The 72,089-nt window shown below is 46.1% G+C and overlaps 2 protein-coding genes across 2 annotated transcripts; both read right to left on the reverse strand.

Moving 5' to 3' along the window:
- Positions 1-17,708: 17,708 nt before the first annotated feature.
- On the reverse strand, positions 17,709-41,723 carry LOC144144435 (peroxisomal acyl-coenzyme A oxidase 3-like). Its single transcript, XM_077675876.1, has 14 exons — positions 41,313-41,723; positions 39,573-39,806; positions 38,730-38,804; positions 38,566-38,655; positions 37,933-38,165; positions 37,264-37,360; positions 34,985-35,167; positions 33,166-33,288; positions 30,248-30,368; positions 29,419-29,652; positions 27,877-28,031; positions 24,725-24,857; positions 23,018-23,172; positions 17,709-21,698 (listed from the first exon to the last, which is right to left on the reverse strand). Exons 1-14 carry the CDS (start codon positions 41,460-41,462, stop codon positions 21,582-21,584), a joined length of 2,100 nt encoding a protein of 699 aa, XP_077532002.1. The 5' UTR covers positions 41,463-41,723; the 3' UTR covers positions 17,709-21,581.
- A 2,872-nt stretch (positions 41,724-44,595) lies between these two features.
- Positions 44,596-55,098, reverse strand: LOC144144436 (RRP15-like protein). The gene is made up of 5 exons (XM_077675877.1): positions 54,957-55,098; positions 54,073-54,377; positions 51,098-51,177; positions 46,323-46,473; positions 44,596-44,782 (listed from the first exon to the last, which is right to left on the reverse strand). Exons 1-5 carry the CDS (start codon positions 54,973-54,975, stop codon positions 44,675-44,677), a joined length of 663 nt encoding a protein of 220 aa, XP_077532003.1. The 5' UTR covers positions 54,976-55,098; the 3' UTR covers positions 44,596-44,674.
- Between the last annotated feature and the right edge of the window lie 16,991 nt (positions 55,099-72,089).

Genomic DNA, 72,089 nt, shown 5'->3' on the forward strand with positions numbered 1-72,089 from the left:
ATACAAACCAACTCGCCCAATTCACTGTACTCCTAAAACTAAAGAGTACGTTATACTTAGGTTTGTTCGTTTTCGGGTTTTATATTTTACCACGAAAGCGTTTTATGCCGCGATACCCCAAGATATCACTGACGTCATATCCGTCACGGAAATGACGCCATTACACCTTTGCCGAAGCGACCCGCCAGCAGGACGTTGTTCGCCAAGCACACCCACAAGACAGCCGCCGACACGCAAATCGTGCTCAGCTGCAGATTTCACTGCACATTTCACTTTCGTGTTTTACCGATTCCTGACAGAGAACTCAACCACAGTTTTTTTTCTTTTTTTTTTTGGCAACCTCTAATGCTAGTTTTTCGGCGCAACATATTATACACCATGGGAGCGCATCGCATTCCAGAAACGGGCCCGAATCAATTAGCTCACGAAGCATACTTGCTGTAAATTCTGGGGTTCCTCAGGGGAGCGTATTGGGCCCCGTTTTATTTTTATTATTTATAAACGATTTACCGAATTGTGTCACGGTTCCAATCAGGTTGTTTGCCGACGACTGTGTTGTCTATAGCAGAATTGAGACACTACGTGACCAAATTAACTTGAACGACAACCTTCGAAAAATTAGTAATTGGTGCAAAGAATGGCAAATGACTTTAAACGCTGAAAAAACGGTGTTTATGTCAATCACAAGGAAGAGAACACCGCTAGAATATAACTACCAGATTGACGATACTAGGCTTCAGCGCGTACAGAAATATAAATATCTGGGGGTATTGTTTACACCCGATCTCCGATGGAATACGCACATTGACTACGTGTGCTCCAAGGCTACTAAAGCATTGTACAGCCTTAGGCGTAACCTTTATGGCGCCCCTCCTGATATCAAGTGCCTAGCTTACAAGACCTTAGTCAGGCCAATTATTGAATACTCTAAAATTGTATGGGACCCCTACACACAGTCCAACTGCAATAAAATAGAAAAGATACAGCGACTTGCAGCGAGGTTTATCTTTAATAAGTATCGTCGGCATTATTCCCCCACTGAGCTTTGTAGAACAGCGAACCTTGAAAGTCTGGAAACCAGGTCAAAAATTGAGAGACTAAAATTTCTCTTCCAGCTAATTCACAATCATTTCAAACTACACCATTCAGATTTCTTTCAGGTTAATACACAAGAACACTCCAGGCATCGTCATAGCATGTACATCCCACCCCTAGCCCCGCATAACGACTGCTTTAAGTTCAGCTTTTTCCCACGTGTTATCGAAGAATGGAATATGCTGCCTGAGGCCACAATCAGATGCTCTTCGCTTGCGTCATTTGAAGGTAATCTGAAACGGTTTTTTCTGTGAATAATACTGTGGCTGAATATCAATCTTTTTTTTTTATGTTTTATGTCTGAGTGCTTTTTGTTACTCGCATGATAACGCCCATGCTTGTTTTATTGGTGCCGCCTTCCAGGCGTCGCAAAGCGTTGTCTGAAAGCGTTGAGTCATTGTCCAGCTCTGACCGCGTGTATTCCTTTCCGTGAGTGTTCCATTTTTATGTATAATTTGAGCTGTTGCTCGATACAGCCCCGAGAAATATTGTTTCAACTTGATAACCTGCTTTCGAGTGAAACTTTTTGTCCTTCCACCCTGTAACGGCCCACTTCTGGGCTAACAGTATTAATAAATGAAATGAAATGAATGAAAACGAGTGCTAGATATCTCCGCGTGCTCTAGAGGTGCAACTGAGCTGTGAAACTCAGTGCCTAAATCATGTAAAGTGCGGGGAAGCTATAGCTTTATCGGGCTATTTTAGATAACGGTCATTGCGACGAAAACGGCGGTGCGAGTGAGATGATCGAAGCATACTTGGTACTATTCTTCCGGGCCTCAGAGCCAGATTTCGGGACGGCGATCCAGGTCGGCAGAAGAACAGGGGCGACATAGCCGTTTCGATGGAAAGAGTGTGAACGGCCGGGCTCACGTACGGCCGCCTCGGGGGGAAATCATAGCCGCTGTGGCGAGCGTCACGAGGAGGCCTGCACATGCAAGAGCCACGGCTTGCGCCCCTGGGCGATGTCCCAGAGCAGAGTTAACCAAGGTATACGGCGTCGGCGGCGTGTGCCCGTGAAGACTAACGCAAAGTCCCTATTGATGAGCTTTAGTTGCCTGCATTGCGGGGCTAGTTAAAAACAGTCTCGAAAGGATTCCCGAAACACGCGAATCGCTGCCTGAATCGTGCCATGCTTATGTTGTTACAGTGTATTCAGAAAACTCCCAGGACACCTATAAGCCCTTATACGAGTAGTAAATGCGAGAGCGTTAGCGTCCAACTGAACGCCACTCTTCTACCCTTTGCAGTAGCTGTTGCGCCGCTGTGCAAAGGGAGTAAAAGCGACCGGAGTGGGATTACGCTGGGCGCATGGGAGAAAAGCCGCACTCTCCGCTTTTCCCCGTGGCTCTGCGCATGCCCACGGGTTGCCTCAGACGAGGTGCACTCCCATTTTCTTCGTGTTTTAATGTGAAAGCCCTAAATGACCCATTGAGTAAAAAATTCCAAGCTGCAGCTTGCACAACGGTTCAAGCCTGATGTCACAGAAAAGCTGTGTTCCTCTCATCACTAAGCTAAACTCTACGAGTGCCATTGAACAATATATTTAGTGACAGCGCTCGTCAGCAGAAGACAAAATCAAACGCAAAGTGAAGTATATAAGTTGTTTGTGCAGCACCCCATTCAGTCTTCGCGTATCTCATCATCCGCCGCCACAATGTTTTCGTCGAGCGCTCCCTCACCGTTAAAGACCTGCACTACCTCTTGTTCTTCTGCGCGACTCCATTCTCGCCTGGCAGCGCGGCGTGCTTCCTGGTAAGCCGCCTATTCTTCAGGCGTCCGGATCTTCTCTGGCCGCCTCTCCCCCATGTGCGCAGCAGGTGTCAGAAACAGTTCTGCCGCCGCCGTTGCGGCGTTCCGAGTTTTATGAACGCATGCAGGTGGTTGCCCCTAGCAACGTGGAGCGAGTGACTTCAGAAGCAGACGACAGTCGTTTTGTCGGCGACGCTGTTTGCTAAAACGCTGACTGGCACGTGTGCTCGGTATTTTTCTTTTCTTTTTGCGAGCCCCTCACGAGACGCACGCTCACGGGCGCTCGGTATTAAATGCAGAGCATTTCTTTAACTCACGATGTCACCCGTTCTTGGCGTCCGTAGTAGTCCGCATCGCTCGCACGTGCGCCCTCTCGGCGCGATCGTGGCGTGATAAAGGCGGGTGTCGTAGAGGCTGGAACGCACTCATCGCCGCGCTCTCTCGTCAGCCCCGCTCCTCCTCGCCTACTCTCCGCTCGCATCGAGTGCTCTCTCCGCGGTCGCTTCGCGCCCAACAGGTGGGGGCGCACGCGTCGCGGGATCAACAACATCTGTGGCGTGATCGTGACGTCAGCATCGCGCGCGCGTGGCGCGATCGTGGCGTGATAAAGGCGGGTGTCGGCGAGGCTGGAACGCACTCATCGCCGCGCTCTCTCGTCAGCAGTTGCCACAAGTGCAACAACATTAACGTAACGCAAACTACTTAACGTCGTGCGCCCCGGAAATGCTCTGCATTTGATCGTGCCCCTCGCGAGGGGGATGTTTCTGCATCGCTTCCCCGTGGACATCGTTTGAAAACCACAAAGTTTTTATCAGTAACGGTTTCACATTCAGCTAAAGCCAGAGTTCACTTCACTTCGTTTGAAAAGCATTGAGCGCCTATCAAAATGTCACAGAATGGGAACTAAAGCGGCACGGCGCAAAAATGCACGGAGATCATGACGGAGATTAATTTTTTTTGTATTTTTTGTTTACAAACAGCGCAATAAAGCTTAAACAAATCTGCTGTTAAAGGTCGGCGACGTCGCCGTCTTTGGCTGTGACGTATCATGCGACTTCAACGCACGTGCCTCAGAAATGAAACGAAAGGAAGAGGAGCGTGCCCCTGTTGAGGCAACACCTGGGCATGCAAATAGCCACATGGAAAAGGAAGCAGCCGCTGTTCGGCTGTCGCTTTCCTCGGTAACACTTGTGTCACTAGATAAGGGACCTTATCTAGCGACACTTGGTAGCACCTCTGAATGAGCTGGCTTGGCTTCAGCATGCGCCGTGCCGAACTCCACACTCCAGCCCCATAAAGAAGTCAGTGCTTTATTGATGTAGAAAGTGGAAAAGAAGTGGACTGGGGTTATTTTGAATTCACTTGGGAGTTCACCAGTATACAACCCAGTCCGGGGGAAGAAGAGGGGAAGTGAAATGGGATAGGTGAGAACAAATGGACACAGAGAAAGCGGGAGAGAAAGAAAGAGATAAGGAAAGCGTAAGACTGGCCGGCAGGCATTGGGCTACAGCCGTTGGATGAGGTCGGTCTCAACGTTCTTAGACTACGTTGGTCGGTCTCCTCAAGGAAGGCCAGGACAAGTCGGAATGCTTCCGATAAGCGCTTTCACTCTTTCCTTCACGTCTGGAAGCACTGTGAAAGCTATAATTATTACTAGCACGGAGCGGCACTGCGTGATTTGCTCGCCGCAGCAGATATGCCTTCCGTTTCTGATTTGCTTTTGTGGCTTTCTTTTAAAGTGGCTATCGAATGCGTTCGTTGCTGCAACAGAAGGAAAGCAAGGCCCATAGCTGCTACACCGCTGTAACGACGTAATTCCAGTGTCGAAGAACACCAAGACCGGGAAAGAGAGAAAATTCTTTTAAGCAAGCTTTTAAGTTATCTGATTTCCCAAGTAACCACAGACGTCCGTGAGACGTCTGAAATACAGCCGAACATCCAATGCCCAGTTTGGACGGCGACTGTACGTCCATATTTGGATGTACATTTTTGGACGCACAGTGGACATTCAGAAACGGACGTATACAAGTCCGCATGACGTCCGCTAGTGGACGTAAAACCAATGCCCAGTTTGGGCGGCCACTGTACGTCCGTATTTGGATGTACATTTTCGGACCTGCAGTGGACATTCAGAAACAGAGGTACAAGCCCGCATGACGTCCGCTACTGGACGTAAAAAGTTACCAAGAAGCACCAAATAATGGCTTAACTTGAATATAAAATCACAAACGAAAAAAGCAACTTTGCTTTTCAATGAAAACATTTTGTACATCAACACCCTGACTTGTCCATCGCAAGTTTCATCTGCATATTTATAAAATTAAGCCTAACTTTTTTACTTTTTTGAAGCACCTCACCGACTCCAACGATGATCTCTTTGGGGAAGGATATATAAGAATTGAGAACCGCTAACGAACACGTCGAGCAAGTTAAGTGTTGCATTGGTCTTGTGCGGTGTTAGTATTCATTGGAGGAACGCAAGCTTCTTGTTATGTGATTCTTGAAATTTTTACTGAACATCCAAAATACATCCAATTTCTGACGTTCGACTGGATGTACGGAAGTGTTAAATCTGGACATCCCACGGACGTACATAGTACGTCCATCGGCCCTGAAACGGACGTCCTATGGATGTCCGCTTGAGCTGGAATGGGCGTACGGTGGACGGCCGATGGACGTTCGGTGGTTTCTTGGGTTACGTAGAGCAGTAATTTTTGGCTTAGGTACTCTGCGGTTCCATAATCTGAGTACCGGATGTGTTAGTTTACTACGTTCTGCAAGCATTTAAGGTTTCGAAAAAAAGTTGAGAAAAGTGTGGCAGCTCCCCTTACGTGCGCAAATGTTCTGGGAGCGTTTTTTTTTTTTTTTCTCGAGAAGTGCGCTATGTGTTACATGACGTGCCATAGCTAATGGGAATTCAGGTGCTGTTTTGCTGCTACAGACACCGCCAAAGCCGGTCGTTTTAAGTGCGATGCACTTCTTAAGCGACCCTAAACCTGCGTCCACCGGCGATGTCCGCATAGCATACCCACGTGGGGGATTGGCCAGGAATCTCCTCGCCTTCCTTGGCAACGGGGGGAGATGGGCGCGCGCTGCCTGGCTGCTGACATGGCACATACCCACGTGGGGGATTGGCCAGGAATCGGGCGTGAGAAGGGCTAATGCACCCGCTTAAAGGAGTACTGACACGAAATTTCAAAGCTCAGATCCGCTCTAGCAATCAAGTACAACGACAACACAAATAGGTGTGTGTATGAATAAATGCATCTTTCTTTCTTTGTAGTTGTGTGTGTGTGTGTGATCTCTCTTTCGTGAACATTACCGAACCGCGCAAATCACATTCTTCCCCTCGGGGAAATGCGGGGAATTTTTGTTCAAAGGGCCACTTAATGCTTTCGCATACAAAAAAATAGCACTTAAAAACCCTTCAGGCTAACACATGCACACATCCACACACAAGAGGCTGAACAAAGCTACTGATTCTGCTTCTCAACAAATAACACGGTGCACAAAGCTTACGTGGATTCAACGACTGTCGTTAAATAAAGCTTGTTTAGCGGCTCTTGATAGTCACCTACTCGCACCGCAGTGATTAGCCATTTTTTAGTGCCCCAAAGAAAAGCAAAAATGAAGCGACTGGACTGCTTCATACAACACACCCAGCCGCATCCTGATTTCTTATGTATTTAAAAATCTGCTGCAAGCCCCCTTTTCCCGGAATGTACCAGCTTTGATCGTTGGATTTAGACGATTGTTTTGTTTTCTCAACTGCCCTTTCGATCGCCCTTTGCCTTCTATGATGACCAACATTAAGAGAGGTGTTATAGTTGCAAAACCTTTTCACCGGGCTAGGCGTAGCGAAATTCGTGACGTCCTACTTTTATACAGCATAGAGGGTAGTACGCATTTGAAGGCAATGTCATTCAGAAAAAAAATTGGCCGCGTATCGGCTCCTTTCGTCGCAAATGTCGTCAAAAGACGATAGCAAAAACATTTGCAAAGGAAATGCCCACACTTTGCGTTCCCGCTCACCTTTCATGCTGTTTCTCTACCGTCGCGCTCATCCCAAGGTAGACACACTAAAGGTTTGCGCAAGGCGATTTGAATTTACCGCAGTCCACTGCTACAGGCCGGGTTCCTCGATGTCAGCGCTGCAGCACGGCGGAGACGCGCGTGAATGGAGGCGGCCGACTACAAGGTTTATAGAACCACGTGGCCGTGCTCCACGTGCGTTCCAAGCAGAACGTGGAACCTAGCTAGTGGAACCTTTCGTTGGTGTTGCCGCGTGATTTTTCATACGCCGTCAGGAGGCGGCGGTTTTGTTCAGTAGATGTAGAATATCATTTTTTATCGAAAAACCAAGCATCCATGAATTTTTAAATAAAGGAACACTGTAAATATCCCATGTGTACTAATTTCCTGTCTTATATTTGCGTAATGTCTTGTTCTTGTTCAACAAAGTTTACAAGTATGAACATATAAACCAGGCTTAAACGTTTACATTTGGCTGTGAGTATATAAGACTATTGCGCAGTAAGCAGTTTACTTTGGCCGGGTAGCTGAATCGAGTTACAGACAGACAGACAGACATACATACAGACAGACCTACATACAGACAGACCAAAATTTCTGGGTTTAAGTAGCCCAAGAAAGACTATCGTCTTTAAAAATCCCTGCCCCTGATCAATTCGGGGGCTTAAACCCTGGTTACGTGCCTTCCCACGATACAGATATGACGTGGATTAAAAAAAAAATTAGAAGCCGTTCCACTCAATGTGAGAGCTGTCGGAAATGCAGAGCAGTGATTCGCCATAGTGGCCTGTACCGCCGTTATCCGCTTACTGCTACCACTCCAGGCAATTCAAATTTCCCGTCTTCGCAGTGCTCGCGCGCCCCCTGCCTGAAACTGCGCCAGCGGGAGTTCTGTTCTCTTTGTTCTTTTCTCCCCGCACGTGCCGGCGTTGCACTGCCATCGTAATTGGGCCCATCTCCCCGCGAGGGGGACTCGAGTAAATGCGTCGCATAGGGGTGGGTGTATTGCGTTAACGTTTAGTGTTTGGGGAGTTGGTGGTAGTGAATGCGTTGTATCAGCAGCAGCAAGCGTGCGCACACGGAAGGCGCATCGGGCAGAGGAGGTGGCCATCGCCCTGGCCATCGCCGACACCGAGTGCACGACCATACTCAGTGACTCCAGAACGGCAGTACGCAACTACGCCAGGGGAAGAGTGAGCAGCGAAGCCGCGCGAATACTGAGAGCGACAAAAATCGAGAGCCGCCGCGTGGCGATCAAATGGTTCCCTGCACACATGGGCGAAGACTTATCGGAAAGAGGGTACGCAAACCACAACGAGACGGCGAACGCCGTGGCGCGAGGCTTCACTAACCGCGCTGCGGCAACTGCCGCCGTCGATCCAACGTGGTGGTGGGAGACCAAAGACAACATGACCACATACAACGAGATAACGAAGTGGTACAGACACAAGAGGAGACCGATGCCACCGCCCCACCCGGGCCTGACCAGGGAGGAAGCGGTACTATATCGGCAACTCCAGACGGGGACGCTACCCACTCCAGCCCTAATGAAGCACGTGTGCCCGGACGTGTACACGAGAGACCTATGCCGCACATGCCAGAAGGAGGGAGCCACAGCGGCTCACGTCCTATGGGACTGCAGCAAAAATCCACACGAAGCGGCAACGAGGAAGACGATCCCGCCGCTGCTAGAAGCAGCGACGAGGAGCTACGACAGGGAGACCCAGATCCAGGCCGTCCAGCAGGTCTCGGCCGCACTCGAAAGGCAGCGACCCAGCGAACCCGAGGGAAGACTGCCGCTCCAGACCAGGGGCAGCTAGGCGTGGTCGACCCGAGGAAGTAGCGGGGCCGCGGCCAAAGTAGAGGCGACACCAACCGAGACGACGTCAAGGCCGCGTCGCGGCGAAGTACCCTAGCAAGACCAGGGCGACAAGCCGTCTGCAGGCACTATCAATAAAGTTGTCGTACCGTACCTTAGCTTCTTGACGTAGTTTGAATGAGTCAAGGATATAAGGCGCGTTCGTAGCCTCCCATTCTGTGTCGGCTTTGTGGCGCAGTGGGTAGAGCACCATGTACATTGCGTTCCGCCCGCAGGGTCGAGGGATCGAAACCAGGCGCCGGATAGTATTTTTTTTATATAGTGTAGGGGGAGGGGTGCGGACTACGACTACGGACGGCAACGCGGGTGACATCGTGAGTTACTGAAATGCTCTGCATTTAAAATTGGCTGGGTCTTAACTCAGTTATGCCTGGGTGTGCGTGGCAAGGGGTGCGGTTAATGTTATAGTTTAGCTTGGTTCTCTGTACGGTTACGACGCTTCCCGAGGCGTGAGGCTCGTTCTCGTTCTTTTTCCGTCTCCTCGGCTCGCTGCCTCCTCTTGGTGTCGTCCCGACGAAGAAGCTTGGCTTTTTTCAGACTCTCAGAGCGAGAGAGAGAGAGAGTGTGTGTGTGTGTGTGTGTGTGTGTGTGTGTGTGTGTGTGTGTGTGTGTGTGTGTGTGCGTGAGAGAGAGAGAGAGAGAGAGAGAGAGAGAGAGAGAGAGAGAGGGAGAGAGAGAGAGAGAGAGTAACCCAAGCAACCACCGGACGCCCGTCGGCCGTCCACCGTACGCCCATTCCGGCTCTAGCGGACGTCCATATATCCGTTTCAGGGCCAATGGACGTACCATGTACGTCCGTGGGACGTCTGGTTTTAACACTTCCGTACGTCCAGTCTGACGTCCGAAATTGGCTGTATTTTGGATGTTCAGTAAAAATTTCCAGAATCACATAACGAGAAGCTAATGTGCCTATAACGAATAGTACACCGCGCAAGGCTAACGCACTACCGGGTAGACGGCATACATGAACTGTGAACTTGCGTCACAGATGTTTCGTTAGAGGTTCTCAATTCTTATATATCCTTCCCCAAAGAGATCATCGTTGGAGTTGGTGAAGTGCCTCAAAAAATTAAAAAAAATGAGACTTAATATTAAAAATATGCAGATGAAACGCAACCTACAAGCGAGGGTGTTTATGTACAAAATCTTTTTAATCAAAAAGCACAGTAGCTTCTTCGTTTTTGCTTTTATATTCAATTTACGTCATTATTTGACGCTTCGTAGTACAGTAATCCCTCATTATAACAAAATCACTTTATTTGAAATATCGCTTTATTCGAAATTTCTTGTGGTCCCAACCCGAACGCATGCTTTTTAGGCTGCATTACTCGAAGCGCTCGAAAAGCCTGACCCGCTTAGAGCGAAGTGTCGAGCGGAGGCGTCGCCGATCGGCGGCGACCCAGTGGCAAGCCAGGCAGTCAACATGGCCGGTCAACGCATGCTGGTCTTTCCCCGGCGACTTTATGGAGCCAATTCATGCTCGATTCGTGCCATCCGACTTTAGACAATAGACAAACGGTCCAAATGCGTGGTACGGTCATTGAATTTTGTTCCTAGACATTGATCAATGGCTTGGGCGCGACGGTGCGCGAACACCGACATTCGAACCGTACAATTAGCAGTGTCGCCGACAGCAGGGTGCCGAAAAGCGCTTGTTTTGCAAACTTCAAGGCTGCACATCTCGGGGAAAATTTGCCCAGTGATCAAGCAAAGCCTCTGGTGCAAAGCCCGTTAGTTTTCATGATTGTGCTGTGTTCTCAGAGTGAGCGGGTAATCGTTTTTTTGAGCGCAACAAGCACAACCCGACTCTGACCACGGCATTTGCGGCGGTTTCCAGCGCGAAAGTCGCGTAGCATTCCGTGACGCCCGCACGCCTCCCTATAAATTGGCCACAGCCAGTGCCACTTCTATGGGCGACAACCACGGCCTCACACAATGATTGATCAAATTGGAGCAGGGGTTCTCGTGCCGGCAAGAACTTGAAACAGTCAAAACTCAACTGCCTTTTGGCACCTGAATCAAGTTTTCCTTCAATGAATACATTGTGTTTTGGTTCCTTGCATTTGTGGCGCAATTAAAGCTCAACTGCTTTTGCTTTTCTCGAGCGGTTGCTTACATCGAAATACCGCTTACAACGAAATTTTTCGCCATCCCGCCGACTTCGTTATAACGAGGGATTACTGTAACTTTTTACGTCTGTTGGCGGATGTCATTCGGAGTTGTACATCAGTTTCTGGATGTCCACTGTACGTCCGAAAATGTACGTCCAAACATGGACGTACAGTGGCCATCCAAATTGGACCTCGGATGTTCGGCTGTATTTCGGACGTCCGTGGTTGCCTGGGAAACATTTATTTCTGAAAATCGGTGAGGGTAAAGGAGAATATTAAAGAATACGGGCAAGGTGGCCATCCTAGTCCGGTAGGCCACGTGCCACGGCCGCTGACCTAGCCCGTTCGACCAGTGCAGCCTGGTCCTTGAGCGGGCCGCTACGCACTCCCACAGCTCGTAGGTTGGCTGGGTGGAGGGTGAGGGGTTAGTAGGGCACATCCATACCAAACGGAGTGTTGTCAATGGGGAGTTGCAGCGTGTGCAGTTTAGGGAGCAGGTGGTCGGAGGAGATATGCGGTGTAGACGTTGGTGGATTTAGAAATTTGGTCTGCAGGCGGCGCCAGATCCGAGCGTCCGCGATGGGAAGGGAGGGATGAGGTGGTGGGGACTGACGGTAGAGGGATAGTATATCGGCGTAGGTGGAGGGTGAAGGCTGGAGGGTAGGGGTGTCTGGGGGAGGTTGGTGGTTCATCCCCTCCGGCAATGCCCACTCACTTTCCATATATGACGACGAATATCACCGAGCCGCCCCTACTATTCGCCGCGAGCTCGACATGTAGGTGGCGACAGCGTCGCGCTGCTAGTGTGGATGCTCCGCTGAGCGGCCCGTAAGAATGCACACTGTGGGCGCGCTTCGTGCTTTTTTCTCGCCGTATGTGCGCACGAAAAGTGCAAACAAGAGTGGTATGCTGTAGTTCGGTTCCTCAACGTTCAATGTATAGCATGGAAGCGGCAGTCAGTCTTCATTACTACGCCAAAAAAAGCGACGACTCATTGGGAATCTCAGAATGGCCGTAATTGTGACAATGAACTTGTACGCTGTGGCTCGTAGCAAGCTTGATCTTTCCAGACTATGGCTTTGAGCCTTCAATAAAAGCATAAATAGAAACAAATCAGGAAGCCTCGATCTCTGATATTCAGTTAACAACGGCAATCTCAATCGCTTTCACTCGTAGCATGACGCATTCTTGCATTTGTGGGATGCCCTGAAATGGTAACACTACTTAACTGCCCCGAAATTCTTTCTAAGAGCTTACGATATTTTTTGTGTGTTCAAAAGGCAACATAAAATTACTGAATTTTGATCAGCGCAGAGATATAAATGTAACCGCTCTAACGGGTCTTTTAAATGAAATTTTAGCGAATCTGAAGGAAGGTTTGATGAATAACGGTTTCAGATCACTTATTTACGGCTTTCGTCCCAAGTGAACTTGCGAATTGAATTGTCAACGCACGCAGCACAATCAACATCTCATGTTTAGCTAGGTTTTCGCAAAGTGACAAGCAGGTTTACAGAGAGCAAACCAAGCTCGCGGAACCTCACAGTGAGCACAATTTTCTGTTACGGCTGCTCTGTTGACCATTTGCGTTCCTTTTAAAACCTAACAGGTGCCTGCAACAGCGAGATGTGTTTGCATTCTTGCGTTTAAGGTCGCTTACGAACCCTAAAGATGGCAATAAATGAAGTTGCGCTGTTGGAGATCTAGTAAAACATTTCCTTTTTATTTCCCGTTGCGAATCAGCGCAACGGGTTCCCGGTAGCTATTGTGTTGTGTTGTAAACTGAATATCACCTTTGTCTTAGCATTTAATTCTTGAGGATTGGTTAAAAAAGAAATTCTGTGCATTTCTTTTTTTTTTTTTTTGAGAAGAGGGGGGGGGGGGGGGCGAGGAGTCCTGCCATCGTTGCAAGAGCAGCGAGAAGAGAACGGATGCAACGCGAAAAGCCAAACTATGGTTATCAGTATTACTTACAATCGAAACTACACTAGGCGTCATGTTCTGTAGCGGTCAAAAAGCAGTACTTTAAACGTATTTTCAAAACTGACTAACCCCCTTTTGAACCGAGATTGTCCAGGAATTGTGGCTCGCCTTTTTCAAAATTGTATTGAAAGCAAGCATTATGGGAAAAAATTAAAAAAAAAACAGCGAGTCATGGCACACACCCCTCACACCTGTGGGTAACAACGTGCATTATACTACGCGTTTTCTTCTCTTTCTTTAAACTTAGGTCCACCTTAAGAGGTTAAGACGTGACCACATTAGGCATTTGGTTATGCTGAGTGAGACACGTTTCTGGACAAGGTGATTCATGTCGGATTTGAAAATGATATATATGAAAATGACACATGAAATGCCACATGACAGACGCAAACCCACAACTGCATAATTTTACTGAAAAATCCCCCCTAAATACTCTTGCGGATCCATACAAACGTATTTTAAATAATATGTAAAATTAGAAACTCGATACAGTTGAATAAATGTTTATTCCTCCTCCTCAGTATAAACAACGACTGTCCAAAATGGTATTTATTTTAGAAAAGGTACCGGAAGGACACGATCACACAGGCACTTGCGGGTGTAAAATACGTGTCCGGTAATGTATGGGCGATAGCGCACGGGTCGTGTGCAGTGTAAATATTTTTGTTTGTTTCTTCTTTCTATAAGGACACAGCGCAATTTTATAAGGGTGTGGAATTGGCACGCGTATGCACATGTCTTGTCGCTTCTTACCCGTTTCGCGCTAAATTTTATCCTTTAAATAATCACCATGCCACCTTCAAAAAGCACCCTTCGACGTTCCCGAAACGGCAGACGACTGCACTGAACAATACGAAAAGTGCAATGTGTGAAAGCAATGTTTATAACACGTTTCACACTCAAGCGGTGACCACGGCGAAGACGTTTCGTGGAATTAAACCAGCGCATTAACCCTCAACGGCCGCTGATTATTGCGTTTCTAGAGGAAATGCGCAAGCAGAGGTAACTATGTCATTGCTTACTGCCAAACAAGTGCACATATCCGTTATTTGTCGTGCGCAGCACGCGTCTTGCGCCGCACGCAACGTGAAAAAGCAGACGACGCGAGAGCGCCATCCACACTAGGAGCGGTTCGTCCCGCCGCCGCCAGGGGCCAACTGTGTTCGCCCTCGGGGCGAATATGCTACGCCGGCTCCTCCTCTGACGTCATGCCAGATGGCGCGGCGAGCGGCGCTGCCAGCTGCGGCGGTTGCTAGGCAACCGCTCTGCTCGCGGTGCGGCCACCGGCCACAGAGAAACGGCGAAAATACGGCCACTGTAGCCCTCGCTACAAAAGTTTTCAGCTCAACCTGGCGACCCGAGCGAGGACAGCCAGTCGAAGTCAATAAATCCAGGACTAGGAATGCCTTTCAAGGGGCGAGGCCCATAACGTCAGCTTCTGCGTCACAAATTTCTCTCTCTCTCCCTCTCTCAGCACGGCATAGGCTCAATGTGGATATCCCCTTCCTTTGTTACACTGCAATCAATTTCTCATCTTTTTTATGAATTGTCACACGCTTTTGATAATGTCCGACGTGATGCAACATGCCCTCTCCAGAACGCTGGCCGCAGGTTTTATACCAGCCTAAAAACATGGCGTTGCAAGCTCACTCACTACGTACAGGTGACCAGTATTTGGGCTTTTATTGCCATTTGTCCACTATTACGCCAGTCACTTTGTCGAGGTTTTTTTTTTTTTTGCGAAGTTTTCTATGCCTTTCTAGGCACTATAGTCTCACTGATGATGTCCGACGCGCGGCAAAGCGCACTACACGAAAGCCAACTTTACACGCAATCGCAAAGAAAGAACGCTTGCGTTATTCCGACACGATCGAAGCAGTTTAGATTGTGCTTCCATTGCCTCAATGACGGCAACCGTTAATTAACGGTTGCCGTCATTGGTTTGGTGTTAACACCAAACCGCATTGCAGGAAAACCAACCTTTTCTGATGATGATGATTGTGGGTGAGACGTGAAACGCCGTTGATATGCGAAGGTTCCTCTGGTCGAAAGCCAGTGTCTTTAAAGTCAAAATCCAAATCGTTACACCCAAAATGTATTGCCAGAAAGCCAACTTGTACAGCGGGTTTCCGCTAATGCACATGAAGCACAGGTGCACAGTCAACACGCTATCCCTGGTTAATCCCCCCCGGATTGGGTACGTGCCAAACACTTCAAGGCCATTATCATCATCATCTTCATTACAGCATGTGGAAAAGTTGGTTTTGACACGAGGCGTTTTGTCGTAAGACGCAGGCGCCCATAGTCGTTGCGTCGCGACCGCCAATGAGTGCATCGACAGCTGCTGCCATGGGCAGGCAACAACAAACGAATCCCTCACGATATTGGAGTTTGATTTGACTCGGTTTGCGGCTGTAGAAAGCATCACGTTTCAACCGTTTTTATCATCAGACGAAAGGGGCTTTGATTTTATTTTTTTTTGTGCTGATGTGTGCGTGTGGGTTGGGGGAGCAAAAGAAGATGTTGCGACGTCATTCCAATAAAGTACTTTTTTTTTTCACATAATGCTCTCGTTGCGAGTTATTTGTAGCCGTAGGTTGTGCAGCCACATCATCAAAAACTTAGTTCTAAATAAACAAGTAAAACTATCAGTCGATGCCAAAACTGTCTTGCCATTCCAGATTGTCTTGCCTAACGGATAGCTTGTGCAAATTTAATAGCACAACCTTGGGTCCCTACCATTAGGGCTGATGTTGCCCACAAGACAATGGCATAACACAGATTTTCATTTCCCAACTGAAACTTCAATCCTGTTTAGTAGTGCTCCAGGCTCGAAATGGTAGAAGGTGTGCAAAAGAATCCAAGCAGAAATTCCTTTTACCAATTAATAACATGCTTGATGCTTGCATATGTCATTTCAGTGCTGTTTCTTTGCTTCACTTTCACACAGCTTAACAAATTGGGAGAACTGCCTTCAGCAAAGCACCGCTGCGGCCACTGAACATTTTTCACACCAAGAAAATTTTGTTATGCAGCGTACTTGGTGTGCCGTACCCAGGGCCGTACCCAGAGCCGTACCAGGGCCGTACCCAGGGCCGTACCCAGAGGGGGGTTTGGGGGTTCGAAGCCCTCCCTAAATCTTTTCCAGGCAGTACGTAAGCAATACTTACTGTTGCTTTCAGCAAAACTACCCCCTTCCCAAACTACCCCCCCCCCCCCCCCCCCGAAAAAAATTTCTGGGTACGGCCCTGAGCGTTACTTTCCACCGGAATGCCTGCTGCACTAACGAACTAACGTACTGTGAAAATTTCAAGCATGAATACAACCTTCTGTGCTAGATGCCCCCTGCCATTGCGAGACCACTGGCTTACCCAATGTGTATCTATTAAAAGGCCTACATTAACCGCTGCAATGATTACCAAGACACTGCAGAAGTGACACTGTTCTGCATGGCTCATGCAAAAGTGTGTGTACTCCCAAACGAATTGGGGAAATAAGTCCTCTGCTAGTGCAGCGGCAAACTCCCACGTACAGCATTTAATATTATTGTAGAAATTGTTAGTATCATTATACAGCATCTAATAATTATTGTATAGTATTTTTATTAACATATTACAGACGCTCTGTTCGTGGCGTTTTCCTTTTTTCTTCCCCCCAAGAGCCTTCGAGAAACTTCTTGAACAGTGTGTCTATGAGTCATCGCTCAGCTGCCTGTGTGAATCGGAGACGTATCAAACCAGCATCAAACCACGCCGAACGTTCGAGAAGGCGAATATCCCAGTCGACTGTGCCGGGCGCTTTGTGTGCTGCCCTTTTTCTTCGTGTTAGCGCAGGTATAAAAGCAGCCCCCGCGCACAGACAAACCAGTGCCGTTGGAATGTCGTGATGCAACGACGACTCCTGCCCGGGCATGCATCGCCATCGGCGACCAGCGTCTTGTAAGATCCTAATGTGCTTCCGGGTCTTGACTCACCGTGATCGTCATCGGACGGCCTGGCCTACACGAAAGCAACGCTTCATAGGTAGCTGAATCGCCTCTGACAGCTGTGCATCATCCGGCCCGGTCGCCTGTCTCCATGCGCTTCACAGCGCCTCACGTGACTTATTGTGATGTAACTGCGCACGCTATTCTATTGAGCTCCTACTGAAAGGAACCTGTCGTTTGGGCTCAGCGGCCTTGAGATAGAGTGCTGTATACCGGCACTGATGGCCTGGGTTCGAGCCCCAGCGGGCCTACCTTATAATTTTTTATTGCAAATTTTTTCTTATAAACCTGATTTTACATGTTGTTTTTAATAATAATGGGAATTCGGTACGTTTTAGGTCGCTTTAAGTTCAGGGCACAGCCTATGACCACATTTATTTAATGTTTTGTGTCGCGTGAAGACACACGTCACGTGGTGTGGCTGTACAGCGAAGCATTCGGAAAGACGTGGCTCGGTCGGTGAATATTGTAGGACTATTGTGTCTTGCATATGCATCGTACTGTTTTCTTTTTAACTCTTCTACTCTGCAACCATTGTTAACGCTCCTCATTTGAATCATTCTGTAATGTTTAACTCTCGCATGTGTATTAGATTTTAGTTTACCTCTTGTTAATATTTCATGTCCCCCTGCCTATACTGTACCTTGCCTGTTCAAATAGAAGCCTCTCTTAGTTGTTGTTTAGTTCAAGGCTCTGTCTCATTCTTCTTTCCGCTGTTACCGGTGAAAGCCACGCATCAGACAGCCACCCCCTCGTCACCATTGCCCTGTAGATTCGGTGGGGTTGTTTCATCGCTCGAACTAACCGACCCCCCCCCCCCCCCCCCCCCCCCGTGACATGCAGGATGTCTCTATGTTTACACTCTCCGAGCTTCACACAATGTCCCTTTATTACAAATCAGCTGTTTAACAGGAATAGTTCTGCCATACAAAAGCAGTTCATTAGGAGCAATCAGATTCACAAATGAAGAGTCCTGTTGATTTATAACTAATAAAAAAAAAAAGGAATAGTAGTCGATGACAAAAAGGAAACAAACAGAAACATAATACTAGTCGATGGTAAACTGGAACAACAAAAATATTTTTGAAAATGTCTGTCTCTCAAGTTTCCTCTTTTTCTTTCAAAAGGCTCATGCTAAACGTACAGTAAAATTTGCTTACCCAGACACTGCAGAAGCAGAACCAAAATGCAGAAGCAACTTTTTCTGCATTTAATCATCATCACTGCCACATGCCACAGTTCGTAAACAGTGGACACTTTAATGAATGCTCAGCTATCTATCAGCACTCACAATGTTCTTTCAGTGTGTATTGGGAACTTGCATGCGTTTTCCACAAAGAAATTGTGCTAATAGTGGCACCATGCATGTTTCAAAACGTTTTATTTTTTGCATAAAATCTGAGTGATTGCTCTTTTTTCTTTTGGCAAGATTCCTTCAATGAATAAGAGCTTAGTGGTTAGCTCATGCTTTCAGATTTAGCTTTTATACGTCCATTCCCCCCTTTAACAACTGTTATAGGCTAACTACAACTTTACCACACAATGTGGCCACTACACGAGATACTCCAAAGCCTTGTTATAACAACTTATCCACAGCCACATGATAAAATTACAGCCCTTATCGTAAACAAGGGTGCAACGAGTAAAAAAAAGGCTACTCGAAAAAAAAAAATGCAATGCTGTTGTCTGATAAGTTTGGTATGTTGAACAACAATGTTGTACCCGCTGATGATAAAAGCAAATGAGCCAGAAACTAATTATAGCTGCAAATGCCTCAAATGTGGACGTGCACTGCATGGAACAAACTGGATCAGAAACTTTTCACAGTGTGGTGAGGCTTCAAGCATTTAAGACTCGGGTAAAAAATAGAACTTAATTTCAGACAGCACATACAAAGCAAGCACACCAGTGTCCCTGTCACCATGATATCTTTATTTTTTTTCCCTCCCACACCACTTAACAGTTTGCACACAAAAAAGGGGTGCACGGAGAATTTAAAAGGGCATCAACAGTTCTGTTGTGGACAGCAAAAAATACAGCCCAGCCACACGTACCAAGCAATAGCCTAGGAGTGTACATATGTGCTTATATATAAGTGTATATATATACTTATTTATATACTATACTTATTTATATCTATATATTTGCTCAGCTGAAGAAGTCCTAAGCAAGATAGACAGCCCACTGTTTGCCCGCACGTATGCCCACATACGATGCCCTCTCACAGCGCAACAACCACCTAGCAACAAAGTGTGAAGTCGCACATTTACCCGATTATAAGCTAATACATAATTCTTTTTTCCTTAAAATGCGAGATACAAAAGTCATATGGGTCAGCTTAGATTCGAAGGTTTATATAAAAACACCACATGTCAAAGCGGCATGCAGTGTGTGCTGCCTGAGACTTTGCATAAAAGAGAGTATTGTAGCCACCAATATCCAAGGCTGTAGCCAACCAAAGCCCAAGTGACAGGCCGCCATTTTGATCATGCTCACTGAGTGTACCGCACCAACTTAGCAGCGCAACCTTGCCAGCTTGGCCGCATTACACCGGTATGCGCTGTCATTATAGTGCCGCCTGTAAACAGAAAGTTGTGGTGGTGGCAGAGACATCACTAAAACTATAGGCCAGGCGCAACTCAACACTGATGAGAAAAACATTTGCGTTGGAGGGGGTCTCGAGACAAGCTTAGGATGACTTCCACAAAGCTTGAGGGCAGGATCATTCAACAGGTGCAGCATTGTAAATGCACTTGATAGCCACGAACAGTGCGCCCACACTATGAAGGTGACAGCTACAAGGAGGACGTAAACACCAAAGTCAGTGACAACGATGATGTTGAGTGAACCCAAGCAGGTTTGCGGCTAATGAATGCCATTTTAAAATGTTTTGGGGCTGTTGTCGTCTTGGACTATTTTGACCAGCTTACATTTGAGGTATGGCTTCTTATTTTCTGGCCTTCTGAATTTCAGGGGTCGGCTTAAAATCGGAGCCAGCCTGATTTGAATAAATACGGTAGGCAGTGGTCTCATAAAAACTGACATCATGTGTCCAAAACCAGCGTCCCACAAAGAAGTAGTTCATTCTCTCTTGCTTTCGAAGGAGAACCACCACACTGTGAGAGTATGAATGCAATGTGACAAAGAGCGCACCGTCAAGACTAAGACTGCACACAGGGTGCAAAAAAAAAAACGAGAGGAATATTTCAAAAAGCTAAATAAATGCTAACAAGCCAATATGAACGAGGTAGTTCAAATAGGAATTTCCTGTATGATCAAAGTACTCCACCAAAACTTCACTCCTCATTTGGGCCACACTATGCATTGCTTTCAAACTAAAGCACTTAATCAAAAAAAAAAGAAGAGTTAAGGTGCCCTTGAAGCTAGTGGCACAGTAAGAAAATAGAATGCAAATACTCCGAAGAGATGAATACAAAAAGTATTCAATACTGATAATGTACAAAAAGGTGAAGCACCAATTGCCGACAAGCCACAAGGCTTTAACTGCTTGAACAAAGTGCAGAAACTGCACGTTCAACTTCACTGCATTACGTACCGATGTTAAAAAACTTTAAAAAAATAAAGAATTGCAACAATAAAATTAAAAATTGCTACCTAGCCTACAGTACCATCCCATACACAGCTTCGGCTAAAGAAAATACTAATATAATCCTGCAGGCTTATTTAGGTGCTTTTCAAACCTTTGCGGTTCGAAACCTTTGCCCACTTTATGGTTGTCCTGGTCCAAAACTATTTTAAATGAGATAGCGATACCTGCTTTCACACTTTCAGCATTTTCTGGATTAAAAGCAACTACTGCTTCTATGAGTGGCATATCTGTATTTACCCTAATCAACTGATTAAGCCACTTTGTTGTTACATTCCAGTTTCCCTTAAGTAAAAAATTATGTGCTCTCTTCATAAAGACTATTCTCGAATCTAAATTTTTAAGGACGAAAGAAAACCCTGCTCCTTAGAACCTTCTTTGGGGCACAGGAAAACAGTAAAGTTCACAAAATTTTCCCCTGCATCAAAAAAAAAAAAAAAGATCATCAAGAACTTTGCACAAACAAGGTAATGCCAAAGAGACAGTAAAAGTACAGAAAGAGACTAACAAAGGAAGTCAACAGCTTGAGCATATTGTGATATCACATGCAACTTTCAGCAGCTTAGAAGCTAAAAAAAAAAAAGGAGGGGGGGAGGACCCTGTGTATCCCTTTGCGTGACCTGCTAAGGCACAAGTTGTTATTGTCAACTACACTACAGCACTCTACAGCAGAAGCAATAAAAACACCTAGTGAAAGTCATGCTCAGAAAAAGGTCGTGGAAAATTGCATTGGGTGTAACTTTGGAACATGCGGTAGACATATCTAAATTTGGATTTGGTGACAAACTGCATTGATACGATTGCTACACGATTCGGGTTTTGTGCACTCGGGTTACGAGGAGCGCCACAGTGGATTAATCCAGACCTCACAAGGACCTCTAATGTGTGCTGAAATCTCACAGGCATGGAGTTTCTCGTACTTAACCTCCATAAGAAAAACGGCCACACTAATGAGGAATGGAACCTGAGCATTGCAACTCACCTGCCGCTGTGAGTGTTCGGTACAAAGAGGACTATCCCATTCTCGCTTGTGTGTACAAAAAGTGCTCAAACAACCACCTCGTACGGAATGGCTCGTCACCAAACTACCGGCAGTAGTGCTCTCTAAGCAGCTGGCAATGGCATCGAGGACTGAGCTCAGAGCTTGGCTAGGAGGGAACCCATGTTGGGTTTGTCGAGGAACTCCTTCCACCACGGTGCTCGCTGGGTGCCACCCGGAGAGAGAATGAACGACTGGAACAGTTTCTTGTACACCTGAGGGGAAACAGGGGGGGGGGGGGGGGGGGCAAATAAAAGGTTTTCGACACAAGAAAGGAGCTCCCCAAAAAAATTCATTTTCTCACAAGCAGCTCAATGATGTGTGGCACCAAGGCTATACTACAAATTAAAACAAACTTTCATTTTTTGTGCATATTTATCTTCGTCTCCCAAGGAGGTAAAAGTTGCTTATTTTTTTTGGTGAAACTTAATATTGGTGTGCCAGATTGTTACAAAAGGCACAAAATTAAGAAGCATAGGGAAGGAAAAGGAAGAACCAATGGCTTCAAGCATGTTCTACTTTTACTGCACAAACTTGACATGATCTCCCAACCGCTATAGGACGGGCGAACACAAGGTTTTAGAGGTTGCCACAAGAGGGGCCTGCCCTCTCCTTTCTCTCCCGTGAAATAAATCCCTGTTTCAACCCCAGTGTCCTAAAACAACAAGGAACCAACCACAAAGTAAAGCACCTTGCTGTTCTAAAATGAATGACAGCAGCTCAAACCAAAGCTGTTACCGTATTTTTGCGCGTATAACCCGCCCCTGCGTATAGTAACCGGCACCCCTCACTTTCCATCGACGATTAAAAAAATATATATCCCCGCATATTGCCGCACATTTTATACATAAAAGGATGAACCAAAGCTACTACTCAAGCAACATTACACCATTATTTTTGCAAAAGAACTTGCCTATCTGACTACGTAACTAGATGACTCGCTGCGTGCATTTTTTCAGGTTGGTATATTGTTGAGCTGTGTTTGCAAAATAAGCACTGTCAATGGGATAACAGTGACTTAGTGACTATTACTGCTGTAGGAACATCACAGCCCAACGCGCATGGCGGTGAAGTTACACCAAAAGAAATAACTTGCCTATAATCCGCACCCCTTCTTCACCCCTGAAATTTTTACATTTTGGTGAGGGTTATATGCGCGAAAATACGGTATATTTAACCAAATGTATATTTAACGGTGTATTTAACCTGTTTTCTTTTAAAGCAGACTTATATTTGCTACATTTATCCTTGGACAGAAAAAAGAAATTCAGCAAGATTTGTTGACGGGCTAGTTGGTCTGATACTTGAAACGCCATGAGGATTGCACGGAACGACGACACAAAGAGGAGACAACAGGTTAAGCGCATCCCCTGTTGTCTCCTCTTTGTGTCATCGTTCTGTGCAATCCTCATGGTGTTTCGAGAAAAGAGAAAGCTCTGCGGTCTGCCAGCTTGCTTTATGCTATGCAGTCGAGTCCTCTTGAAGCATTCCAAGCCGCTGGGAAAGAAAGCATCTGCGCCTGGTTTATTCTGACCTGCCCGTCCGAGCATCCGAGGACAGAGTTGAGAGCAACGTCGGGCGGGGCGATGACATCGGCCAGAGTGACGGCATCGTCCTTGAGCTCCCGGCAGAGCTGCAGAATGCCTTCCCTCATCAAGTTCTTGGCTGCCTCACCGGAGCAGTATCCGCCTGAAGCAGAGGGAAGTGATGGGGCCTGAATCGTATTCTGCCACATCATGGCAGTACCCTCCCAGTAACGATACTTCCCATTCAAATTACACCTGCACACAGGACTGGTAAAAAGACACACAAAGAAACACAGAAGTGTTCGAATCGAGCTCAAACTGTTATCTGAAAGTACTCTGAACAACAATGTCGAAAAAAATGTCACATACTTCAGTCACAGCTCTCCCAACGTAGTGGGCATTGAGCAATAACAGCTAAATACTAAAATAATGCAATTTATGAAGTAGCTCATCCACAACTTGTTGTGAGCGGAAAGAAACAGGCAGAAAAAGATGAGTATAAAAAAATTAACTTCTTGGCAAGCCTTTGACTGTTTTTTGAAAGGCTAGCATCGGTATTTATCAAAGCCCGCCGAACATTTTTTTTTCTAGAACAACAGAAGCATGGGAATGTGCATCACGCAGTCCAGTACAGACACGTAGCGACCTGCAGTTGATGTGCTAAGATGACAGAAGATTGTGAAACAACGCAGATGAAAGAAAAGCCTCGGAGAGACCCTTAGCTATTTCCCATGCAAGACTGTTGACGGCAGAGAACCACAGCAACAGTGGCGTAGAAAAAACAGCACAAATGGGGCCCAAGTGCCTGCAACCCAATGCCCCACACCATGTCATGTTTAATAGGAAATGGTTGATAGGATCAGACTATAGAAGCGCATAAAAGCGGACCATGGGTTAAGTGCGTACAAAGAAAAAAAAAATCACGCCATATCCACGGAATGAATGATGATAAGTGGGGCGAAGCTCGAGAGGGGGAGACCATCGGTAGCCGTAACTCTCCCGTGAAAGTTCGCCCATTACATCATTAAGAAAGACGTAAGACTGTGTGCGTACATTGTACAAATCAACTTTTATTTTCGGAGTCAATGCTCCCAGGCCCAGACCTGGTGAAAGACCCCGCGCCATCGAGGACTACCCCGCACCTCCACCACAATTTGTCACGTAGGATGGGACACAACGGTAAAGAAAGAACTTTTATTTAGGGCGAACTTGTGCCCGAACAAGACGAGAGGAAACGAGCAAAGGTCCTTGCGTCTCGTTCGATCTCCGAGAACGACTGCCTGCGTTCGTGGCGTGATCTCTTGTGTGATCTCCCCCTCACAGTGCACGTGCGCTCGCGCTTCCGTTGGCGAACACAGACAAGCTCGCGCTCCCGGTGCCGAGTTTGTGCTGCCGGTTGCAGCCGGTTCTTGCGCGTGCAACGCGGCCCACTTTGCGACATCTCCGAAAGCATGCGGCGGTCACGTACCACGAGACACAAGGGATGGACAGACCCACGACTTAAGGAGCTTCGCCCCTAAAAGGAGGGAGCTTTCTGCCTAAATAACAGAAGCTTCAGAAGATGTTATGTGGCTTTGCCCAAGCTTTCTTTTCTTCGGTGCAAAACCCGCTCGCTGCCTCACTGCAATCACTTCATATGCACTACATTTTTCAGGACACGGTTCTTGTGCTCCTCCCAAACTACAAGATAAAAGCGAGGTAGTTTGACTACTCACCACCATACAAGTCCCCTATCCGCTTCTCCAAGCTCCAGAGAGCAAAGAGAGAGTTGATGCGTTGCAGCACAGCAGACAGCTGAGGGTCCTTCACGTCCGCAATGAAGTTCTGAAACTTCTCCACGATGGTGTGCTGTTGAAGAAGACAGCAAATGTCTCAATCAGAAGCCTCTCCCTACGTAATGCCTTCAAGCTACCGCAAACTGGCACCTGTAACCCTCTGAGTGGCACCAGTAGGAGTGCCTTTGATGCAGAAAAGAAGGACATGTGGTCCAAGTTGAGGGAATGGGTGAATGAGAATAAATGCAGCATGAACTGCTTTGAAGGAAGTCCTTCATGGGCCCTTGAAAATACCTCTACTGAACAGAGCTTGATGTTCGGTACCAAAAATGGGTGGCGCTAACTCCTTGGATATCTCCCGGTGATACAGTCGAGTACCCTTATAGCAATACCATGTACTATAACAATAGCAGATATAATGAAGAACACCTATGGCACTGTCCACTTTTGTATGCTTTCTATGGTAAAAAAACCCTTGGTTGATTTCTCGGTCACAGGAATCGGTAAAACACAAAAGTGATATGTGCATCGAAAATGTGCATCGAAATCTGAAGCTGAGCATGATTGGTGGGTCGGTGGCCGTCTTGAGGGTGTGCTTGGCGAGCAACGCCCTGGTGGGAGGTCGCTTTGGCAAAGGTGTACTGGCGTCATTTCCGTGACAGTTATGGCTTCAGCAAAATCTTGGTGTATACTGGCATAAAAACACTTTCGTGTTAATAAACCGCTTATCACAATGCTCCAGTGCCACAATATTGGATATAACGATTAAATTCGATTCCAGCATGCGCCCAAAATGTGAGCCGCCGGCTCTCCGCACCGCCTGCATGCGCCGCGAGCCGCAATGCGCCTCGCATTCATTCTACCTCTTGGAAAAAGAATAGACTGCGCTGCTTACGAGGAAGCGAGAGGTGGAGGGGAGCAGTTTTCCTTCCGAACCCCCTCCCAGTTCCGCCGCTTTCACATCGTCCTCGCACCTGCTCTTGAGATCACGGCGCCGCTCGCTCCCGCATATGGTTGTTGTGTCCCGTGTGCAGCGCTTTGGATTTGACTGGGTGCCTCTTCAACTGCCTCCATCTTTCCGTGGATGGGGCGTCAGGGGCAATGCTTTAGAAACGTCCAAGTGCCTCCCTGAAGAGGCGATCGTGGCACGGATACGTGCTGCGGGCACAGTGGTGACATTGATGACTTTGACGAAGCGATTGCACAGCCTACTCAGGTAGAGTCTTCGTAGGAGGCGCAACACATCACAGTCTTTCGGGGACTTCGTTTCTGCCAAGGACATTCAGCTAAGCGAGGTGAAGCATCTATAGATGCTCTTGAAAAAGATGAGCGCCAGCTTCACATGCGGCAAAAAAAGCTGACTGGCTATGGCTTCTTTTCGCAAATAAGTAGCAGTACGACCTCGCTTGCATGCGAATACAGTAACCGACCATTTTTTCGGACTCCAAATATGCGGACTGGCTTGTTATTCCAGACTTTCCCGAGGAACCGCCAGTTGTCTTACAGGAGTAATGATTCACAGATTTTTTGGACTGCTTTTTTATTTGAACTATTTTCGTTCCCCTCCAGGTCTGAAAAATCGATCGGCTACCGTAAAATGTTTTGAGCTCTGTTTCGTCTTTTTTTTTTTTCTGCACTGCTTATCGCAATTATCGGTTATAACGATAGATTTTCCTTGGCACTTGGATATAGTTATAAGTGGACTAGGCTGTACATATTAACTAACCAGGTAAGTAGGAACAACCAACGTCACACCGGTTTGTGAGAAAATCTGCTCTTTGGCACAAAAATCATATGGTATACAAGATTACAACACAGGTGCTAGAATACAGAGCTTGAATCTTTGGTTTGGTACAACACACGAAATATACAAACTTGTATAATGCTGCAGAGGATAACTTGGATGTTACCATTTTTAATGCCAGTGTTGAGCAAACCTGGAGTTAATTTGTAAATCAAGAGTATGAAAGAAAAAAGAAAAGCAAACAAAAAGGTCAATATAAATGGCTTCTGCCCATGAAGCTGGCTTCATGAGCCAGAAGGAACGGCAGATAAATGAACAGCCTCAATGTGCACGCCTGCCGATCAAAAACAAAAAAGAAGCTAGCACAAAAAGAGGACAAAGTGATCAGAAATATCAGAATCTCAGTGTACACATTTCCAGACAAGCTGTCTTACTGCTAATAAAAAGCAAAAAACAAACTGCGCTTCACTCGCTTCCAACATAATAGAAGTCGCTAACAACTGTCACGTGACCAGTATCCTGTGGCAATCTACGCAAATTGGTTTTGATACTTATGCGTTACACCCGATATGCCTATTGAGCTGAATTATAGGAGTATCCCTTTTTTTGCTGCTCCCCCCCTCCCCCCCATTAGATTGCTTCCCTTCTCTAGGGATCCTAAGAAGGGAAGCGTGACAGGGGACAGCAGAAAGTTAGATGGGCGGATGATACCAAGAAGTTTGCGGGCATAAATTGGTCGCATTTAACACAGGACCGGGATAATTGGAGATTAATGGGAGAGGCCTTTTCCCTGCAGTGGGTGTAGATAGGCTGGTGGTGGTGGTGGTGATGATTAGATTGCTTAAGCAAACTTATAAATGGATCACCCAATGTGGCTTTTCTTGGAGTCGTAGTCATTGTCATCTTCACCATCAGTTTCATCATCGCCATCATTATCATCAGCAGGACGGAGGCCCTTTCCAACGTTCCTCCAACTGTTCCTGGCTTGCACCGCCCTAGTCCATCCCTTGCCTCCGAATTTCCAGATGTCATCCCTGTATCGAGTTATGGGCCTTCCCCTTCTTCTGGACCCCTATCTCCTGTTACACTGGTGGTCTAGTGGTTGCTAGCTCCCTACACTGCATGCCCAAGCATGTCCGTTTCTTCCTCTCAATACTTTCAGCTGGTGATGTTTTGCAGCCAAGTTTGTTCTCCAATGTAAGATGCTTAAGTGTTACTCCTCCCATCGTTTTCCTTTCCATCGCCCGTCGGTAGCTCCCAGTAGCAGTGGTGAGTAAGGCGCCAAAGTTGCGCCCCACAGTGCCAACTAATGCCACACAGAGAGAGGGAGAGAGGGGCTCTGGCCCACCTCGATGTAGGCCAGGGCCAGCTCGCGCAGCAGGAAGGCCTGCGTGTTGTTCTTGGCCGAGAACTGGTCCTCTCCCTGGGACACGAGGGTCGTGTACTTCTCCTCACTCAGCCGCACCAGGTAGCACACCAGCCACTTGTAGGCCGCCAGAATCGCTGCGCATAGAAGACGGACAGGGCAGAGACATCGCAAAGCCATCATCAGCCTCAGGGCCAAACGTCCACGGTTTCATACGAAGCTTCGCCACGTGGGAGCTGCTTTGCCATGAGCGACTGGCCAAGAACAAGGATCACAGCAGCCATCAAGGCTTGTTTAGAAAAATCAAGCGTCGATTTCCCTGAGGGAGGAAGAGGGGGCGGAGTTACTAACGAACTAACCACTCTGCATAAAAAGTGCTTTCATTACGTGGTTTAATACTGAGCAAAGACCCCGGTAAATGTTTCTATCATTTGTCTTTCTTCGAATTTTTAGGGGGTTTAACCCTTTCAGGGTCACGGACGTACATATACGTCCTCTGCAAACACCTCCAAAATGGTCAATAACGAATATGTGCGTCATTGCTTATATGTTTAAAAAGCGCACCTTTTTCGCCAACTTCTCTTGCTTGGCATGTGCTGCCACACTGCAGAAATAAGTTAAATTATTTTCTTTTCAATGGCTGTTCTTTTTATTTTTTTATGATTTACTTCAGCGGCAGGCCGGCTATCGCTTGCGCATCTGGTAATGAGGGGGCGCGCTGGGTATCGCCCACCGGGCGCCTCTCACTTCTTGCACCCGCCACAGACCAAAGGCCCCTGCGAAACTGATGAGGCTCTTTTCTCGTGTTTTTTTTTTTTTTGTGTATTTAATAGGAGCGGTGCGCTGCCTATTGCTCGCGCATCCGGCCGTGTGCCCGCGTGCAGCAGCTGGTTTCGGTATCGTCCTCCGGGCGCTTCCTGCTTTTTGCACCCGTGAAACTGATGTCTACCTGATTTCGAATCACTCAAAAGGTGCTGGCTTGTTACTCTCTTGTTTTTATTTAGAATATCTTTTGTGTTACTGATGAATAAACCACATGTATGTAACAACACAAATGATTTTTTTGTCACTTCACAGTCACCCTAAAAAAATTACGATAACTTTTTTCTCAAAATAGATCCATCCGAAGAATTTAAATCAGCACTAACAAAAATCGACCCTAGGGGGCTGCATTTGGCAAAAAAATTTGACCCTTAAAGGGTTAATGCACAGAAGCAAAGCCTGGGCTATGCAGCCCGCCACAATGGAGGGCTTGGGATTAATTTTGACCACCTGACGACCTTTAATGTGAGCTGAAATTTAAATTTAATTTGATGTGAGCCGAAAATTTTATGTGCGTCGAACAAGCCTCGCAATTATTTTCCTTCTCTCTGTATCAATTTTTCTGACAGTTCAGCTCATTTTATTGCAATATAAATTTCAGGCAAGGCCAATGCTTCTCACTACTGAGCGAGATTCAGCAAGATTCTCATCAGCCCCCTCCGTTCACGTGAAGGACGTTATGGGCAAGGGAAGTGGCGAGACCGTGGACGTCGGTCATCTCGCGGACGGTGGTGGCGGCCAGGGTGCCCTGCAGGATGCTCTCCATGTCGTTGAGGAACTGGACCGTGGCCATGGAGGCCGGCAGGGGCTGGCCGGCCTTGCGCCCCTGCACCAGCGACAGCAGCACGTTGCTCGTCTGCTGCAGCAGCACGTTGTTGTCCCCCTCGTAGGTGCAGTTGGCGTCGTTGTCGTTACGCAGCTCTCCCAGCCCCGACACTGCACTCAGGGGCAGGGGGGGAGGGAAGGCAGCCACCCCCAGGTCACTTTCTTTCCCCGTTTTCCCACGCGCACTTTCACTGCAACACTATTCCCTCATTCGGGGTTTTGCGATATCCTTTATTTTTGGTAAGTTATCAGAGGCTTGGGCCCCGCTATAGCTCAAGTAAAAAAAAAGATATAAATAAATGAACTATTAGTTTAGTGAATACCTTTTGACAATGTATCTATTATTTCCAAAAACATGAAGTCACACGTGCAAACACAACCATTGCAGGAAAGGTTGCAACAAAACTTCCTGGCACGCTAGAGCAATGGGAGGCTACGCTGCTCAGCTCCGACCCACAAGTGCAAGAGTGTATAATCCAGCTGGCCGAACTCGCCACTAGGGCCCACGGACTTCTGGCCGTCGATTAGGGGACTGTAGTGTGCTGGTGCCCCCAGCCGGTGCCTCTTTCTTAACAGCTCTGGATAAATAAGTTTTTACCACCACCACCACCACCACCACCACCACCACTTCCTGGCATTCTGGTGCCACAACTGGTGCTTCACTGCGCGGCATGACGACGGAGCACGCAGCGAAGGCCGGGAATACCTTTGAGGTAGCCGTGGCCGCCACAGGCCTCGCGGCTCTCCTGGATGGCGTCCCTGGCCAGCCAGCCAACCTTGCACTTGGCGGCGCACGACAGGATGTGCAGCTCCACTCCCTGCTCCGACTGCAAGACGCAACCACTCTAGTCACCGCCGTTTCTCTGCCCACAGCACGCGTGAAGGCAACGTCTTACGAAATTCCAAAAGCTAATGAATCTCTCTTTTCAATGGTCGAGGCAACCCTGCAACACTTCAAAAGATTCTGATGCAGGCACGCAACTGTAGTGCCTCGTTAGTGGTGCAAAGAACTGGGACTGTGAGCCTACATGTTATTTGACCAACGCAATAGCACGTGCCACTGCTCACTCATCTTAATGAGGAGCACAGTAACACACCCAGTCTATAGCACCAATGAGGTCCTTCTTTCCCTAATAAAAACTACGCATAATTAAACATGGGCAAAGTGTGATTTTTGCCTTTGAAGCTATTAAGCTTAAAGCAGAACATTTGAATGGTTTAAGAAAAAAGTTTTAACCGGCAGGAGACATGAACACTGCAATGAAAACTGGGCTAGCTGTTTATTTTTATTGCAGCAGTTAAGGAACTTCCTTCACAACTAGAAATCAAGTGCATAGTTCAGCTTTTAAAAATAGCTTTGGATTTGATGCACTGAGAAGTATTGTATAAACCGGAATATAGGGCAACCCCCTGCCTTGAGGTGGGAAAAGTTGACAAAAAAATAACTCGGCACAGAAGCGCACACACAATGTCTATATTTTCGACGCCCGTCCATCACTGCCACCTACTATGCCTGCTGAAGTCACTCGTTCGAGCTGTCAGAGTCGTCAGAGGATGATTGCTTCTCACTGTCATCCTCAGTGCCATCAAGCACGTTGCTGATGGAGCACTTACTAAACGCTCGTGCAACCATGTCGTCGGGCAGCAACTGCCAAGAGAAGGACACCCAGCTCGACACGGTCGCAAGTCTTTGCAGCCGGCCCGTAGATGTCTTTTCGTTGTTACCGGCTATCCACTCATTGTACGGTTCACGGAGCCGGTCCGCGGATGGCCTCCCCTGTAACCGGCAGTGATCGTGACCGAATTTCCTGAACAAAGTCCGGCACTTTGTTCTCCAACACGGGGTGCACCGCTTGATGTCCATGGAACGATCTGTTCCGGGGGTTGCACGCGCACAGCTGAGCTTTCTGGCTCCGCCAGTACCGCACACTTTTCTCCGAAACGCCAAACTGGCGTTGCGCCGCCATATTCCCATTCTGCTCGGCGACTCAATCGCCTTCAGCTTAAGCGCAGTGGTGAACTCTGGCATCGACTTCCACCGCTCATCTCGGAGCAAACACGTACAGAAATGCATGCGCGCACACACACACAAGACAAGTAAATAAAAGACGAAAAACTAGAGAAAAGGGAAAAGCAAATAAAGGCTTGATAGTGAGAGAGAGCAGTCCGACACAAAGGGCAATGGCGACGGACAGCGCTTGCACATTGTTGCCAGACAACAATTTACCCATTCTCCCAATGACCGCTATATATAGGACGAGGGGCGACTTTTGTGCGATTTTTTTGGAAAAAAATTCGACCTATATACCGGTTTATACAGTATTCTTGACAGCCTTCTTCAGCAGCAACTCCCAAATGGGCTCTCAAATGCAACCCATCACTACCATCATCAAGAGCCACCACCATCAATATGTGGGTAACGAAATCACCGCTTGCCCCAAGAACAACTGCGTAAGAAGAACATTCAGATTGAGGTTCCTTCGCTATTCAATGCACCGATTGCAGTGCAGTTTTCGTTTTTTTAATTTTACACTCGTAGCTGTGACAAAGAATGATTTCCCAGCATTCACACTTTGTCTGTCAGTCTCTTTCCCCTTGTCTGAGCTGTCCACTCCCTGTGTACCAATTACGCATAACTAACCTGAATGCTAGCCCTTATGGTATCTGCTCCCACATCAGTGCATTCCCATGTGCTCACATAACAAATGTGCCCTGGTACTAAACACCCAATTTCAGGTATGTTCCCCTTCTTCACAAGGAATGCATCACCTGTTACGAGGGGAAAAAAAACCAGCTAAAATGTGTGTTCACATTACAGCTGCCCTGTAAGTTACCCACAAGTAGCTACCAGGTCGCAAAAAGTGCCAGGCAGTCTCATGGCAGCTACTGGAGTCCAAGTGTGAAGCAGAGACAGTGAGCCGGCAATGGAGGTAACGTAGAGTCGCACGAGGCGAAGTTCAGCAATAGTAAAAGATAAAAGGCAGTGCATTGAGTAGAAGGTTTCCGGTACGAATACAATTAGTGTGTACGACAGGACAAAAGGGAAAACAACACCACAGCACTCTGTTGTCCCACTGTACACATTTTGTCCCGTCATACACATCTTCTCCTGTCACTGTATCCCTATCAATGACAAAACTACTAGCCCAACACTCAATATTAGAAAGTTTCTGTTTCTGACATTTCAAACAGCGCATAGTTACGTACAAGCACTGGTCATGGCATGTGTGCTTGGCTTTGTTTAGGTTACATCTAGCAGCCAAGCCTGAGAGAGTGGAAAAAAAATGCAAGGCCAATATCACCCCATATGTTGTTTGTGTCTACCTTCGTCTTTGTCTGTTTAGCGACCTATTCTTTTTAATGCGGTAAAAAAAGGCCAGTTTAAACTTGGCTTGCTAAAACAATGCACCCAAAATGAGTGACATTTTCTAGAAAAAATGAAAAGCGGAAGGATTCCCCAAGGGTTGCTCGAGAAATGGAAAGCACATAATTAAACAATTGCATAAAGACACCTGCGTTATAATCCCCCAGGCCTGGTAAAGCACCAGGAATGGGTTCACTAAAAGATAAGACAATGACCCTTTCCTGCCCCACTAACACTGCAGACAGAAATGCGACGCTTACCACTTCGGGAGACTTTTCGCCAAAGAGGACCGCGATGTGGAAGCTGACAAACTCCTTGTACAGGGCGGTGGCGTAGTAGTTCAACACGTGAGCAGCCGCCAGGAACGGCAGCAGCCGCCATTGCTGGAACACAACAACACACGTCCTCGCTAAAGAAACAGACACCAGCAATGATAATACTAATGCAGACAAAACTCCCTTTGAGACAAGGCAGCCTATACTGACACGTTGCCACAATATCGTATAAACCCTTGTGAGGGCCGCACTGCCTATGTTTTAAACTTGATATGTTCAAAAACTTTTTGGGAATGATATGTACATGGGCTGCGTCTAGACATTCAAGGCACACTGGCAACCACACACCAGCCCCTTGCAACATGCCGCGATTCATCCACTGTCACAGCAGTCATTTCATTCTGTTTGTTGACCTTTTAGCTGGCTTTTTTGTGCAAAGCAGAAAGTATCGCTTTGAAGCCTGATACACAGTGTTATCTCAAATATTGCAAGTGCATTAGTCAATCAGGAGTCAGGTGCTACCACAGGGCAAATCCAGGGTGTCGGCTTATGGTGTTTGAGCACCCATTGAAATATGGGCACTACATTTTCGAGTGTGAAGTTTATGGAAAACTGGATGCATGTCCGCTTCTGTATCGCCATTATAACTGCAGTGGCAGGGCATAGGTGACAGCAGAAGTGGCCGAACACTTGCCACTGAGCGTCTCTACCGACAGGCTGGGTTCTCAATCATGCGTAGTCCAAGCTTCCCAAGGACAGCAACAGTCCCAACTGAGGCAGCCACAGGTGGCTGGTGGTAAGATAACCATGAGACTATGCCACTGGAAGTATTCAGGTAAACAAGATAGTGTCCGCGACAGCTAAAACGCATGCCAACCACATCCTGTCTTCATTATCGACAAGAGCTGGAATGTTTCTGATCATTATCTAGCAACTGGATTGGAATAATTAGGCTCGCAAAGAGAGAGAAAGAGAGAGAGAGAGAGAGAGAAACTCTCTATTAAAAGGAAAATGCAGAGAGGTTTGCTGACATCAGTTCGCCGGCATGCTACTCGGCGGGGAAAGGAGGAGAGGGAAAAAGGTAGTAGGTGTAGTGAAGGAGAGGAGAGTAGCAGTAAGGAAAAAAAAAATAAAAATACGGTCCTTTTTCAGGGTATTGAGTTCAAAGTTTCTTGAAATTTAGGGATGACTACAATTTCGTTGACACACCACTGTTCTGGAGAAATTCGAATAGCGCGGACAGGGTTTTCCACTAAGCGGAGGGAGAGGGCTATGGTCCAAGTGCCAATCTCAGTGTCAATGGTTCAGGGTGGAGGCAATCAATTTTATGTTTTAAACGGCACCTTGAGTCGGCATAGGCAGAGCACTCCAGTAATATGAACCACAATTATCGCAATATGGGCTTGATGTCTGGCCGATCTGATGTAGAGAGGAATATGTTAGCGCTGCATTAAGACGAAGCCTATGGAACAACGTCTCCAAGTGGCGGGGCATTCTTTGTGTTCAAATGACACTTGACGTGCACAAGCACACAATCATTTGCTTTGTCAAAGCTTGAATGGACTCCTTTTGCCTTACCAGCGGTGAATGCTCACAGTCTGGGATAAATCAGCCGCTATGTGGCTCTTCCCCTAATCAGTCCCATATTCATACCAGATTCCCCAACAAGTAATCTGGCACTCGTTTTCCACATGTATTTCTAGGCCATGGGGAATCCCTGGACTACCTGCGAACCATCCACAGCAAGTCCAAAACTGTAGATCGAGAAAGCCCCGCTATGTTGGAAAACGACCTATACACACACCTGTAGCTGGTACTCGATGACAGGTAACTCTTCCTGGTTCTCAGGACCAAACTGGCGCCGTACCGCCGAGTAGCGGATGGAGATGACGACGCTCTTGATGAGGTTGGTGGTGCAGATGCCCACAATGGCCACGCGGCCCATGGACAGGGAGCCCAGGGTCATGCCAAACCGCTTCTTCGGGTCCTGCATGGGTCGCGCCAGGGGAGGACCAACACATTACACACCCCCATCCTCCGAAAAGGGGGACGCACCCTGTAGCAAAGCGATGCCAATGTCCAGCATGGTGCAACTACTATGTGCATGTACTAAGGTCTGCATGGGCCGCTGACTTGCTGCATTATCCCATCTGGGCTTACCTGGGCTGTAAAAGTGCTTGTGCAATGAAAAGTGAAAACTATGAAACTGAGTGCATGGCTTCTGCTCTGGTCACTCTGAAGGGTACGCAGCATATACTATGACACTGACACCATGTGGGTTGGAAATTTATGTAGGTACTAATTTACACCATCACAAGGAGATAACGATCGATGGTGCTGATGCTGGTGCGCTGAGTCACAACTGTACACATTGTACGCAACCTGTACAAAAGGCACATTGACTTCTTGTTTTAAATGAAAGATCACACCTTTCAGAGCTATTTCAGCTTCTCTTGGGCCAACAATACTTTGTTTCTTTGGAAACAAACAGTTATAGCTGACCTCCAGTTTCCTCAGTGACACAAAAGAGCATGCCCTCAATTGCAAAAAGTGACCGCTTACGAAGTGACTGAAGAAAGGCCAGTGCTGCCTGCATAATTACATGAATAATTACATGCATAATTACCTGGCATGGCATTTAATAGCCGGGTAGGTCACAAAGCCAAATGCACCAGTTATCTCAGATTTTAAGTCCCTGGTTGTCATATGCTAATGGACACTGACAGTTGAACAGGCAATAGATCTCGCATTCACCCCATATGTTTTCTGACTGCGCCTGTATGACAATGCAAAATGTTGGCCCAAAATGAAAACTTAAAACAAATCTAAGCACTAGTTGTAGAGCAACGGCGTGCTCAAATAATGTTTAGGGCCAAAGTTTGTGCCCTAGGGCACAAACTAGGGCACAAACTTTGGCAGATGCTTTTTAAAGCTTTAAAAAGCATCTGCCCATCAAAACTTTGTGTATACATTTATCTTAAATTTAGAGGTTACATTTACATTTATAGGCCTAAGTGCTTGTTTACAAATAGCCATTAGGCGAGTACAGATAATTTCATTTTACCATTCATGGTTGATTTCACCATTCATGGCCACAAACTGTACTGAGGGGAAGTGTTTGCCTCAGTAAGAAACTGCTGCGAGTCAATAACAATAAAGTGTTGGGAACAGTTTAACTCTTCAAACCAAAGACACGCTGCCCTGCTTTAAAGTTGAAAAGGGGACTTGCATAAGTATTACAAAAATCATTGTGTTATGTCTACGGAAATGACACCTCAGTTCTCACTTAGAAGGAATAGACCTCACCGACTATGCAAACAAGAAAATCTGAATATTTAAACAGTTCTCGAGAAAACAACTTGCTCGAATAAAGATGATGGATGAATGTTTTGAGAACCATTGCTGTTTCTTTCAATAGCCCATTGTAAAAATCAAGATTTGTCATTACAAAAACAAGTAAGTATTGTTTAACCAGAACTGGGACATTCATTCTGAATATCATTAAAAAAAATTGAAGCACATGCAATGAATTAAATTTGACAAAGGTAGTGCTTATTTTGTCAGAGTTTAGATTGTGGCCCCAGAGTCAGACAGTGGGGCTCTTTTATCCTCAGCCCCAGACTCACTCCAGACTTTGTGAGACAATTCAGTACTTGTCTTCAAAGATAACAAAGAACAGTTTGTCATTTTGCAAAGAATTGGCCTTCCAGAATGGTTGCTACTATACAACACGATTAACCAATTGCATATTTCGTATGTAACCAATGGCATATGTACCACTCTACTTAATATGTGTGCTAGCCCACCCAGTGGTGGGCTAGCAGGTGCACTAGCTGAAGTGTAGCCCCCTTTCTGCCTAGCCGTGCACAGCACTGGGTGGGCAAACTCGTAGTGCATATAAAACTATGACTATATTTCAATCTACTTGTACCCCTCGTTTTTTTAAGTGTTGTAATACTACCACCTAAAAGATATTGCTTTTCACGAAACTTACAAACTTCTCTTTACAAACTTTATTGCCGCGCCATATCTGCGAGCACTTGACTGCGAATAAAAAGCTAAAGCAAGAGACAAAACTCCCACCTTCAGTGGTGTGACGTACTCTCCTTCAGGTGTCACATCTGCGGTTCTGTTCAGCAGGTTTTCCCGAGGTATCCGGTAGTCATGGAAAGACAGAAACCTGCAGGGAGGAAAAATATTTTGCATTTAATCAACACAGACTCAAAGTGAAGAAGAAAGCCGTGAAAGTAAGGAAACAGCGCAGCCTTCCTTTCGCTAAAAGGCAAACCTCAGATCTTTCATTTTCGTAAGGATAGAACTGAAAAAGATCCGTGGTTCATTCCTCTTTTGAATGAACTGATACAAACAAAAGAGGATGTGATGACAGGTGATGAAGGGTGATGAGGTGCAGAACTATGATCGCACTCACCATTGTATTCCTTACGTTAGCAAGAAGTGAGTCATGATTACAACGCATCATGATGTATGTACTACTCTACTTATTCCACCCACACATTGTACTGCTTTGATAGTGAAATGGTTGCAGCATGAAAACGAACAAAGGCTAGAAAGACGATGGGACAAACACAGCACAGCGCTGGTCCCGTCGTCTGTCTTGTCTTCATTCTCTCTCCCGCTGTAACTATTTCAATATGACCTACCAACTCACACTACAGCCCACTTTGCTCAGTTTCATTCCTTTCTCATGATGCTACGGGTGTTATCCCCGTCACCGCCACCACCCCCACTTGCCCGTTGTCGATGCCGTTGAGGCCCAGCTTGGGCCCCATGTCGCCGACCAGGACGCCCGGGAAGGGGAGCAGCGTCTTGCGGTTGCGGATGGGCACCACGAAGGCGTGCAGGCCTCGGCTCTTGTGGTCGGCCGTCAGCAGCTGGGCGAACACGATGGCGTCCGTGGCCGTCTGGCCCATGTTGCCCGACCACACCTTGATCGCCTCAATGTCCGGCGTGTTCAGCACAAACTCCTGCACGTCCCCCAGCCACGTTTTCCCCTCCGGTAAAAAATACCCTGACGCAGCGAGGCTGGCACAAATGCTTCCAAGTTCCGAGTGCGTGCCTTACAAAATGGCAGTCATCCAAATGATTGGCACAGCTCAGATTCATGTCGAAGGGTTTGCAGTTCTGTTTGAAGGCAGCCTTTGAGCAATGTGTATGAAGGTCACAGTAAATTATAGTACGTACTTATATATTTTTGTGGCACTGGTCTAAACAACGGAGATGTTTGCCAGTCTCAAGACTGTCAATAAAAGAAAAGGAAAGTATAAATAATAGAGGACCAACATTAGATCCTTTTTAAGCGAACTACAAGCCTCCAGATACTATGACAGGAGCAATTTACCTATTTAAAACAATGCATCCACTTGCCTGGGTGTTAGGATCATATAGTGCTTCCGTCCTCATGGCTCTTGTGTTTGTTCCGTGGCTAAGCTCTGTCAGTGCAAAGCATCCAGCCGCCTAACAGATGGAAGAACTTCAGTCACTATGCACTACAAGAGCGGCTTTAGCAAAGATATGACAGGCCAACTCACCTCAAACTTAAGTATATCGTCAAATATCTTCATGTGCCTCTTTGTGCCTAAGCCTCGTACAGCACCTATAAACATCTGGAATAGGGGACACCTAGAAATTACTGTCACAAATTAAGAACACATACATGGTGATCAGGACAGTTGCTTTAATACAAACGACTATCGAGCATCTACTTATAGCAGTTTAACTTAAAACGAAAATTTGCCTGCCACAAACAGAGGCTGTGCCATTTCTATTCGTAATAGGCACAAAGGTAGTTGACGTTTCCTTGTTATGAGCCTTGGTTACAGGAATTTTACTTATTATAAACACTAGTTAGAAGAGCAAGTGTTCCTTGACCGTCTCCGCTACAAATGCAGCCTGACTCTACGAAGAAATTTGAAACTGCGCGAGCAAAAGTTAGCAATACTGGTGCTTAGCTCAATTAAAAGAGTGCGCAGACCAGTAATAAATGATTCCAAGCTATAGGAATGCATTTTTTTTATGCATGCAGTGCTGTATGCTGAGTCTACTTGGCAAAAAAACAAAACTTTAACAGGAGGTAGCACGACCCAAAACTAAAAGTGGCTTGCATACTTTTTGCCTACAAATAGAAGTGACTAACACTCACAACCTGAACTATGCATAGAGCATTGTGACAATTATAAGCACTACACTCAGGTAAGTGCACTAGAGCCAAGCAAAGGGGACACATCTGAGAAGGGGGGGGGGGGGGGGGGGGGGGGGTGAGAACATTTAAGTTGTGTGCCGCTTCATAGCAGGTTTCACCATCCTCATTTTATCGAGTTCTTTGAGCAGCAGGCTCTGAGTGGTCTGGCTGAACGACGACTGAGGCTGCTCACATCAAAGCAGAGGACCTTCTTTATGGAGAGCGACCAGTCGTATGCCCCAATGCAGTTGTTGCAAGCAGATGACAGGAAGGGGTTCTGGAAGAACTCCTCCTGGGTGTAAAACTGGTACTCAAAAATGCGCTTCATCCGCCGGAAGCACAAGTGTCGGTGCTCTTCCAGGGTGATGTCATCAAAGGGTTGCCGAGCAAACAGGGGGTCATTCTCCAAAGTCTTGAACACCTTGGCCTGCGCGGAAAAAGTGGGAACTAAGAGAAAGGAAAAGGACCTAGAGGGTTTCCTAGGCCACACTATTGGACTGCAAGCTGCACCCGAATGGAGCTGAATTCCTTGAACTGTAACTTATGCCCGACCATTACAAAAATGCATATCCAGATGCATTTACTGTTGAAGTTGAGTTGAAAGGGTGAGCCTCAGTCGAGCATCCCTTGCTTTAGAATTGTTCAATTGCAATACAGTAAAGCTCAATAGACGGTTCTGATAGTTGTTCCTTTTACTCCTGTCTGCCAAACATGCACAGTCAGAAGGTGATGCCTCATAACTATTGCCGCTTCCTTTTATTTAAAACTAAACTTTGGTGACAACAACTACCCTGCTTACTTTGGGAGCAGATACTTTCTCAGAAAAATTTTCCAAACCAATACGAAGTTGTTAAAATGTTATGACAACCAAGTCCTCATTTTGTGTTGACATGTTGGTGCACATGAAAGATCCCTAGGTGGCCTAATTATTAAGTAGCCTTCCATACCGTGTAGGTTGTAGCTTCGGCAAGAAAAACACGGTATTTGATTTTTGAAATTCTTCCCTCTGTTGTTTTACTCACTTATTGTGCAGCATATATGCACGAACACTGCCTCACATCTAGCTCTTACATGGAATGGTGTATTAATATGAAGAATACTAAAACACGGTTATAGAATATTTTTAATGACTTCATCTGCTGACCCTGCTGCTTATCGAGCCCCTGATACTGTAGCCTTTGCAACTGTTCTGTTCACAAGATCTAGGATGCGCGGTCTACTAGCCTTGATCATGAGCAGAGTGACATATATGCGCACAGGTGACAATATTGCTAATGTGGAAGTGGAAATATTGCGTCTGCCATTATCTGCCATTCAATTACACAATTTATGTGCTCCTGAAATAAATATCGTACGGGGTCCCACTTCAGGTCGAATTTCATTTTTATACAGGTAGATATATCTACTCGTGTACCAATCTGCTCTGGTCGGTACTGTACGAGGAAAACGAAACGCAAAGGGAAAAGATTATACATGCAACACATTTTGGACTACGCATTTCCTGCGTTCCGTGTAACAGCTCGTACGGCCGTGAGATTTTTCCTTGTCCACCCTTCAGAAGTATTAACAATGTAGCGGCGCTAGCTGCATGTCGTGTTGGGAGGAGATTATAAACTATTGCGATAAATTTGCGGGTCGCTGCGTCCCGATTAGCTCACTTTCTGTCAAACTACATTTCAGACATGCTCGCGCGCTCCAAGGAACACGGAGATAACCCGAGACGCAGCTGTATGTTGACAGCAGTCCCACAGGTCATTGCTTCATGTCTCAGAGAGACAGCAGACTATCTAAGTTGAAATTACGATTGTTCAACGGGCTTGTTGTTGCTAAGGGAATTAAGAATCGCTGCCCTGAGCATATGTCCCAATTCTTTCGACCCGCACGCGTCGAAAGAAGACTGATCAGAGACAGATCGCGTATTACTTCCTCTTACCTTGAAACGTATAATGTCTTCGCCTTCGAGGGCCACTTTCAATTTTCTCCAATCGAATGATGCCAGCTTTCTGTAGCTGTCCAAGGGACCCGAAGGGAACGGAGGCATATACTCGTCAACAGAAGCAGAGTTTTCATCCTGCGACGACATAGCGACGGACGACTTCGGCTCTCCCGCTCCGTGCGTCTTTCAAATTGAACGCTTGAGTTGCCTGAGCTCCACTGAAGGCCGCCGCATGGGACGACTCCAATTAGGCAAGCGTCGAATGTAGAGATTACGAGGCACAAAGTAAAAACAAATAAGCGGAACCACACTACTTTTCCTTGATTCCGAAATCAGAATATACAGTCACGGCCGATACCAGCCGATACAGACAACAGGTTTCCTAACCATACTTGTCAGCAGAGCAGCGACAACTTTTTTGAACTCCGTTTTGTGAGAGCATGACCAACTTCGGTCCGTTGTTTATTGCTGTATTTATTTGGCTCGATTTGTTTTCAAATCATAGTCATAAGACGGCAAAAAAAATATTATCAAATCAGCATAGTTTTTGTACATAATGCGTTGTTATGTCACATTTTATCGCACAGATTTTTACCAGGGTGTCGAATCGGAACCCGAACCAAACTAAACCAGAACCGAACCGGAATTTTGCCCGGAACCGAACCTAAAGTCTATTCATCGCCTGTTAGCTAAAAAGCCGATGAAGGGGCTTTAACCGAACCGAACCCGTATTTCAACCAAATTGAAAACCACCCAGAACCAAACCAGAATTTTGCCCGAAACCGAACCCCCGTATTTCTTCCGCCATTTTTTAAACTCGAACCGGAACAAATCAAAGGAACGGTTCCGAACCGGTTCCTGAAACGGTTACCATTCTTCAAACACCGAATTCCGCACCAATAAGCTGTATGACCTTAAGTTACTCGACTTCGTCACCGACAACGTGCTTCGGAAATGCCAAACGCGAGAGTCAGAGCGGGCGCCTTCAATGGCATAAATTTCAGCGTTATTTCCCGCTGTTGTGGTCTCCACGAGCCTCCCCAGGAGGCAGACTTGGTGTATGCTAACTGAAAAAAAAAAAAAAAAAAAAAAAAAAAAAGATGGGATGTATTTTATAGAGGGGAGCACTTATAATTATAGAGCAGCTGCAAACAGTCTTTGAAAATATGAATGAGCCATTTAATGTATGTCAAGTTCTGGCAGTGTGAATTAGTAATGTCTACGAAGAGGAATCAAGCTGAATGGGGGCTTGAGTAAGGGGGAACACTTAGGTATTTAAAAAATAGTTCGTCCCATATAAAAAAGTTTTATTCTTTATGTTGCGTAAACAGTAGCTTTTCATTTTATTTTCACAGTAAAACTACATACGTTCAGAATGTAGTCTTTGCACCACAGTTCACACTAAGAAGTCTCTGTTCAGTTTTGTTGAATCATTGGATCCTGTCTGTGGGAGCAAAATCATTTCGGGCAGCCTAAGCAGACAACTAGACATCAAACAGAACTGAATTCAGGTTGCATTGTAGTTTACACAACTCAAAAGCTGATCTTGTTCAAATTGTGCTCTGTTTTAGTCTGAACTCCACCATTAACACACAGTGAACGCAGCCTTCTATAATTTGGAAACGAATCACGTAATACAGTTGTCCCCCTCTCTTGCCTAACGATCTGCACCAATGACAGCTAGCTTGGTCACTTTGACCAAAAGGATGCTTCTGCTGAAACAAGGGCCTTCTGAAATCGTACAACCATGCACAGGGGTCTCGATTTGCAAGCCTCTCAGATGGACCTGGAAAATCCCAGGTTTTTACTTCGGAAGCACGCAATTCACTCTAGATAAGCTGAAGTCCAGAATACAACGTGAAGTATACGTACAAGACCGTTAGAATGTCTAGCTAAGGAGGGTTGAGTGCAGCTATTTACAAAAACACAATTGTTCGAGATTACATACCAGGAAATACTAGAATAAAAATGTGAACCCATACTGCTTGCTGTTCAGAATTTCATCAGGTATAAGCAGTAGTTACAGTAGAGCCCCGCTCATATGCTCCTCAGTGCTGCGTTTTCCCGGCTGCTATGGTGCTTTTGTCTAGACCTGGCACAACTGGCGTAGAGGCTCATGTATTAGAATCTTCACTGTTACGTCGTAGCTCAGATTACGTTCCCGGATCATTCGTGACAATATGACACTCTGAACCCGACCGGGCAACATGCATGGACCGCCATATTGACGTTTGACAAGCCTTGGCCAGGCTGCCAGGCTTGGCTACAGAACTGCATAATGCCGCACGTGAGAGCAATTCGTCACCACTAGATGGCCCTATATTACTCCCAGCTATCACCATCATCACTGCGCCTACAACGGAAGTTTCACTTCGGAATGCCGGAAGTGCGTGTTTGCCATAAAAGCAACACCTCAAGAATAGAACGCGCTCTCATCGTCATCGTGTGCTTAAAGCTTCGAGAACACCGTTGAGCTTGCAACTGCGAACTTTATCGTGCCTTGATGACATCGCGAAAACGCGAGGCGCTTTCCCTTCAGGAAAAGCTTGATGTGCTAAATGCAGTAGACAAGCAGCCAGCGCGGAAGAGAGTCGACATTGCTAAGGACCTTGCATTGTCACGCGTGGCGTTTTCCAGCAATCGCAAAAAGCGGCAATCGTACATTCTCCAGTTTTGTAAGATTCAAAAGCCAAAGTTGCAGAAATACATTATTGCAAGTCAAAGCTACATTGTTTTCATTTATTTTCGAAGGTTTCCTCACTGCTGAGTTTTCCTCGTTACGTTTTGTTTTTCTGGTCCAGTGAAAAACATGTAAACTGGGTTCTACTGTATTTAGCTGTTGTTACACAACAGTCGTAGCATGCAGGAATACACAATGTCCCCATTGGCTCACTTACTTTCGCGTAATGCCTAATGCCCTCCAGAAATAAAGGATGAAATCCAGTCTAGTGCATTAAGCCATGGCTAATAGTTCAATACCTAAGGAAGAAATATACAGTTACCCTTGAATGAGAGTGGCGTTACCATCTGCGTTGGTAACTGCACCTCTGAACCTTGCGCACATTGAAGCAAGAAAAGACATCACAGCAAAGTGGTATGTAGGGCTAGTTGCAGGCTGAAATTTAATGTTAAATAGCACACAACTAAAACACGAACAGAAACTGATGTAGCCGTCCCATCTATGGTACACGCATTGCTGCTGACGTTTCAATTTCAGGCTTTTTAATTCTTGCACATACTATTGCAGTTTAATGAATAACACAATAAGAAAAACACAACCTTTCTGTTGTGAAAAAGGAAGTGACTTTATACACAGCATAATGTCCAACAGTGACCGATGTAGCTTGCAAGAGCAGCAGCTAGGATGCTTCTCCTTCTTCCTCTTTGTCCCAGTCCTTCATCTCGGCGCCCAGCATGAAGTCATCTCGGAGCACTCCCCATGACTCTGGCTTATCAGCCGGCTCCTCCTGTAAACACAAGAACTCTTGTCACAAGCCATCGAATTCACAAGCCAACAGGCCCAAACACTTCCATTGCTTAAGTCGAATTCGAGCGAGATCCACTACCCACTCCAAATTATTATAACACTGAAAGGAGGGCTAGTTGGTGACAATTCATAGCTGTAACTTGAGCACACAAAAAACGAGGACTGAACGAAGACACGAAGACCAGCGCAGTCTTCCTCGAGGCTGTAAACACTTGGCCTAGCACTTGTTGCACACAAACACAGAGTTTTAAAACCAAGCCGGCCTATGATGTGTGACATCCAGCTTTCTCTGGCAGTTGAAAGACAATTAAAGGGACACTGAAGGCAACCAGCAAGTCGGTTTCAAATAAAAGTCTGACTTTCTCATAGCCGTTTTAGTGTTGATTCAGTGCTGAAAGACGCCTTCATTGCTGAGAAATCAAACACCAAACAATGCATTTCCCTTCCTCATTTTCCTGGCAGCGATTCCATAATGCAAACAGTGGCTGCAGCTGCTGTTTGTGTTACAATAAACCAGAAGCAAGCGAAGCAGCGGTAATGTATACTGGTATAGAAGCAACCGAATACAACGCTACCACGCTTTAAGCAATTCATCCACGTCAGTTGTGCCTTTGTGAAGTCTCGAGTCCTTTTCTGCTCTGGAGCACTAAGAAAAATGTTCCTTCATAGAACCCGTGATCAATATTGATGCTTTGCTAAAGAAAAGCATATTGTCTTGTTTACGCTCTGTGAATGTCGGTGTCGAACCAACCACCTGTGTGTGGAACCCACATGGTGCCTCACACAGCGTGGACGAGTAGCGCCATTCAGTGGCAGCCAGGGAAGACACTGCATATGCCAGACGTCCCACACACTCGAAAATACTGGCTTTAGCCAAAATAAGTGTTCGCGTGTTTTTTTCTAAGCCAGTGAAAGTGCACAGAGAGTCGTAATAAAAGTGGAATGCACACAGTACTGTAGAAGGGTCGCAATTATTTGGCTAAATATTGCACCAGGTATTCCACTGAAACCGAAATAAACTTGCTGGTGTTTGGAATCACTGCATGATCTATCAGCTGGGCTTGCATCCCCTTGTTTCTATCTTTCTTTTCGTTATTCGACATTGGAACATGACACTACAAAAACTTCCAGTTCAGTTCTTATAAACTTGTGAATGCCTATTGTTAAAAAACTTAGCCTATCGTTACAAAAAAGATATAACTTTTGGCATCAGATGCAAGCAGCGTGGTACAGCAGGGGCAGACTGTGGCTGAAGTTTTCAAGAGCTGGCCGCATCCTGTATTTAGGGTACCCTGGCTGACTGGATGGTCGCACAATCTCCGTGCATTTTACACCCCATTTCCATTAAAACGTTCCTGCCTAGATGAAGTATTGGGCAACACTTCATTTGCCACTGACTGAAAAAGCGGCAAAATGCCCACACACTTGGGGAGGGTGCCAGAGATGTGGCGGCAAATCATAGGACAAAAAGGAGTAAATTTACTGCACGTTGGGGAGAAAGGCCAACTTGTGCACCGTACCTTCTTCTCCTTGAGCATGTCCAGAAACGCGCCTTTGCTAAGAGACTTCATCACTTTGTCCCGCTTCGTCTCAGACTGGCCAGCGGCCTGAAGTTTCTCGTCAACTTGCTTTTGGTGGGTCTTGACCGCGTTGAAGAGCTGGACAACTCCCCTGAAAACAAACGTGACTCGTTCAAGTATCAGCTTCACAATTAGGGCAACTTGCTTTTGGCGGTCTTAGATTGGTAATTTGAAGTTTAAGATTAACAAAAAAGGAAAGGGCAGAGAAACCAGTTCACAAAGAAAGGCTTCCACAAGGAAGTCCACCATTGTTTCCAAATCACAGGTCGTCGCTTTTAAACACATGTAATCTGAACCTTAAGTCCTCAAGTGGCATCTGTTATTTTAAGCAGGCACAGCAAACAACAGCAACTGTCACAGGAATGCATGTGACAAGAAACTGAACTGACATTTCTGGTTTTATGGTTCACAGCTAACCAAAAACCGTGTACTGACAAAAGAAAAAAACTTTTAAGCACACATGCTACAAACATTAGAAGAGCATATGCATTGTTAGAGCATTTTAAAAACACTACTGCTTCTATGTAGTGGCTTTTCTGTAGTACTCAGCTGGTTTACAATTCCTGCATATATTTCTTCCAATTAAAGTGATTGCTGAGTGAAACAGTTGTTGCCAAGCTAATTTATGTCTCCGACTTGTTCCAACACTACGATGCTGCTGGAAAGCTGTTCGCATTACTAGCACCTTACTGGAGGTGAGATGTTTGAGTGGCGCCCCCTGGCATCAGCTTTGGGACTAGCACCGCTGTCCTCTGCTACACTTCACTTGTTAGGGGCAGCAGTTTCTGTGCTAGAAATCGCCTGTTTTGATGCTTTAGTGCATTAAAAACCGTATTTCCAGTAATTCAGTTATTTTGACAGCGTCTGACAACACTGAAAAATTTCAACCTGCATTCCGCACAAGTTTGTAACATGAAAAGAGGGAGAACAACTTTCTTCAGAGCATCGGTCAGAAGATTGTGAGCAACTCATCCTTTCTTGCTTATTTGTGAGGTTCAGTGCTCAGAGCTCCTTATAAGTATTCAAAATGCGTAGGCTTCCCTAAAGTGTTTTTGAGATGCTCTTATGAAGACTCAAGTCTGTAATGCTACGCACCAAGCAGCGGGCCCCTACACGCGCATTGCAGAGCAGAAGATAAATAGGCTGCCTTCTACTGCTTTCATTGTTGTTGTAGATTTGTATCAGATGAATGTTTTTTTTTGTGTCCAATGCTTTAACTTTTTTGCACTGTCACAAACGTCTTATTTAAGAAGTTTTGGGGAGTGTTGGGAGGCTCACAAGGTTCGTGTGGATATTTTTTCAGGCTGTATGGCATACATTCCTTTCTTCACAAACTGGCTTTCGTTGTGGCTGCGTGCCAGAAGGTGCATATCCACAGCGTGCATTATTTATTTACATGCGAAGGTTTGCGATACGCTATTGCAAAACGGCGCAGACAATGTTGTCCAGAGTACTCAAAGGCGGCTGTTGTGCCCCAAATTTCTATTGTAACCATCGTTATCATAACGAACTGGCTCTCAACCCAAATGGTTATGACATGATTATGATGTTGAAGACTTGATATACTTACTAATGAACGCAATGAATAGCATATGTGCCGGGTTCCAGTATATCAAGAATGGAAACCGATGAATATGTCCAAGCAGACCTTTATTTTTTTCCAGCCCCTTCAGGCGTAAAGAACAAATCCTGGCCTACTCGGGATGGCGTTTCATGAATTGAAGAAAATTACTTTTGCTCTCTTCAGTGCAGTTTTACCATAATACATATCTGAATATCAGGAAGATATGGCTACGGGGAATGTACTGTAAATATCCCTCCAGGTCTCAACAAACATAGTGTTACTGTATTTTTACCGCATACGTGATTAACATGCGTGCATGCATGTGTGTACGTGCATGCGGGTGTTCGTGTGCGTGTTATGGTGGGGCACCAGCAGGAATGATGGAAACGGACTAGCATTTTACTGACATTTTACACTCTGTACTGACTCTTTATAAGGACAGAAACGCAGTTATTAAAAATTGGTGTGTCATTCCTAAGTCTCTATCATTTGGTTTACATCTAAAATCCCAGCCGAGGTTGAAACCACGATTGCTTTGTGAATAAAGCATCTATGGTGCCGTGCCCTGTATAGACCGTTCCAACGAGGGCGCCGCTATCTTACATGCGCAGCACCCTCTCATAGCTGGCTGATTCGCTGGCTTGGGCATTTGCTCCGCGGCACACAGGCGCCTGCGGCGGCTCGGTGAATTTTTCGTTGTAGCGCTTTGTACGTTCTTTTCCGCAGTATACTTTAATTGATTGTGGGGTTTAACGCGCCGACGCAACGCAGGCGATGAGGCGCGCCGTAGTGGAGGGCTCCGGATTAATTTTGACCACCTGGGGATCTTTAACGTGCGCCGAAATCTCGTACACACGGGCGTTTTTGCTTTTCGCCTCCATCAGAAAAGCGCAGTATACTTTGAATGGGAAAGTTCTTGCATAGGACGAGTTTAAGCGATCTGGCTTAAATTGGCGGCTTTTTGGGCCGCGGTGGGGCTGAAATTCACTCGAGGCAGCGTGGTACACGGTGGGTAAACGATGCTGGGTTGCGCATGTTTGCAATACTTCGTCACAATTTTTTTTGTTTGTGTGTGTGTGCCCGGGATCGCACATAGCGGGTATTTTGATCGCTTTCATGCAAAAACTGATGTTTGTTAAAACGACTAACCGTGATACGCTCGGCGCTCATGGGCAACAAACAGAAGCGCGTGTCAGTGTAACAGACTTCTGGCTCCATATCCCTGCAGGGTTTAATACAGGTAGTTTTGGGTGAACTCAGTATTACGCCCATTACATAGTTTGTATATATCTTATCAATATATCAACACCTCACCATCAGCCACCACTGCCGCCAACAATAAACGAAAACTTCGTCTCTCTAGAATTTCAGTCGGCTCTGCAGCACAAATTAGCCGTGAAACCAATGTACAACATAAACAAAATAAACAACATGGCTCCTGGAGAGCGTCATGTAAGGACTTGTTAAGCGTCTGCCGTTGGGCAACCAGACGCGCCTTCGCTTTTTCGTTACTTAGTTTGATGTTGCCGACAGATACATCACATTTGGGAAAAAAGCCTGAACTCTTGGAGTGAGTGAGTGAACAACTTTATTTTGTCCGAGTCGGGGATGGGGGAACAAGGGAGGCGGAATCCCCTTCAGTATCCCCCCACCCAATTCCCCTCAGATTGGCTGTGGAAAGGGACAACTTAGGGAGGTAGTAGTCACTGTGAAAATCGCCAAGGCCATCCCACGTAATACTTGGAGCCGGGTAAGCCGCAATATGGCCGCAGCAACGGTGGAGATGGAACTAATACCATCTGCGGCACAGGAAAGTTTCAGTGACCCATTTTAGTTTGGAAAGAAGGTAGAAGAATTTTCTGCCACTACTACAAAGTAGATGTACCAGCTCAGCAGAACAAAATTGCCAAAAATGTTAATGTGTGCAACTCACAAGCAGCTAGTCTGGCTCATTTATTACCAGCATTTCATTAAAATAATGCCTAAATTAGTGGTAAACCCGCACGCGCGATGCCTACAAAGTGTAGTCAAGGCAAAGGAGCAGCCGCGCCAGGCTAACTGTGATCGGCGCGCACACTCCAGAGAGGGGGAAAGGCGGCCGGAGCAGCACCGCGGCCGCTGAGTGCGAGAGTACGTTTCCCCCTCGCCCGATGGAACGGTCTATACGAACACAGCCGCTGAGCTTGAACCGCTCACGTTACTGGTATCATGCTCAATTGCTACCGTTTTGCTCAATAAACCACCATAATGGTTAGAAGCTGGTATAAAACCAGTACACACCTGTACACACAGTACGTTATTTGGAACTCAACCTACATTTCGACCCTTCGTGCACGTCAGCATACTCTCATGCCATGACAACGTAAAGTGATGTGATGCAATACTTTCGAGTGTTCAGCAAAGTTACAAAAACTGTTTTACCATGTTCTCACATACGATTACCAGGAATCGTATTGCCTTCTACCAAAGCCGACAACCCCGAAGGCCTGGAACTTCATTTTCATCTTGAATTTTCGCTGTTGTCGGTTACTAGCAACTGGCTGCTTCCTTTGTTTGAAAGATTGCACGATACAGAAGGTGACGCCTAGCTCCGACTCTGCACTCCACACAGGACCGGCTTTGCAAGGAACGGGGCAACGCCAGCAATGTTTCTTCAGAGGCGGTATCAAAAAATGTACTTTAAATCATGCCTTGAGCTAGTGTAAGCGATTTTAAGTCTTTTATTATGATAAAAAGTTGTGCACATGCAAAATCTATCACAGACACGCATCAAAAGTCAACTGAGTGCAAAGAAATAGCAGGGAGAGTGAGCCTGAGTGAATCAGACAACAAATGCCAGAATCACTAAGCTGACGTCATGGGTCGCGCTCACCGCCAATACTCTACCCTTGCAGAGCATAAGCATGTATGCGCAAAAAATGGAAACGACTAAAGGTACTGCTGCATAAAGTTGACAATCACGAATTTGTAACTTTTTTTAATTTAAAAGTTACAAGAGCACGGGGGTGTAAAGGGCATGCAGGCTGAAAAGGCATGCTCTGAAAACAATGCGGCACACCGTCACGGACATTTCTGTCTTAACCAGAAATATAAGACATCAATTATAACGCAAGGTAGCATTTCAAGTAGCACCAGCGCAGAGTTTGCTTACTTTGTTGCAATGCGTGCGAGTCGCTTCTCCCCTTCATCATAGGTTGGTTTGGTTCTACTCATTTCTTCCCATTTTCGCTTCTGCAACACACACACAAAGAAAAACAGCGGTTACTGCATTAAGTGTGTAGGCAACCACAATTGATACCAGCTAGATTATCTTTAATATGAAAAAGCCCAATTTTCAATGCAGCACAAACAGTCTGACTTCATGTTTCTGATGGAGGCTACATGCTTCCACCATACAAATAAATTATGTAGCTGTTCAACAGTAAACCTGGAGTTCAATTTTGCGCATAAGAGCTTCAGAACTTCCATCTATTAGTACATGAACACGTATGTGATTTTACTTGTATATAATGCTACTGCATGGCATTATGCAGCTGACATTTGCAAGCTATCAGCAGCTTTGATAGTAGTAGCATGCTTTCTATGGATTACGGTTATTGCAGAGACCTTCACATTCTTGATGCACTCAAGTTTTAAAACAAAATTAGCGGCACAATGTATCAAATTTCATACACGGTGTTTGAGAAACCAGAAAGGGACGATAAGTCACATAAGACAGTTTTAGTTTTATGCACGTAGAAGCTTCACGTACGTAGAGGTTTCACAGGTGACCAGTGCGCATGCTCAGAACACAAACGGTCTGCGTTAGTCTTACGGACGTACGTGAGATTCGAATTTTTACGTTGTGGTCCTTGCGGTCCTTGCTTACGTACGTAGAGTTAACCAACATGGCGGTGCCCTGCCGTCCCACTTCGCTGTGATAACAGCTTCGTCGCTAATTCCTCGATACGCTATCGTGTTGTAAGCTGTTGATTTTGCCTTTAAGTTGCCTAGTCTGGTCCTCACATAAAGTTTCAAGTGGCAAGAAAGTGTTGTTTTTTAGACATAATGGCAATTTTGCAGCTGTTATGCTTGACGGCGTAGCATTTGGTGTAGTCATAGCAAAGGTCTCCCGTGATCACGAGTGGGGTACAGCAGTGTCTGTGTCTGTTCGCAGATGGCGCTAGGCGTCCAGGCACCCTACGTGTGGCAAGCATCATGTACGTGTAACAATAAGAGTTTTAAACTACATGCGCGTAGACTACGTATACTTCTCACATTTACGTACGTGAACTCAATGCATGTGAAACTAAAACTGTCTATAAAGCTGAGACCAAAGCCAAGAGTATCGTTTTTGATACACTGATGGAGTTTTCTCATGTGAGTAGTTCAGAAAGGTGCCGCCAAAGGACTGCTGGCAGCTCGAGAAAGACGGCCACAAGTGGGAGCTTGTGCAGTGGCATCCAACCAGAATTACCTATATTAGTCGACAAACAATGAGTATTTCCTTCTTTCGTCCAACATTTGGCCATTTTCTTCCTGAGAAAATGTTGCACCACCAAAAAGATTTCTTTGTTGCCGTTTTTGAAGCCTGCCCACTGTTTGAATTTGTGTGTATCATATTTGATGCAGTGGGTCTTCATTGGTGGTCCAATTTTCAAATCACTTTGATATGCTTTCTAACACAGCTCTCAACTGCTCCAGGTGCTGGCACATGTATCTCATATACCATGCTGTGTTCCTCAGCGTCATAAATGAGTGAAATGTCCACAGGCTCCAGAGCCATCAGTTGAAGGAGCGGCCCCAAAAGCTGACAACATTGCCAACCCATCAGAAAGCCTGATCTCCACAGGGAAAGCACCAAGAGGATTGCCAACCAGTTTCCCTTCGCCTACAGCGAAGATAATGAAGGTCACACCAAATCAGCCCCAAGATGACGTTCTTCTTCAACTTGTGACGAGCAAGCGACTTCAACGCAAGAGCTGTGTACCAGGCGCAAGCACGTCTAGCGCAGGTGTGTTCGCGAAATCCAATGTACCTTTTTGCCTGAAAAAAGGAATGTAACTGCTTCTTCGAATACAAGCCATGACACTATAGCTGGCAAGGAAGGACCGAGCAGAAAAGTCCACTGTACCATATATGATACATTCATTAAATATTTACTGATTTGAAATTTCATTTTTCTTTTTGTATGATGAAGTCATATTAACCCTAAATAAAGGTACACAAGTGTATGGAATTTTTATTTGCCTGGAAATATGTTTGGGCTTTGTGGGTTAATCAGATTAAACAGTGATAGATACATATACTCAATAATTACAGCCTGGGTTAGTTACTGCACTGAATGCTGCAACTAAATTAAAGCACATTTGAATAATTTTGCCTGCTCTAGGAACATTTTATTCCGGATGAACACACATGCAATGTGAAAGCTAGTGCAACAGGGTGATTTATGCAGAAACCCTCAAAGCAATTCGTTCCCGCATCTATTAAACGCATGCACCAAAAATGCCTAATGAGAATACAAATTCAGTGCACCACAAAGATGGTACGCCACATGACATTTGCATGCAGCTTGCTATTAAACGAAATGTTGTTAGCCTGAACAAGTAAACTTAAAAGGAAAAATGTTCCTAAGTGCAATTTGTGTGCACAAGTGCTGTTTCGCCCAAATGTCTCTTTTCTAGTCACCAGCAGCGAGAAGTGGAGGGAGGCATTGGGTAGCTCCGACCGGGCTACACAAGAAGCCCTGGTCAAAAGAGCCTCCGAAATCGCCCCCAGCCTTAGGCCGGTGGCCACTGCGCTTCTCTGACCACTTGCTAGAATAAAGTTTTCTCCTCCTCCTCTAGTATTCATCTTCCCACACTAGAGCTGGCAAAAAACTGCCTAAAAAAGTTCTCTTGCACCTTGCAGTTGCTCGAGTGAAAGACTACAGCCAGTGCCATGTGGCAACTATAAATCCTCCTAATCTGCCTGTTGTGCCACTTTTTCTGGCCAACATTCTGCACGCATGTTTACTTTTGTTGACTACGTCATGATTTCATTCAATTATAGCTTTAAACACAGCTCAGCGCAACACTCACGCAGCCCAAACGCGCCTGCGCACTGCCAAGCGCGCCTCCAAACGCAGCAATGTGCGCAGCAGACCTTTTCTTTTCTCTCCCGGAGTTCCCGCTTGGACAGGAACTCTGGCTCGTCGGGGGGTTTCTGCGTTTCCTGCTCCTTCACTGTTCCCGCCTCGTCGACGATCTCGAGGACTGTGGCCGGCTTCTGGCGTGCTTGTCCGTCTTTCTTGGCCTTGAAGAGGATGGGTGCCTTTGTCCTCGGCGCTTTGGCGTGTAGCAGCTTCCCGAGCACATCGGCCCAGGCCTCGTTGCCTTCGGCAGCCGATTCATCGGAATCCCCGGGAAGCTCGGGCCGCTCCTGGTCGGCGCTGTGTTCAGATTCATCGTCTGAGACGAAATATAACACAAAACCTCGGTAAGACCAACGACCCCTTAACAGCACGTATTACGTCGTCCTTACGAAAAAGTCTTTACGTCGAGCGAAGAAGCCTGTATTTCCAGACTGGCTTGCAAGCTCGGAAAGAAGTTACGCGGGAAGCGTGCGTTGTAATCAGACAAACAAAAAATTGAAGCTGCTCGGAGCTTTAGCAAATGTCCCGTGCGAACGGTACTAAACCGGCTGTCGGGCGCTACAGGTGGGTGCAACTGGAGAAAAACTTATCTGAGTGAGGCCTGCAATTGACGCCAGACTATTATTTAATTATAGAGCGACTTTCGGGGGCAAAGCTTTTTACTCGAAGCAGGTGCCTGCCTGCCTTGTTTTGACATCTAAGTATTAGCAAGCGATGCGAGATGGTAGCAACGACAGTTGAAACAGGCTTTTGTCTGGCACACTTGTGGAATATTACCGATAGATCTGGAGAAACAGCTGTATAAAGTTCGTTTGGGGTAGGAATGAACGTCAGTGAAATAAGTGCAGGCGCAGGCGTTGTAATTAACGCAGCCCGATAACACGAGCACGCTTACCTGTGCTGTGCGCTGCCATTTTGGTTGTGGTTGCCAGACTGTTTCTACAATATCGCTATGAATGGAGGCATATCTGGACATTTGATATACATACATACATACACGCCAAAGCGCCGAGGATAAAGGCACTCACCCTCTTCAAGGCCAAGAAAGACGGACAAGCACGCCAGAAGCCGGCCACAGTCCTCGATATCGTCGACGAGGCGGGAACAGTGAAGGAGCAGGAAACGCAGAAACCCCCCGACGAGCCAGAGTTCTTGTCCAAGCGGGAACTCCGGGAGAGAAAAGAAAATGTCTTCTGCGCACATTACTGCGTTTGGAGGCGCGCTTGGCAGTGCGCAGGCGCGTTTGGGCTGCGTGAGTGTTGCGCTGAGCTGTGTTTAAAGCTATTATATATATATATATATATATATATATATATATATATATATATATATATATATATATATATATATATATATATATATATATATATATATATATATATGTAGCTAATCAGAAAATGGGAAATGAGGGGCTCCGTGAAAATAAGACAGAAAAGAAGGGTTGGCAGTCAAGAAAACCTCGGAAAGCAAAGGGGAAGTGGTGGTAGGTCATTGAAACAGATAAAGAATTTGGAAAGAAAGAAAGAAAGCGGAGAAAAAATGCCCGCCAGGTGGGATCCGAACCCACGACCTCCAGAATACCGGTCTGGTGCGATAACCACTACGCTACCGGCGGGGCGATTCCCCCCCCCCCCCCCCCCCCCCCCCCCCCCCCCCCCCCCCGCTTTCTGGGGTATTTATGTCATGTAATTTTTTCCTGTGCTTGGAGGTGGTAGCCAGCGCCACTCTGACTTCTCGGGGTGAAGGGGACCTTCTTTTTAATCCCCGCGCCGTGACTCGAGTGTCTACGACATGTCAAGAATGGGCAACCAGCATTGAACCCTCTTAAGCTCCCTATGGCACCAAGACTGCCAGAACAGAGGCCCTCGCTATGCATGTAGCGAATCAGAATAGGAAATGAGGGGCTCGTAGAAATAACACCGAAATAAGGGTTGGCAGTCAAGAAAACCTCGGAAAGCAAAGGGGAGGTTGTGGTAGGTCATTGAAACAGATAAAGAATTTGGAAAGAAAGAAAGAAAGCCATAGGGAGCTTAAGAGGGTTCAACGCTGGTTGACCACTCTTGACATGTCGTAGACACTCGAGTCACGGCGGGGGGATTAAAAAGAAGGTCCCCTTCACCCCGAGAAGTCAGAGTGGCGCTGGCTACCACCTCCAAGCACAGGAAAAAAATACATTGACATAAATACCCCAGAAAGGGGGGGGGGGGGGGGGATCGCCCCGCCGGTAGATTAGTGGTTATCGCAACAGACCGGTATTCTGGAGGTCGTGGGTTCGGATCCCATCTGGCGGGCATTTGTTCTCCGCTTTCTTTCTTTCTTTATCTGTTTCAATGACCTACCACAACCTCCCCTTTGCTTTCCGAGGTTTTCTTGACTGCCAACCCTTTTTTCTGTGTTATTTCTACGAGCCCCTCATTTCCTATTCTGATTCGCTACACACATTTATATATATATATATATATATATATATATATATATATATATATATATATATATATATATATATATATATATATATATATATATATATATATATGTATATATAATTCATTATCCGTTTCAATGACCTACCATTTGCTTTCCGATGTTTTCTTGACGGCCAAACTTTATTTCTGTCTTATTTTCAACGAGCCCCTCATTTCATTGATTCGCTACGACAGAAATAGAGATAGAGAGAGAGAGAGAGAGAGAGAGAGAGAGAGAGAGAGAGAGAGAGAGAGAGAGAGAGAGAGAGAGAGAGAGAGAGAGAGAGAGAGAGAGAGAGAGAGAGACCAACTTGTAGATATGAGACTGACTTGACAAGGCGAGGTGACTGACATGCTGAAAAAACAATATCAAGAGCATTTACAAGTTATTCACTATTATGATTAGGCTACCCCATAGAGTTTCTCACTATACTCGGTGACAACTTAAGAACGGCACCGGAAGTTGCCGCTGTGCCTTATCACCGTAGCCGGATGTTTCTCCGCGCGGCGCAAGTAGGGCGTTACTCAAAATATTTTGAACATGACGTGAGCCGTTCCCGTGATTTTTTGGACTTAATATGCTTATAAACGACTCCAGTGACGACAAACAAACTGCGTGAGACAAGGCAGACGATATCACGCATTCATAGCAAACCCCTTTCAAAACGCGCGCGCACTGACGTCACGGGTCCGGCGCTTTGGCGGAGTGATTCACTACATGAGGTGGTGCCGTTCTTGAGCTGCAACCGAGCAGGTGACCGGTAAAAAGCGCAAGGGCTCACGGGTACGTCGCTTGTACGTACGTCGTCTGCTCCCACGAACCCGGCTCCCTCCCGTACGCCGGCGGCTTTTGGACGCGTGTTGTTTAATCGTCACAGGGTGTTTACTTATCAGATAAACCCCTAGTAAGGTCATTCGTTGTAATTTATGGAATTCCCGAGCGTTTTTTCCCCCGGTGGAAACAGATAAACAACAAGCACACACGTGCGTGAAAGCCGACTTCGTACGGGAGGCCAGGAGAGCTCCCGAAACGAAGTGACGGCACTCCGCAGGAGAAAACAATGTACCCATGAGCCTTTGCGCTCTTACCGACCACGTCAAATCACCTGGCTGGCTGATTTCATTGATTTCCTTGAGTCTCCCCTTCCGAATAAAAAATTATAATAATAATAACTGATTTCATGACGCAAGTCGTAAGTGAATGGAGGCTCCAGAAGAAGCTCGTAACTCAAGCGGCTGAAGTCGCCCCACTTTTCAGGATTGCGCCCACCGCGTCCTAATCCACTATGTAAATAAAAGTTGTTTCTCTCGTCGACATACGAAGTCCCAGGGGTACTTGTGTCCGGGAAAAGAAATTGCAAGTGGTTTTACAACGGTGAATGCGAGTGACAGCGCTCTTGTGGTGTGGACGCCACTTGGTTATTATTGTTGTTGTTGTTGCGCCTTTAGGTATGGCACATACCCAATCAGGGGATCGGCCAATCAACAGAGGATGGTTAAAATGAATGGAATTCTTATCTAATCACGAGGCGCTTAGGAAAGATAATTTAGACCGGTTGGAAAAAGTTTTGAGAAAAAAGGAAAAAAAAAAAATCCTGAAAAATCAAAGCGAGGGTGACCAATCGGAATCATAAAGAGAATCGTTTTGAATTTTCAATGTAGCTGATTGATTTCCTTTTCTTTTTCAGATAGTCTAGCTGGTTTAGCCTCGACTCCGATGTCGACGGTCGCTCGTTGAGCTTGGCGTCATTTAAGCTGCGTTTGAGCTGTACAACTTGACAAGCAATACGCTGAGTATTAATATTATTCGAAATGCTTGTCCCGTTCACTCTGACAATCGCTGCCAATCACTCTGACCATCACTCAGATAATCGCTGCACAAATTCAAGGACAAGCTGAAACTGCAGCTGTACGTACTGTCGCACTCTGCGCATTCTATCAGCACTCTTCAGGAGCACATACAACAGCTACTGGGCCTAGCTTGTTCACTGAAGTTCCCAAGTTGTCGACATGCTGGGTAGAAGGGCAACGGCGAAGTGAAGATTGATAGCAGACGACACGCGCTGAGCGCTTCCGCAAGCAGCGCCGGAGGCCGTTACTTTGCTCGAGCAGCATTCTCTCTCTGTGTGACCTTGTCTGATAGGCTTCACACCGACAGACGTGATTTTACGAGGTGGGGCGCTGCGTGTAAAAGTCACGACCTGGTGCAGACGCCAAGATAAGACGACGGGATGACCGCTGGTCCCATCTTTTCTCTCTCTCTCTCTCTCTCTCTCTCTCTCTCTCTCTCTCTCTCTCTCTCTCTCTCTCCTTTTGCCTCTGGTCTAGTCTTCTCACTTGCTACTTAAGGAGGAAGCTGGACGAATGACAGTAGAAGGTACGGGACGAACAACACGAGTGAGGAGCTGGTCCAGTCTCCTCACTCGTGTTGTTCGTCCCGTACCTTCTACTGTCATTCGTCCAGGCTCCTCCTTCAGTCGTTCGTCTCGTTCATCTTATATAGCGCTCGTCTTGACTTTGGTTCTGAGCTGGCTCTTTAATCATGAATCACCAACACGCATCCCCAACACTTTAATTAATAATCAATGAAGATGACAGCTGGACATGGGTAGACAACACACAGTACTTCCGAAAAACAGCGTGAATATGAAGACAGGTGGGAGGAACAGAACCAGCTCGTTGAAAGGCGGTGTCATGCTCGGTGTGACAACATAGACCAAATTCTTCCTAAATCAATTCCTTTAACCATTTCTTTTCAATCTAGGAGATGCGATGTTGGCGTCTACTCTATAATTACATCTGTATCATCGCAGTAATTCTTTGTGAAGAAGTGGAACATTAATTGCTCGATGTCCGCTTTGGAAGCATGTGGTGAGATGTATACGATAGTGACGACCAAGGGCTCCGGAAAGGTCGGGTGCAGCTGGGAGGAAGGTAGGGTGGTTTGATTTTCTCTGGTTGTCAATGAGAAAGGCCTCGGCCCTCCTCCTTCCTGGTTTTGACACGATTAGACAAGTCATGACTGAATAAAATGGCTGGAGTGGTCCAAAGCACGAGGCTCAATACAACGAGTCATTTTTTTGCAGAACACACGTTGCGTCTTATAAGACTAAACGTTATTTATTATTCATTTGCCTCGTTTCTTTTCTTCTAATAACTTGTTACTGACGCATTATTATCGTTAGAATTTTGCTTCCGTTTGACTATCTTTAGAGTAAGAGGGTATAAATAGTTTATTCACTATAATTTCATTTATGATATCGATTTGAACATGCATGAAGACGGTTGCAAGGGCTTTTCGAGTGCCACGCAGAGAGGTTTATTGCTCTTCCCTAACCAAACAGCCTTAATTATTACACGTAGGATGCTTGGAGTGCAAAAAGGCAATTACTTAGAATGAATGGTGCTTGATGAAATATTCAGTTGGAAAAGCAGGCCGACCTCTGTGAAAAACTATTCATACGCGGAGAGAAAACGCACGCTGGTTTATAGAGCCCTAGAATACAAAAAGGAAAAGGCGAATGGGAATCCAGCAAAATCATCATCACCACCATAGATTGACTTGAGCCTCAAAACACCTATGAAGCCTCTCGTGACTAGTCTCTTTCAGTTGCACAGCATACACGTCTCAACATTTATCACTTCTGAGCATGTTTAAATTTGCCAGTCGACTAAACGTACATTGACCCCACATCTTCCAAGGATATCGGCGAGATGATGACAAGATCGCAAAGTCTACTTCCCAAACCCTGCGGTAGTATAATCAGTATTGTAGATCGATGCATATCAATCAATACCGAATATTATAGATCTATAAGTCATTGCTGTCTTCAAGCACAAAATAAACAAAAAGCTTAAATCAAAAGAGACCATCCGAAACCGAAACTACGTCAAGAAGACGAAGGTAGCCGAGCATTTAGGGATGTGGCCTATCGCATGGCGTAGTTGATGGCGTCACCACCTGTACGTCGGATGGCATCCGTGATCGACGGTAAGCAAAACCAGCAGGCATTGTCATTCGCGTTGTTCACACGCGATGAAATCACATCACTACATCACTGTAATGGCCTTCAAAGGAATAAAAAAAGAATGCTGAAATAAAAATCAGCTGCAAAAAGTAATCCGGGTTCGTTGAGACATGTTTCGCAAATAAAAAGTCTACTTACAATAAGCACCGCGAAGAGAACAATGCCCCGCGCGGGGAAAGGAAAGAAAGTGCATCTAAAGTTCTTCATTGAGGCACGTGTAAGCAAAAAACGTCCGAGTTATTCCTCTGTTCGCAGTAAGGAACACCAAGTTGCATGCGCAGTAATTCAAAACTATTATAAGCCGAGTGCACCGCCGTCCTTAATGGCTATCGGGCTCGAGTCTCCTTCTGGCTGCCGCATTCGGACGAGTCGTATGGCGAAATCGGTGACCCGGGTTCCACCTCTGGTTCCTCTACTTCGGCCGCGTTCTCCACCGAGCACTGCAGCGCACTGTTGAGGCTTTGGTGGTAAGAGTACAGGCTTCCCAACACGTAGACCTGCGGGGTCGTGCACGTGTGCGTATGCATCAGAACGAGCCGTAACGGATTTTGTAGGAATATCACCCTAACGGCTGCTGTATAGAAGCTCGAATGCGCGCAGAAATCGAACTTTAGTGCCTAGCTTCAATGGCACCAGGTTTGACACTACAAGAGCACGCCTCGTTGGGCTGGAAAGAGAGCTAGCAGCTTTCGAATGGCTCAAAATATTTGTAGAATCCGCTCTACACGCTACCATAAAAAGCTCTGACCAGAGGCGTTTTACTAAATCAAGTATAACGAAATGTTCGGAACTTATTAGTGAGCTATGAAAATAGAAGTAAAAGCATTCACCCACGGTTACAACATTTCTTCATAAAAAATTTTAAGCTCGCAGTTGTTTATTTGTTTGCTGCATATCGACGTAACAAATTTTGTGCTGTGATCAGGGGAATGCTGCGAGCAGTGTGGCTGGCACGGACAATGTGTCATGTGGCTGCAAACTAAACGGAGTGCAGCACAATCGTCTGGCTAAGCGGGAGATCATGGGAGGTGGAGAGCGGAGCGCGTTTCACAGCAGTCGCCGCATACAGACTTTCGCGCATGCAGCGCTGTTTCCTCACTCGCTACTCTCCTCCTTCGCTTTCTTCCTCATGCTTCCGCTCTACTTTCCTCCGTTTCCCCCTCTCGCTCTCTACTCTATCCTTGCCATCCATTCTCCGCCACCTCTGCATATGCTTCTTTTTGCAAGTATATCGTTCGCTTGATTACGCCAACATTAAACACACGAGCTGAGGCTCAAGAGCTGTGGTCTGAATAGAAACATTTCGATGAAACTCTGCATTGATAAACCGTCATCTAGTCCGTTGCATTCATAGTTTGATCGTCCTCCTCACGCTTTCTTGTCAGATGACCGAGCGGAGTTAACCCGAGCTGTGCGTGTATGTCAGCCGAACGCAGTTGCTGGCCCCAATTTGTTTCGTTTATATGTTTTGCGCTTGTGGCGGCAGCGCGAGGATCCCGTTATTTATATTTTCTCTTCGTTCTTGAAAGCCCTGTTAACAACTATTTGTGCAGTAGGCTTCACTGCACTGCATTGCTGCGTCAAAAGAAAAAAAGAAGCTAATGTAGGTTTCACCACAAAACGCAGTAGCTTAGTGAGAAAGCGAAATTCTGAAATAGTACTAGATCAGTGAATTGTGGGCTTGAATTTTCAAAAACTGCTCCATTACTCTACAGAAGCGCAGTTCTGGGAACACATTTTGCAGGGGAAACATAAGCAGGTGCATCAAAATATAAAAGTACCAGTGCCTTTAATTTATTCGCTTTTAATGGACGTGTGCGTAGCGCTTCTTGCAGTTAAGGTAGAGCTATGACCGTGACGCGATATGCGGTTATTTGGAGATTGACGGCCCGCGAGCAGATGTATGTATTCATAAGCTATAAAATTCTATGCATTATATAGAAACGTACCTCAATGACCAGCCAGAAGACTTGGTACCATATACGCAGTTCAGTTGGTATCTGTAACACAATGTGCAGTGTTCATGTATATTTTAGCTTGTCTTCAAAGATATTGAATAGCTTCATGTATGAATGTTGAATGAATTAGTACAGAATCACTACAAAGAAATAAAGGTGCTTAGCAGTGACTGAAACTTGAACTGTAAACGAGAAACGAGAAAAAAAAAAACAAAAACCGCCGGGATACGTACAGTCAGGCTCAATTTGAAGGTTATCACGAGAGCACCGAGCAAGCAAGACCAGAACGCCGTTCTGTGGCACTTTTATTCATTCGCGAAGATGAGATTATGCTGCCCTTCCTCACCGCTTGGCTGTTGCATAAAATTCGCTCACCCCCTTCTGCAGAGGCCGACTGCCGCAGTTTTTTTCTTCATTCCTTTTTGGGTGACGTATCCGTGTTTCGTTACTCGGCAACCTGATAACACCAAGGATACCTCATGATTGCGGCATTGCGGAAGCAAATTACAATTTTTTTACATAGCAATGCCCCGGCATGCTGGCATAGTTACCCTGAGGAGGTTGCGTATCAGTGTGAAGTATGTCGATGACAAGAGAAAAGGATAAATAAAAAAAGAAACGACGTGGCCTTTATCATTTTGAAGGCAGTGTGCGCACTGCTTGGAACAGCCATGGGAGAAGCTAACCTAGCATAATCTCGTTGTGGCTGAAGCTAAAAAGTGTCCCGCTAAGGCGCTGTCGTCGCGGTCGGTTGGTGCTCCCGCGATAACCTTCACATTGATCCCGACTGTACGTTCCCACATTCCCATTTCTGCAGTAGATCCCCATATTCAGGCTTTGTGTTTCTGATGATGAGCATGCAGGCTCTATCCCGGCTACAAAGGCCGCTCTTGTGATAGAGGCGCTGGCATTTTTGAGCATGACGAATGACCCTCAGTAATTAAATGAATCCGTGGCCCCTTCATTACGGCGCGCCTCATAACCCAGTTGTAGCTTGGACATGCAAAACCAGAATTCAGTTGCAAAACGCCCTTACCCAACTTGCTATCTTGATAACGTTGACAACAGTCCTTGGCTGAAATAAAGCACAGGCATTCGTGTAGTTATTAGGATCTCTGTCTCTTCAGACTCTTTTCTTTTATTTTTCATACGGCTCTCTGTATCAGTTGGCCTTGCAAGGTGCGCTTACAAGTATGAACATTTCGTAGACGGCCACGCCCGCGGTGTAGATGACATTGCCGCAGGTTCTGATCAACATGGCTGAATAGGCGAAGGACAAGCCCGGGATGTAGTCCTGCAACACCACGGAACACTCTTTGTAGCCAAGCAGTTTTTGCTGGTCATTCGAGCCATAAGCTACAGAAGCTAGGCGTCAAACGAAAGGCGAGGGAGGTATATAGACCTGTTGTGCTTGGACCAGATGCGAGGCAGAGGTGGAATAATGGCTCGCATGGCCTTATTTCTTATAGCAGCAGGCTGAATTGAATTGAAAGTGAATTGGTCAAACTAGTGTTCAGTGTTTAATTGTGTAGTTCAAAACGGGTGTGTTCATATTTCACTATTTTGTGGAAGGTCTGGCGCCTTATTCGAGGTGCAAATCTTAAAGAAAGAGAAAATGCCCTCGCACCACTCGCGGCCGCCCCACTAAATACCAAAATGACTTCATGCTAGTTTGCAACAAGGTTTGATGCTACCTAGTCTACAAAATTTAAATATTCCCCCAACTAGTACTGAGGGTTTTGTACCTCCATGCACACCTAGATAACCATGCTCGACATATGTTAAACGTCATCCTGTTGACTTGCCACCGTGTCGTCGCAGCCGACGTTTGGAAATGGAAGAGGAGATCGGCACGAGAGAAATAAAACTTGCGCATCTGATAGCGCTTTTTGGTTATAAACGTGAAAATCTACCGAACAACTCCGCCTTCCGAAATTTGGCAACTTGAAGCAGTCAGGCAATGCTGATAATTCTATTCGACGCCCCTTTGAGAGCGGTCCGCACCAAATAATTGTCCCGCTCGTCCTAAAACGTCTGAGCATTGTCGTTGTATATATCGGAAGCTTGAGGATGAAAGAAGGGGTCGTCCTTGTAGCGGAGCCGTGTGTTGAGAGCCTACAGGTTGTCTCACATGTGACGTCGGCAACCGCTGAGCTGTACTTTCTAGTGAAGACGGCTCATGGCAGTCGTTCTTCGTAGGCCCTCCACGTGTGAAGGATAACAGCATCAGTGATGGTGAAATCAGTGCGTGCATTAAGCATCACCCTTCGGATAATTTATCGGAAGGGGCAAGTGTTAGAGTGCTACACTGTTCGCTGGAGAAGTTGGTGACGTTGCTGCTGTGTGTGAGGACAATTTTTCTGTTTTCGCATACAGGACGTCTGGCTGGCAGGAAGATCTCGCTGCATGGGTTGGAACAAATATAGTTAAGTAAAGCGCACCTTGCTTACGTTACCACCGCGAAGTTCCACAGTGCTACTAAAGAAGATCGTGCGTCTTGTCGGTAGGTGGTTGAGCATTCGTTCATGACTGCGTCTTGGGCGCGACTCACAATTCTGGCTGCGTAGATCCAGTACAGGCACATGCCGAAGTGCGTTGTCTGCAGAACCACGTGCAGTACCAATCTCGACAAACGGTCAGGGCGGTCTGTGGCGATCGCGCAATGAAACAAATAAAAAGGAAATCACGTCTAGTGGAGGATTTGCTGCTAAATGAATGCGAATCACATGTCGACAGTGTACCCAGAAATATTTTTTGAGGGTTATACACCAACGGTAAAAAAAACAAAACACGAAAAGAAATAGATTCCGCAACTCAACAAGATTTGTCATTTTTTGGTTTAATAAATCGACGTACTTCTTATTCTTCTTTTTACATTAAGTATGCTACACAGTGTGTAGGTATAGCATAGGCGAAAAAAAGGCGAAAGGAAGGGGAGGAATGCGGCACTCAGAAAAATTCGGGCTACGCACATTGCATGCATGCATGCATGCATGCATGCATGCATGTATGTATGTATGTATGTATGTATGTATGTATGTATGTATGTATGTATGTATGTATGTATGTATGTATGTATGTATGTATGTATGTATGTATGTATGTATGTATGTATGTATGTATGTATGTATGCATGCATGCATGCATGCATGCATGTATGTATGTATGTATGTATGTATGTATGTATGTATGTATGTATGTATGTATGTATGTATGTATGTATGTATGTATGTATGTATGTATGTATGTATGTATGTATGTATCAGTGGCGTAGCCAGAAATATTTTTCGAGAGGTGTGATACGCTGCTTTGTACACTACAGGGGACAGCTGTTTTCCCCAACCGTACGCTGCATAATGAAGCCCACGAGCGGAACTCAGCCTCAAGAAATAATTACAGACGATCACTTCAAGATGATACGACTTGAGGTGTCAGATGCTGCTTTACGGCTATGCTGTAATGGGATTCTTCCAGAACGATGTTTTGAGTTTCCTCTTTCGGCATTGCATGACGTCCTGCCATGACGTAACGCATGTTTTTTTTTTCGTCAAACATAAACCCGCTCATCAGCACGGAGCACCTTCCGAGCAGGTAGCCTCGAAGTGACCTTTCCACGTGACAGACGCCTTTCGAAGCCAACACGACGGTATCTACAAATGCTTTTAGTATTTAAAAACCTGCGCAGATTTTCTGCGAACATCAAGGTGCGTTGCGCCCTCACCGTGCAGCGTAAGCAGTTGAACAAAAGGAATGCCACCGTATTAATCTCTCATCCTGGTATAACTTAACCTTAAAACACTGAGCCCTAATCCCATTCAGCTGAATACATTAACTTCATTTTATAATTAATAAAGTTATATGTCGTTGTACTGCGAATTACTGCTATTTGGCCTCGTTATTGTCAGAAGAAGCATGAAGAAGACAACTGTGTGCTTCAGTAGGGCGACCTAGCACATTTTACGCGAGACACCGTATGTCCCGACAGGACAAAGGAAGAACCTCCATGTGCATGCATTCAGCGTGTGTGTGTAATCTGGCAATGGAGGGCTACAGGGACAGAAAGGGGAAGGTGTGGTGAGTTGGAGGTGCTGCCATGCCCACTGTTCATGCAGGTTAGCCCGTAGGGTAAAGAGAAAGTGCGCGTGTTTCGCAGAGGAAAGCATTTTTTTTTTCGCCGACGTCCAGAGGCTCACCAGAATAGTCGATTTGGTAGATGGAATCCCAGCCGAGCATAGCTTCGGCGACGGTGGCGAAGGCGATGAAGAACTGTAAGGAGTTCAAAGGACAAAAAGAAGGTTGCACTTAGTACAACCTCACTTTACCCTTCTTACTTTACCTTAATTTAGTAAAGTAAGGCACCTTACTAAAGTAAAGTGCCTTACTTTACCCCTCGGTGGCGTGCACAAGATTAGATTTCATTCCGAGGGCAGGCAGAATGCCTTCGTCACCATTTAAACTGTGTGCGAGTGCGCCTGCTACTTTGTATACACTTTTACGGTGTGACTTTTTTTTTTTAAACTAGACATGACGCAGGCTTTCTGCTTAGTTTTTTGTATTTTCGCTCTCCCCAGGACCGACGAACGGTGTGAGAAGCTGTGCCGCTGATTGTGGAGGGTGTCGTGCACTTTTGTTTTTGTTCTCCACAATTTGTATACACTATTTCCACAATTTCTTTATCGCATTTTTTTCTTGTCTGTTTTTGTGTGTGTGCAGAGTCTAATTCTTTTGACGCACGCACACGCTCACGCACATGAACACGAACGCGCACACGCACCACGCACACACACGCACGCACACGCACACGCACGCGTATGTACGTACACACGCACGCACACGCGCACATTCTATGAGGCGTGGACTCGCTGGGGAGGATCCAATTTTCCCTGGCCGTGCTTAGCACACTTTTGCACACCAAGAAGTTTAGTGCAAAGTCAAGTGGCATACTGGGAAGCATGTCTCTGGCCTTCACTTGGAGTGTCGTCTACTCTGACGCGGGCGTTTCAGCCTCATGGTTTGTAGAACCGCTGAAATGGGACCAACTGCAATCAGCGTTTGTCAGAAATATGGCGGCAATAGTCGTTATTACAAATACTCCTTCATCTATGTATCAGTGTACCACATTTCCATCGGCGTTGTAGGCTCCGCGAGTGTTTGCCCCGTTCGACTAAAAGGTGACTCGCGCCTCATTCGAGCTTTATAAGCCCAGTGTATACGTTCGGCACGTGAAGGCCCAAGAAATATCAGAGAACATTAACAAAAGCTAAGACGCGCTCAGATATTGCGTCAAGGGTACCTAACCAACATGTCGAAGACTCTGCATTGGCCGTGCTGTTAGACGTCTAAAAATGTAATAGAAACAGGCGTAGCTTACAGTGTAGACCATTATCACTCTCTTAGTGCACGTATTCTTCTTCCAAAACGCCGAAGCCATTTTGCCTGCAATAACAAATGAAACAAGGTGAGATAGAACCACAAACCATGTTTCTGGTTTCTGATTCCACGTGAAACTGATAGAGTTGTAGAGCCGCATACAACTTTTCCGTTCTTTCTTTTACATATTGAATGCCCTAAATAATGAAACTCCTATTGAAACTTATAGATAATTGGAAGAGATCGCGTTTGCCCCCAAACAGAAACAGAAACAACAATGAAAAAGCTTGTAAGGGAAAAGCTTCATACGACAAGTTATAGGTATTTCGTAGTTCAATATCAACTTCGAACCACCAGGCCGCATCTAAAATTATTAAAACACAGCAGATTTAGTGGTTTAACTAGGGCACTCGTTTCGAAGAGACACATTTGATTAATCAACCTTTTAATCATGCGATGGTGGTTACCAAACGGAAGTTTTTTTCGTAGTGCGAGGAGGACTTCCCAGTACTAACGTACAATAACAGCTGGCATAATACGGTAAATTATTCTTGATAGAGAGATACTTGAGGACACTAAACGATTGTGTCTGGTGGCACCTCAGTATCTTCGAGAACGGTGTCCTTGTAGTATCGCGATCCAGAGAGAGAGAGAGAGAGAGAGAGAGAGAGAGAGAGAGAGACGTTTATCGTCCAGTCAGCGACCCAGGACCAGTTCAGCCAAAAGGTTTCAGCATCTCCGTCTTCAAAGTAGGCCAGAATGTCCTCAGAAATCTAGCGGACATGAAGGTATAGGCTCGTGGGAAGCCCTAACGTCTTTTCCGGGAGGGGGAGCCAGCCGAGTCATCCTTGTTGTGATGCGGGGTGGAAGGGGGGCGTATAGGCGTTTCCTAGGCCGCACAGCCAAGCGACGCATGGCACCATCTAGGGGCATGTTTGAACCTATGTCCACGTGCTTGTGGCTCTCAATTTAACCGCTCAGAAGCGCGTGGTCTCGTAGTGCAGTAGTTCCGCTCCTGCGAAGCAAACATCCTAACCCGGGTTCAAATCCCGTTACCGCTTTTTTCTATTTTCAAGGGTTTGTAATATTTGAATATTAACATTTGTTATCACGCATGTAATCTATTTATGACATCTTTATGCATTATAAATGGGATTTCGGGTATTTTCGTTGCCTTTTTGATCAGTTTCAGCGACTGCTTCTTGCACGTTTTTGTGTGTTTGCCACTTTTAGGTCGGTTTCGGCTATTTCTGTTGAATATTTTTCAACGCCATGGTTTTTAACCATTGTAAATCCGTTCTGGATGTTATTTATTTCTGTTCGGGTGGTTTTGCATGCTTTAGGTACGTTTATGCTGTGATATAACCCCCATAGGAAGCTCAGATGACGGCTGGCTGTACTGACTATAGGAAACGCATACACGCTGGAGAAAGCGAGGTTCGGTGGTGGCCGTACAATTAAGAATGAGGAATAGAGAGGTATGCGCCGCATGAGGGGAACGTTGGCGGACCAGAACGCTTCTGTAAGCGGGGTAAAAATGTGTTGAGATGGGAGAGAGGGGACGGAGAACTGACGAGAAAAAACGGTTTGGGCGCTGGTGAGATGCAGGCCTGGAGAAGGGTAGGCCGCGTTGGAAAAGGTGCGATACCAACGGTGGAAGGATGGTATGACGTTGGTCAGGGCATAGACGGACCTGAGGATAGATCTCGGGAAAGCGCGTTTACTCTTGACGTTGGCGTGGTGAAGAGGATGGGTCTTGAGAGTGTCACTCACTAGGTTAGAAGAGAAGGGGTCGACAATCTAGTGTCGATGATTCCGGATGACACATTGTGAGCCTGTGAAGACGTACTACGTGGTGTGCTCGGTGGTTGTTGTGAGGGTAGCATCCTCTATGGCAAGAGCCATGGGCTGTTCCGAAAGGGAGGTGGCGTCTGGCGGCCAGAGAAAGGGCGTTTGTGAGGAGGCCCGCGACGAGCCGCGTAAGAAGGCTGCGGTTCCCGTTTTTACAGAGGAGTGGTAACTAGTTCTTGTGAAATGTACACCCATCCCTGCTTTTCTAGGAATCATACCTGCGAAATAAGGTAATATTTGAGAATGCAGTTTCCATTCTGTACAAGCGTCGTCTAGTTACACCCACAGGAAGAGCAAGTTCACTGGAGTAAGTTACACTCCTATAACACGAACGTCCCGGTCTTCAACAGTCGCGTTCAGCATGTTTCTAGAGCTTGGAAAAGCGTACGCCACAACAATGCTAGTGTCTTAACCGCTCTGAGTGCGATGCATTATGGGTGTGCACTCACTCGAGACTGGTACGACGACTTCCAGAGGAGCACTCATCGGCCAAGGAGAGCGCCCGAATTATTCTTCGTCTTCTTCTTTAGCGTACAGACAATAGTGGGATTGGTGACGATTCGCAAATTCTGCGATGGAGAGAGAAAGAGAGAGGGAAAGGGAAATGAAACTAATGCTGAAACCTCAGGGATTAAATGACGAGTTAATACAGTTCCTTATAACGAAGATAATAGAGCGCACCTGACAGGGGAAGGGCAGAAACGCACAGGACCAATCGTGTTCTACGCAGTTTCATTTTGGCAGAATTCTTTTAGCGCAAAGCTCCCCCCCTTTGTTTTGTGTTTCGATAGCGGTTCCGCGTGCAGGAGATTGCGATAACACCAGCCCGAACTGAAAGGGTGCCAGTTATCATTTTTGCCTATGCCTCCACCTCGTTGCCAAACTAAGCACCGTGTAGAGGAAGCGCGTCACTAAAGGGAGGAGCTTTGCCCCAGGCCTCACTGCCTTGCTTGCGGAATCACGCGAATGGAAATTAAACTTCGCAGTTGGATATCTGAGAGTTAGAAGAATCCTGCCAAATGAAACTGCGTAGAAACATGATTGCATCTAACTTTTTAATACAAACATGCTTGCTAACTGCAGCCACTAAAAAGTTAATTATTCAATTTTGGTTGATTAAGCCATCGACATACATAGTTAACACTTAATTCTGTGTCCCCCTGGGCGCGTAACCTCACTGTAGAGGTGGTCTTTATGCAGATCTAAGCGCCTAATTTTTAAAAAATCTGTCCACTTACTTTTATAATCTTGCATGTATATTTTAAAGTAAGAAAAGTACAGAGAGGTCGGTCCTATGCTAATTGTTTTTTCCACCTTCTTTGTGCGGGAAGAGTGAGGTAGGGGTGAGCGAGGGAATCAGGGATGAGAGGAGGAAAAAAAATTGGAAGGGTTAGCCGGTGCAGCGTTGACTCAATGCTTCAAATGATTGTGGTATCCTATTACACCGAAGCTCACGCGGAAAAGGTGGTGGAACTTGTTTTAATAATATTGACAAGAAGCCAAAAACGACGCAGTTGTCTTCAAGGAAAACAAGTTCATTGGAGCGAACTTGTTCTCCCCGAGCAACCCAAAGAATACACTGGCGGCGAAGCGGCACTCAACAAAGTGGCGTGCGCAGGCGAGCGTCGGTTAATCGAATACCGCGGCGTCTGCTCTGCGGGCATTCATCTCTCGGCGCGAGTGTTTCTCTAACCGTCGAATTGTATCCAGAACACTGTAGATCACAGAAGATTATTCTAGGCTGGTGACGTTCTCTATCAAGCATTCTCCCTATCAAAGGAGATAACATGTGCGGCATAAAGAAAGGAACACGCTCTTCACTTGGCCCACGGATAACACAGATAACAGCCCGGCGCAGCCGCTCGATAAAAACAAAACATTACTCCCACCTCCCCTCGCGGGAACCCCTGTGTAGATGCGACGCATAGGGGGTTCCGTTGTTGTTTCCGTTAGGTTGATTCTCCCATCGCGTGAAACGTGCCGTGAACCCCCTGCCGCGGCTATGACGCAACGTGGCGCGGCTATGACGCAACACAATCCAACACAATCCACTTTAATCCAATCCAATCCAAGCCAATCCGAGCCAATACAATCTAATGACCCTCGCGAGAAAGTGTTCGCTATCGGAGAGGAGAGGGAGGTGAGCGGCGGAGAGCGCAGCTCGCGCGGCGAGGAGAATGGGGGCGGGGTGTGGACGGACAACAACGCCGTATGGAGGGACAAGGCGAGTGAATGAGATTCAGTCGCATCTAATAAACAAACCCAATGTATGATTCGCGGCAATATCAATATTTTTTTTTATTCTACACCTCAGCCATAGGTTTACATGATGGTGAGCGTCGTTCTGGCAAGATCA

Source organism: Haemaphysalis longicornis, unplaced genomic scaffold (genome assembly GCF_048455015.1).
Source record: "Haemaphysalis longicornis isolate Haplotype H1 unplaced genomic scaffold, Haemaphysalis longicornis Haplotype H1 scaffold_7, whole genome shotgun sequence".
NCBI classification, from domain to species: Eukaryota; Metazoa; Arthropoda; class Arachnida; order Ixodida; family Ixodidae; genus Haemaphysalis; species Haemaphysalis longicornis.

What these genes read in the sequence shown, in the direction of transcription:
- LOC144144435 (XM_077675876.1), bottom strand. Translation starts at nt 41,462, where the DNA reads ATGTCGTCGCAGGATGAAAACTCTGCTTCTGTTGACGAGTATATGCCT. An exon ending in AGTACGTCACACCACTGAAG is followed by an intron (nt 35,168 to 37,263) that starts GTGGGAGTTTTG and finishes CGACCCATGCAG; the next exon opens with GACCCGAAGAAGCGGTTTGG. An exon ending in CGAGATGACCGACGTCCACG is followed by an intron (nt 28,032 to 29,418) that starts GTCTCGCCACTT and finishes TTCTATGCGCAG; the next exon opens with CGATTCTGGCGGCCTACAAG.
- LOC144144436 (XM_077675877.1), bottom strand. An exon ending in TCCGGGAGAGAAAAGAAAAG is followed by an intron (nt 51,178 to 54,072) that starts GTCTGCTGCGCA and finishes TGTGTGTTGCAG; the next exon opens with AAGCGAAAATGGGAAGAAAT. An exon ending in CTCGCACGCATTGCAACAAA is followed by an intron (nt 46,474 to 51,097) that starts GTAAGCAAACTC and finishes GTTTGTTTTCAG; the next exon opens with GGGAGTTGTCCAGCTCTTCA.